Here is a 72089-nt window from a genome sequence, read left to right as displayed (position 1 = left end):
TCTCTACTCCCCACATTTCCTGTCTCACTTCATCTGTCCTGTCTAATAAAGCCAAAAAAAGAATCTTTAAACAAAACAAAAAGAAAAATTATTCGAGGAACGCTACACTACTCGCGCACCTGCGCTTGCGTTGTTTTCGGCTAAAGTAGTTTAACTCAGTTACATGCACCGTGTCAGCCGTGACCAGCCATGTCTGGAAGTACTTTGACGAATAAGACGACGATAATGTGCTGCGCAATATACAGTATGTGGTGTTAAACTTGTATATCATAGAAATGCTAGTTCGATGTTTAACCACACGCGCTTAAAGAACAAGGAGAAGCCAGCAGAGACGCACAACAGGCAGTCTCGCATCACATCATCTGCCAGCTCTGTTAGCACACGCCGTTGTGATGATACCAGAGCGGAGAAGATTAGCCTGCTAATAACGAACATGGTGGCTGGAGATATGCTCCCATTAAGCGCTGTGGAAGGAGAAGGCTCTCATGAGCCGTTTGTTGAGCCGGAGTTCAAGCCACCATCACGCCAGACAGCAGTTACGAGAGTGGAAAACATGTGAGTTACGTGTTAAGCAACACAGAACAGAAGTCCATACAGTTTGCTACCGCTGTATATAATGGAAAAAAAATTTGCAAGCACTCAATTACTCATTCATGAGGTAATTAGATTACTTGAATATTGATATTACTGGAAATGATCATCTCTATTCCGAACTTAACTGACATTTCTGCTGTGTTTATCTTACATAACCTTCTATGTTGCTTTGCTAGTACTGTTTGGAATTACGGTTCCTTTCCTTTTTTTTCTCCTTTTTTTCAGGGCCGGAGGTTACTAGGTTTATCTGCAAAATAATAACTAGGATACTGATAGCTCGAATCTGATCCAAATCTTACCCTAAGACATCCCACTTGTATGACTACAGAGATGTCAACAAAATACAACAAACTCGGCGGAGGGTTGTCATGTTGCTGGTGACGTGATTTCGCGGCACGTGACTGAGTACAGCGGAGTTGCAGCTGAAATAAGCTGCCTGTGGTAATTCGGCATAAAGGGGAGAGGATCTTTTGGGCAGACAGTGAAATTTAGCTCTCACCTACGACTCAGTTCCGGACGGTCGTAACAAAGAGCCGTTCAAAAGAATTGGTTCGTTCGCGTTTTCTAGCGTCTTTGGTAAACCCAATCTACCAAACAGCAACATCTCAGTGCCAGTCAGACTAACTCAAGCATTGCCAACATCTACTAAACTAGCTTACTGACCGGCTGTAATACTTGTATACCTCAGAAACATATGACAAAATGAAGGTGTCTTTCTTGAAACTCACGCTAACGATAATGTATGTAGCCTTAGCCTAGCCTTAGCCTTTTTTCAGACACTGAATCCACAAGGTGGAATCTGACAAACCTGAACCCCTCTCCAATCTTTATTGTTACCCCACAGCCCCCACGCAACAAGCAGTTTCTCTTTAACCCTTGCTCAGCGTCATTAAATGTAGTATGTGATGTGGGATTTGAAACCTTAAAGTTATATCTATAAGTGCATGCAGTGTGAGTGTGTGCCAATTGGCCTGAGGCTGCAGTGAAGCAGAACAATGTCCCTGTAAAGATTCTAGGAATATAAAATTAGCAATATAAAGATACAATAAGCAATAATACCTATGCATGCGTTGACTCATATTGCAGAGTTGAATGGGTTTCATCCTGAACACATTCCAGCTCTTCCTCTGCTGCTCCACTTTCCTGACGTGCGTAACCAGATCAAATCTGACCTTGTTGTACACGGGGAGGAAAGCCGTTGCAGGTAGATGCTGTTGATCCCCGTTGCAATCGTCGTGTTTGTTTTTATCAATATATTAGTGTCTGGGAATTATTATGGTAATGATTTTCCTGCAAAGACATGTCAGAACAGACCCAGAGAGAGCCGTGGTATACAGCTTTCATCGGACTGCTGTTTTCTCTCATGCATGAATGCCCGGGCGGCTTGTTCGATGCGAGAGTCGTGGTGGAGACAAGTCTATCGTCCTCCAGTCAGAGGGTGAACGCGTCCCCGGGACACAAGCAGAGCGGCCTCTTCCTCTTGCTCACCAGCAGCAGTGGCAGTGACGAGGACTTCATCCAGCGCAGAGCTTATGCTTTCTGACAAGTGTGTGATGGGGGAGTTATGAGGGCCAGAGGTCCATGGAGGCAGCTTTTATGAAAGGGAGACTCTGCATGAGTGTTTGAATGTGTTTTGTACGGATGGTCTGAGCTGAGAGAATCGGGGAATTGCAAACCAGTTTCTGTAGGTTTGTTTTATCCCAGAAGAGTAAAACTATAGCTGGGTGAGATTTTTATACCGCTTGAATCTGCAGCAACACCTTACATTGTAGAGGGGCCTGGGTGTGACAGGAGGGCGAGTGGATTGGGGGTGTTAATAAAAAAAAAATGACACCCCCCCATCCACTCATAGCTTTATTAATGAGAGCCCACTCAGTTTACCAAGATTACAACTGGCGTCATGAGTGATTACTGTCAGGATATCTTCACAGAGAGTAGCAAATCAAAAATGTAAGAGTGAAGAATGGCGCCGTCAGAAAGGAGCAGGTATCACCAATAACACAGCGTTTGTCACAGCATGACTTTCATCACATTTTTTAATACAGGATAAACTGAACAAAGAAGGAGACGAATAAAAAGGTTCTGGCAACAAAATTCTTCTGTTTTGGTCCAGTACAGTTTGAAATTGCCTCTTGTAGCTCTCATAATGAATTTCTTTTACCCCTGATTCATTTTTCATGATTTTAATCATTTCCGTGTATAATATCACTCAGCAACCATCAAATTACACAGACCATAAATACAGCTTTATCACACTTGCACAAAACCTTATCTCACGAAGACGCGGCTGCAGCTCAGTGGTAGAGTCCGCCGTCTTTCAATCAGACTTATTCATGTATCATTATTGGTTTAATTATTGACTTCAAAACTTGCAATATAATTCAAAATAGCAGCTGATGGGTGTACACTTGCACTATAACACATTTTCTTTTTTAGTCAAGCTTTTAATGAATTACAGCCGAATCACACAGTTTTCTTTTTGAGCTCGTCAAACTCAGACACAAAGAATAAATTGTTTGCACTTACCACTTTCCTTGTTGTGTTGAGATCCTGTTCGTGACGCCAATTTGTGATGGAATTCGTGTAGCTTGACAAACCAGAAACAGAAGACGACTCAGGAGACTCAGATGGCTTAAATTGCAGAGTTTATATAGCTTGGCCAAGGAGAAGTGACAGACACACTTCAATTCTGCCAGACCATGCCTCGTGCTCGGTATTTAACCCTTCGGATGACGTGGTGTCTATCTACTATCTACCTTACAAGGACCTCACTGGAGCCGATAGTCCTAATCTAAGAATTACATTGTAAGTAATCTTACTTATAGTTAAATAAGTCTCAAATGTGCAGAGAGATGGGAACAAGTGTTAAGAGAGGTAATCTGGGTATGGAGCCACTCTGTCCATAACAACAGATAACTTGAAGGCCAACTTGCGGATGGTGCATATCTTCATCAGCACACGGTAGGATCTACAGTGTTATAGGGTCACTCTGAACCTTGGGAATACTATCTCCCTACGCCTGACCTCTGAGTCCGTTTGGGCCTCTTTACTCTAAGACCTGAATAAGGAAAATTCTACCACAGAAAGGTTGGCGGTTCAATCCACCGCTTCTCTAGTCTACATGCTGAAATGTCCTCAGACGAGACACTGAACCCCAAATTGCTCCCGAAGGAATAGCCATCGGAACCCCACTCTAAGGCGGCCTTATGGGACTAACAACTAACCACAATTGACCCAAATATAACCATGTGAACACCTTACGACACACAAATACATGGGATTTATTAAATGACAATTAAACAACCAAATTATTAAAAGCAACTAGAACACAACAACGCAAAGTCCCAGTCTGAGAGGCAGAAACACCGCAGTCCCCACTCCAAAAGCCTCTCTATTCAGATGCCATGTCTGGGGTTTAAAGCACCCAAGACCAGGTGAACCTCATTCTGCAATCAGCAGGGAAGAGCTGGGAAGACACAGCTGGGAAGACACAACAGAAAGGCAAAGGGGACAAACAGAGCGGGGAACACATACAGCCGTGACAATTTCCAAATACATTTTTTATTAGGTTCAATTCAGTCTTGGAACCCAAATCGCCTGATGATGATCTCGCCACTGGGGTCGATGACCAATATTTCAGGGCCTTTGTGTGTCATCAACAGATAACAGGATTACTGATAGCACATTTCCAGGCCAACACTTCCTTGTCCATGCGCTGTACAATGCTTTGTTTCCAGTTACGCTGCAGGAGAGAGGCAAGAATGGGCACGGAGTTGAGCGAACACATCTGCAATCACATGCACATATCTGTTTATGGAGATTAATAAAAAGCCTTAACGTAGCCACACAAGATAGACGAAATAATTGGTTAAAAAAATGCATTCCAGTCGATGCACTGTGACCCTTTTGCTCAATCACACACATTTTATGTCCTGCATTTAACCAAAGCCTGCTGAAACATAATTACCAAATGGGAACCACCAAAAACCTTGCTCCTCGCCTACACGTACTTCATTCATATGCAGATATCTGTACATAGAATTTGGTTCATCTTAACAGCCTTGTGTTAATTGGCTTAGATTAGATTAGAATAGATTTATTTTGCTTTTGCACAAGAATAACTTCTAGACATGATTACGGCAAAAAATAAGACCCAGATAAGAAACAATAAATGGATATCAACTGTCAAAGTGTAAAAAAAAAGTGGTGATAAAAACATGGAGCTACACTGCTTAATAATTGAGTGAATGTGGATGTTGTGTGTGCATACATAACGACACACCGGGTGCAGCTATGCATGCAGGCATGTCATCGAAAGAAAGCGACTGTGTCACAAGGTTCAGGATTAAGCTTAGCTGGTGGCTCTTCTGTCTTCTGCACTGTTTGTTTATGAGTGTGTTTGTGATGTTCAGTGTGTATGCACAGCATGCATTAACAGTATGTGCATGCCTCATTATGTACACAGTGTGATTTAAGGCATTCTTTGTTTTATGTGTGTCGTGAAGCCTCTTGTCAACAGTGTTGTGACAAATTGCGGTACAAAAGAGATCAGCAGTCTTCATGTCAGCAAATCATGCTCCGACTTGCCCTTGCTTTCTGTTATCAGAGGTGTAGTGATATTCACGGGAGCTACAAATCAATAATGCAATTGCTTTTTTAACAAAACAAACACTGTGCAGTATCTCACAGTAACACAGAGTTGGCCGGAGTTTTAATGCCTCAGACGGCTAAAATAAGCTAAATGGTAAAAGTGCATACTTTTCTTTGCCTTTCCTTTAAAAGAAATATAAATGTTAAAGCTAAATAAGCACTACTTTATATAAGGGGTTGCATTGAAAACGAAAAGCAGTAAAAATGTTTTTTGGTTTGGAAATAAAGCAAGCAATCAGCTCAGTCAGGGACTTTAACGTCGAGAGGGTGACCATTCATAGCAGACAGCTAGAGTGTAAACCAATTTAATGGAATATGCATCGCTCTTTGAGGGTGTTCTCAAAGAATCCAACCACAAACAGACATTATATCTTCAATACCAAAGGCATAGTGTATAAGGAGGCGGTGTGGGCTGCAGCAGCAAACAGTGTTGGCATGAGTGTATTAGAGGAGGAACAAGTGAGAAAGCATCATCTCAAACGTCTTCGGGAGGAGGTCATGATGGATGACTGGGCACAACAAAAATTGCTGACTGGACCGTAAAGTTTGTATTCTGACTCCTTCTTACAGTAAACACTATCCTTTCTGAGAGAGTCGGACGTTTTGGTAAATATGTGTTCACTTTATTTCCACAAGTTAGCCTGAATGATTGACACCTCTTTCATATCTATACATTATATTTGTAGCTCTACCTAGCAAATAATTAGCTTTACCGACCAAAACGATGCCTTGTAACCATCATCAGTCAGATCCATATCAGACAATCATCCCTTAAATACAGCCATGTAGTCGTCTCTCCAAGCAGCTTATTATGACCGATATTTACATTTGTTGTTAAGCTAAACTCGAGTTGCTGTGCAAAGTATGCAAGAAGTAGTGCAAAGGGATTTTACCAAGGAGACTAGTGTTTGTGTCCCATGTGTAAACCAAAGTCATATGAGTAAGTTAAAGTGGTTTTCTCGAAGATCTCAGTTTGGTTCTCTTTGGCGACACCTATGGTGATAAATGGTTATTGCAGGAGCACACTTCCCAGATATCCAGACAGTGCTGCATGTGTGACGTCCACGGTTGGCTCCGGTTGTAACTCTTGATCTTCCTGGCTGACGGTCGCTTTCCTTTTTAGACTGTTTGCTTCATCTGAGCGTCGAGTTTGTTTCTTTTTCTTTGGATTTTCACTTATTTTTGAAGTTGTATCTGTAGTCATCCATCTTTTCTTTGTTTGTTCAGCCATAGTAGATTACTGTTTACTCGCAACACTTGCAGAGACCGGAAAAGCAGCCGCTTAGCTCCGCCTACCCTCTCTGGCAGACCAACCACTGCGGGGTGATGGAAAACACGTCACTAACTGGGCGCTGTCGCGCAAGTCCCACCAGACACCCAGTTTGTAATACTGCAAATGCAAAGGCAGACGTTATGCATGCAAGTTCACTTACATAACAAACTTAAATCACATAACCATCACACTTATTTTTACCTTAATCATGATCTTTTCCAGAAGATAACCAAATAGTTTTGTGTTTCAACATAATCAAGTAGTTTTGTGTCCAAATCTAACCAAACTGCATCAGTGTCACAACCTTTAACCTTGTGCTTCCATGTGTCAGTTTGGTACAACTGTCACTGCTGTTTTTGGACTCATTGAAAATCTACCTTTATTTTTACTTAGGTGTGAAGGACGTGTTGATCCATGTAGTCACAATGCTCAGATGAAATCTACTTCAACCTCTTGAGGCAGCCCTATGATGCTCTCTTTTTGCACCACTTCAAATCCCCAAAGCAATTCTTCCAAGTCCTCTTCAGGAGCTTTATGTCCGTTGCGATGGTCACGGTCTAAGGTGTTAATCAAGCGTTTGAAGTGTATACTTGAGTAAGGCTGTGAAGCATCAAAGGCCTGAAGAAGAAAAGTGAGCACAAATCAGTATGTTGTCTTGTTTATAGGACCTCTCAGCAGGTTTAATAGGATTTTCACAAATTAATGGTCTGATGTTTGTTTGATGTTGCCGCAAAAACTGTTGGTGGCAATTTCATGAAGCGTTCACAACCAGCAGCTATTAAGCACATCATTGCACTCTCTTCCTCCGTCCTGATCTCGCTTTTGTTCAGTTTGTCACGCGGTGGGTGGATAACTAAAAGACTTGAGTCTCTCCATCTTTTCCTCCCTCCATCTTAACTCCCACTCTCACCGGACTCTCCGGCTCTCCTCTTGTTAAGTCTGGATCATCAGTAGCTCAATTAACAAAGTTGATGTGAGTCCCTATGAAGGTGCCTTTCAGGAAAACGCTTCCTATGCGAGCCGCATGTGTAGAATTCCTTTTGATGTCCCTCGAATGAAAAGCCTTTTTGTTCGTAATTCTTAATTTTCTTAAATCATTTCTGCATACAGAGAAGGATCAATGTCACATCAGATTAAAGCAGAAGAATAAGAAAACTGCAGCAAATAAATCGGCTACATAGAAAGCAGCAGAGCGGCTGCAGTTTGCTTACAAGGTCCTCCAAATAAATGTAATTTGGTTTATCTTATTAAATGAAGCATGAAGGACTTTTCTCCCATTTTGCACAATTCTCTTTGGGGAGGTCCTTGAAATAACTTTGAGTCTACATCAAGCAACTGTTTTGCACAGCAGGTTATTTTGGTATCTGGGGTAACCCAGCTACTAAACACAACAATGTGTTCTTGCTCAGGCTCTTATGATGATATATAATTAATTATCTATCATAGTAGGGCAAATGTTTGGTAACCTTTTGATTTTTTTTTCTTCATTTTTTTATTCACCATATTTCTTGATTCCACTTGGAGAAATGAAAATATCAACAAATAAGAATTATATTTTACCATATGCAATTTTTTGCTTTATTCCTTTATGTTGTGATCAAATTTTGTTCCTCTAGAGAATGGATCACTTATGATTACATATATTTTTTTTGGTCTTTGTGGAAATATATTGTAAACAAGTCCTGTCATGGCCGGTTACAGATTTTCTAGGTCAATCTTTCCCCCAACAAATTACATCTGCACACGACTCATTTGCAACAGCAAATCAAATTTAACGGAAATGTCCTCCAGCTGGGATTTGGGTTTTCGTCAACATTATCTGGAACCTCGTTTATGGAATTATCTGCCCATTTACAAATTGCATGTACTGAAAAAAACAAATGAAAATCTGAACATTTTTCATTTGTCGTCAGTTTCTTGCAAAACATATGGACTGTCTGTCTTTTCACAGGCATGTTGTGGTACTTGGTTTAGGTCAGGGAAGAGGAGTCTAGAATATCCAGAGGTGTCTCTGCACTTTATTTTAGAGCTGTGCCAGGACTCATCCTAATGCTGCACTGAGGGAATTGTGTTGTTTGTATTTCTTTACACCAATCAGCGCCAAGCCGAGGATGCAGATATTCGGGCCTTTCGGGTCAGTGTCGGGAGTGAATTTGTTTTGGTTGAACACTTGCACACGGGGAGCTGAACCCTGGCATTATAATGGCTGAATCCTTGCAGATAATAAGCCACATGAAATATTAAAGAATGACATCTCATTTTCCAGCATGTCTCTGTGTTTGTACTTGCTAGTTCTAAGGCAGATGATTGGCCATGCATATTTCAGTCAATAAATTTTTATTCATATAGCGCCAAATCATAAGCAAAGTTATGTCAGGACACTTTACAAATAGAGCAAGTCTAGACTGCACTCTTTGTTGTATTATTTAGAGAGACCAGAGTATTGTGTTTACCATAACCAGTGGGCAATAATGCAAGAACATCCATGTTAGACAGCAGGTGTTAGAAGCATTTCCTTTTTATATCCGAAAAACCCAAAAGAACAAAGCAGGCCCGCTTTATTGCAGAATACAAATACTCGTCAAAACCTGCTATTTTCAGCGCGGTGGCTGCGAGCTCGGAGGTGGTTGTTGTTGTTTAACAGAGCGATGGGGCTTTTGAAAACAGTAAGATGCAGATAACACAAGAGGCAAAAACTAACAAAGAAAGTGCTATAATTCTCTACAAAGTTATTGCACTCCTGTTGCTGAAAACAACATTACCAGAGTTATCTAATCAGCAATAAGGATGGAAACTCAAGTGGCAAACATATTGATCAGTAGCTTATGAATCTCTGTGATATAATGAGCTGTTAGAGCACCCAATAAGAGAATTCTAATGTGCCATGAAAGACAAATGTTATTTACATAAAGGCTCAATGCTGCATGTAGTCAGAGGTGAAATGACACTTTTCCGTGAGTCAATCCATCAAATCAGCGAAGTCATTTAATTAACCTCCTACATCCAACCACTGTTCCGGTTCAAAATGTGCATTAATAATGGGACTGCGCTCCACAGTTATTTCAGTGCGTGAATATTGTGCAATAAATCACAGTTTGAAGGCAGAGTTTGGATATGTAAGAGCACTGATCTGGACCTAACTGCTGTAAAGTTATTACACAGTATCTGAGTAAAACAGGCAGGAAATGAGAGATGGGAGAAACTGTCTTAAGTGGCAATCAGCTCGCTGTTGGAAACTTTGTATAAATGCAAATATTCAGAACACCTGCAAAGAAAATCAAGGTGCTCTGACTTTCTCTTTTGTCCTACGTTTTAGATGTGACATTCAAACGGTCGTGCGATGAGTCGAAAGGAGAATGCATTATATCTCACCTCGCCAACATTAGCATGATTGAGAAGCCGTATTCATGCTAGACCAATTAACTTGCAGACAAAGAGTTATTTTAACCTGAAATTGTAAAATTCAGACCTCAGACAATAATATCAGAGGCGCAGTCAGTGTCATTATTCTGTGCTCTTCTTTTCATGTGACAAAGGTTTGGATAGTGCATCAGTTTAATGAGGACCTCACATGATGCCTGTGTCTTCTTTTGTACAGTTTATAAATGGTTCCTATTAGCCTTAGCAACACTGGGACCAAGCAGCTGAATTCATGCGTATCTCTTTTAATGGATGTCAAATAGATTGTGCAAAAGTATAACCTATTGAACATTTACCGAGTTTAAATGATCGCTGCGTGCTTTCCTTACCTTAAACAGAGATAAAGTAGTCCTCACACAGCCTGCAGGCTTTTTAGAGGGTCAGGATTTCACCCAACAGAAGGGCCATACTATACTATAACGACACTGCCTCTGTATTTTTCACAAAGAATAATGACATCGAGGCTAAACAATGGTGTGTGTGTGGGCTGTTGCCACTACATTCATGCATGTGATATAGCACGCAATCGATATAAAAGTTACAGGATAAAATATTAATAGAATTCTACTTCAGGCTTGAAAGTCATTAAAATGAGCACAGATGTAAACATACAATGTATACAGAAGTAGCATTTTGTTGTTTATTTTAACAAGCTGTTTGCTGCAATCTATTTTTACAACCAAGTGCCGTCTTCTGTTGTATGAAAGACCCTGTTTTGTGTGTAATTGAAGATATTTTTTATTTACTTACAATAACTTTAATGCAAACATGCCTCAGGAGAAAATTGTCACCTTTCCTGCTCAGTCACAAACTGTACCGAACGGACACAATCTGCATCGCTACGCTCCGTAGGCTTTTCCAACTGCATCAGCAGGTTGTTCGGTGGGTTGATTTCCTGATTTGTTATGTTGGGCATCGAGCGGTGCCCTCAGGCAGCCTGTACTCTGTGATGGATCTGAGACACCTGTGCTGTGATGGACAGGTAGCAGGGTTTGGCTGCTCTGATCGCACGGCCCTTTCAGCTCCTGCAGCTCACCTCCCGGTGCAGAGCGCTCCTGCTCGCTCAGAGGGAGGGCTGACAGGTAGATGTGCGGCGGGCCCCCTACTGCACGCAGCTCCAGGTGAAATAAAGCTGCCTCCTGTGTATGTGTGTGTCTGTGATAGGCTATTCCAGTCACTCAGCACGTCGCTGAGAACGGTTAAGGGTGAAATAAACCTGCAGTCTTCCATGAAAGGCAAGATCTTTTTGTGTGTGTATGTGCATGGCCTGCTAAAGGTGAGGCTGAGTTGAAGTCTTTGACAACAGTTCTGTGTAAGTGTGTGTGTGTGTGTGTGTGTGTGTGTGTGTGCTGTATTTTCCTAGCCTAGCTGTGGCACCATTCATAAATGTCCATCAGCGAGCAGCATAGCGAGACACAGTGTCGATCACAGCTAAAGCTCTCCCTCTTTCTCTCCGTGCGGCTCCTTTCTTCAGCCGGCCCCAGTAGACGCAGAGAAACACTAATGGCCGCTCGTTATAGAGAAACACTGACATGAAACAGGTCTTAATGAGCTGTTTTCTGTTTTGTATTTTTCTCTGGGGGTCATTGTTATTGGTCGGAAATTGATTGGCAGCAGGCCCCGCACCCTTGGGGGGGCCCTGCAATATTCTGGGCGATAGCAAAGTCGTTGCAGCAAGGGCAGCTTTGTTTAGATGTTTGCAGCTGCAGGGTGTGTGCACGCATGTGTGTGGAAGTGTCTTTGCATGAGGGAGCTGTTGTGTGTCTACAGGGTGCTGGGGGTTGTATGTTAGAGGGAAAAAGACACATTAGTGTCCCATTTTGCAAAGATTTTCCAAGAATTTCCATTTAACATCCTAGAAACCATTTTAGACATGCCGTGGTTGCCAGTAGTTGCCTGTGTTTTTTAAAGCTATCGTGCATTCTGAATGGATTGTGTCTGTGTGCCTGTCACTTGCATGGGAGGCTACTAGGGCTTGTAAATGAATCGAGTGATTACCATTTTCTTAAAAAATCTATTAAGACTTAATAAAGATAACTGAATCAGTTTCGGGAATGTCTGTTTTTGGCAATTCCAGTAAACTGGTTACCTGATAAATAAAGTTACTTCAATCTGCTGTTAAATTGTTTTGTTTTTAAGGGAAATTTACTTTATGCTTCTGTCTTGTTTTCCCGTCAATTCAGCTTCCAGCAGCATCGGGAAGCCGTTATCCGTAGACAAGCTAGAATTACCCACTTCCTTTCTGTCACTAAATGGATGGCAGACAAACTAAGCAGCTAGCTAAAAAGCCAAACTTCTTAAGAGACAGATATAATGCCCTCACAGTTGGTGGAGGTTCCGGTCCAATTCCGGATAAATTGATTTATAAGTATTGTTTGACATTATTCTAAGCACATTACCATTAAATAAGATTTAATGTTATTGCACTAGAGATTAGCGTTACGTTAGCCAAATATGCCAGAAGTGTGTGCCTGCTGGATTAGTTTTGGAGTTCATTTTAAGTCATAAGTGACTGAAAATGGATTCATCCTGTTTTGATATAGCTCCTTAGATAGCAATAAATATATAACAGTCATCAAATCTTAAGAATGATTGGCTACATTGACCAAATATTATATTTCAGTATTAGAGCGGAGACATAATTTTTGCTATCTTTTATGTCATTTTGTTTGTAAATGAGAGGACAGAGATCAACACACTCTGGTCAGCTGTTTCTCACCAGAAACATTGTCAAACCACAAATTCAGGATTAAAAACCTTGCAAACGTTGTCTGTAAAACTGACATGTAGACAACAAAAGATAGAGATTGGAGGGCCTGGTTGGTCATATGTTCCAGATTCTTCCAAACAAGATCATGAAAATGGTTGAGTGGTTGCAGAAATATCGCAGCATTAAATAGACTCTTTGTTCATTTTCTCTGAATAGCTGTAATCAAGTCAGAACTCAGTACGGCATTGTTTCTTCTCATCAGGGGGTCGTTTGTGTTATGAGATTGTCTGAGTCACGGCTGTTTATAGATTACATCCTCGTCGATCATTCTTTTCTGTTCTGATTAAGCATCTGAGTGATGAGTGAAAAATATACATAGTTTTTCATTTCAAAGTACAAAGACAAAAAAGGAAACTTTTTAGGTGTTTTTTGCTTTGGAGCTACAATTTCACAGTGACAAGGTGTGTAAATCTCACCGATTTCAGCTTTACAAAGTAAAAACACATTCAATCTCATATGCATGTAGGATATTATTTTGGGCCCTTTCCCCCAAAAGAAAATTCAACCACCCATCCAACAGGGACTGAAAGGTCTTCAATTTCTCCCCTGCTAGTTTTGGGTAGAACCGTGTTTATTACCAACTTTATTTGAATAGGACTAATCTATGCATCAAGCAGCAGCACTCAGTCTGCACTTGGAAGATAAAGGCAGCTGGCATGCTGCAAGGCCAGGCTGAATATCAAACGACTTTGGATGAGGACTGTTCCCTCCAAAAGAGGCCCTGAAAGCAGCAAGACTCCATCCATGATTACAGCCCATCCAAGCGCAGCGCCTCAAAAAAAAAAGACTGAAGATGAGAAAAGATTGCGCTATTATTTAAAATCGGTAGAGAAACACAATGTTTTTCACTATGGTGCAAAGCAATTCTCCGAGCCGGAGGTAGAAACAGCATGAGACCATTCATCTTTTAAAGAGTGGCACACAAGATTCAGTTAGAGGTCGTGCAGACATCATTTTTCGCATGGCAAGGAACAGATCTGAGTATGAGCCTCCTTGTGAGGGGCAAGCTGTGTCCTTTCCACTCTAAAATCACAACAATTGGCCCCATTCCTCTCTTTTGTGGAACATAAAACAACTGTTCAAACTGGCTTGATGGTTTTAGTTTTTGCATTGTGTCTCTAATGGAAACGTCTCAAAACAGCCCCCAGATCTCGTCACTTTTTGACAATGATGGAAAGGCTCTCCAAATAGGGACCTTATTGTGTGTCAGTTCAAACAACGTGAGGCTTCTGTTGGGCCTGTGTTTTATCTCAAATGTGCCTGCATGCAGCATTCGTGTGATGTGTGTCCTTTGCTTCCATTGCCAGGGAGTTTGGCCGTTGGAAGGTGAACAGCTTGGCCCTGGAGAGACAAGAGAACAATGGCTTTTCCTTGCCGCTGGACCCCGAGTTCCTCCAGACCATTAGGCAGCTGGGCAGGAGGCCCAGTCTTGGTGCAATCACTGACAACATTATCAGAAAATACGGCACCCACTTCCTGCTCTCCGCTACACTGGGAGGTAAGTGAAGCAGATGACCCAGGACGGACATTTGGCCCCTTTCCACATTAGGAAGTCTTTCAGGATCCTTTTGATGACCTTAGGAACTTAGCAGTGTTTCAACCTCAGGAACCAGGGCCTTATGTTAGTAATATATTACATACATTGCATTTAATAATCGCTTCAAACTCCACATAGATTTTGCTTTCTCAGATAAATTGAATCAGCCTATTATTTCTTCAAATGTGGTGGAAACCTTTTAAATAAGACTGTATTTCATGTTTAAAACAAAGTTCCTGCAGCTCCTGTTTCTGAAGCTATTCGGTTGTAAATGGCCAATGTACAACCACAATATCTTTGGTTGAAACCTTGTTGAGTACCTCTTCATATCTACTTTTCTGCTTTAGCAAAATAAGGATAAAAGAATAAAAGATCCAGCAGTTAAGCATATTTGAAGCTCTCAAACTTCTAGCTTCGTAGCTTCATTAAGTATTGTCTCAGCTGTGACTGTGGTGGTTTAAGCACTTCTTCTCTGACTCACAATGTAAAATCTGTGTTTACAGTTGCTTCAACAAAGAAATCAGAGGATTCTTAGGCTAACTTACATCCATTGTGATGGAAACACAGCACTGTAATGCGCAGTAAAGCTCCCACAGCTATCTGCTGCACAATCTCCTCCCAGCTCCTCCACGGGCTCTTTTCATCTTGTGTCTCTTGTGCATCAACTCCCAGAGCTCCAGCGAACCGTATTTAAAATAGATCTGACAGAGAATTCTGAAAAAAACGTTTTGCAAACAAAACATGAAAGAAGAACAACAGCAAAGGCAAGCTCTGATATAATCTACAGTGTTATTAATACTATTGTTTGAAATACTATTATTGTTTGTGTTAACAATATTATAAATACTCATCTTCTTCATCACCATCATCACTCATTATCATCACCATCACTTTAACCATCCCTATACAAATCATCAATACTACCACCATTACTATCAGAATTATCATCATCATCACCATCATCATTATATTCATTATAATCACAACTTCCATATTATCAGCACAATCACTATCACAAAAATCTTAATTATAGTAATCATTATGAGCATCATCATCCTTACCATCACTATCATCCTCATAATCACTATCACCATCTCTATCACATCACCATATCAACCATTATGATCATTATAACTATCATCACTTTATTCAATACCACCATAACTATCATCATCACTCTCACCATCATCAGGAAGCTCATCGTTACCATCCTCATAGTCATCATCATCATCATTATTATCACCATCACTATCATCGCTACCATTATTATCATCATCCTTACCATCACTATCATCTTCATAATCACTATCACCATCTCTAACATAACAACCATTATCATCTTCATCATCATCACGACCATCACCAGCCCTGTCACTATCACCACTGAAAATACACCATGATTATCACCACTGTCACAATCACAATCACTGACCATCACCGTTATGATCATTATAACTATCATCACATCATCATCACTATATTAAATACCACCATAACCATTATCAGTAAGATAATTGTCACCATCCTCATAGTCATTATCATCATTATTATCACCATCACTACCATTATTATCATCATCCTTACCATCTCTATCATCTTTATAATCACTATCACCATCTCTCTCACATCACCATAACAACCATTATGGTCATTATAACTATCATCACATCATCACAATATTCAATACCACCATAACCATCATCATCACTCTCACCATCATCAGTAAGATCATGGTTACCATCCTCATAGTCATGATCACATTAATATCACCATCACCTTTATCATCTACATTATCACCAGCGTCATTATCATAATTATGTTATAAATTAATTTCAAACCAAAGTGTTTCCATTTTTTCAGGAAAAAAAAGTGTCAGTACATTTAATAAGACAAAATAAAGAGGCATCATCACCGTCACCACCCTCATTCATTATCACTTTAAATATTACTATCATTATCAACATCATCAGTCACCAGCACCGCTATCATTAAAAAAGAAACAGTGTCAGTATCCTGACAGAAGACAAAATAAAGAAGCAACATCACCGTCCTCATAGTCTTATCCCTTTAAATATCACCATTAGTATCATTACCAATTTCATCATTGTCACCATCAGCGTCCAATAAGCGTTAGTATCTTGAAAGAAGACAAAAATAAAGAAGCACCTCCAAATTAAAACCATATCCCCCCTAAAACCTGATGCTGTTAGAAAGGATTTTTCCATCGATCTGTCACTCCGTCCACTGTAAGAGCTCTGGCTCTGTTTGTATTGAAAGGCCGCTAAAGCATCTCAATTTGTGCACGATACTGGAGCTTCACACTTGTCACTAAGTTTAACACATTATTGAGAGCAGTATTAAATTAGCAGAGGCAGCCAGCTCGTACGATGACCTCTGGTAGCTGCTAAAGGGTTAATATTTACCACTGCACCTCTTAGAACATAATGTGTGTGCATGTTCACAGGGGGATGAGTCATTAATGAAGTCTCTGTGCTTGTCCGCCTGTGTGCATCCATAGGGGAGGAGTCCTTAATGATCTTTGTGGACAAGCGGAAGCTGAGTCGGACCTCTGAAGTGGGTGAATCCAATGGCACAGCTGTGACTCTGGAAAATCTGCACCAGCTGGCTGCCTCCTACTTTATCGACAGGGAGAGCACCCTGCACAAGCTGCACCACATCCAGATCGCCTCCACTGCCATCAAGGTAAATGCTCCCTGCTCTCTTTCTTTGTCACACAACTTAATATCAATAAAACAATCCGAACCTTACTTCTCCCCAAAGCATTAGATTGCAGCGATTGTTACTTCATGAATGTATGATTGCCACCATTTCGAGAGTTCATTGCTCTAATTAGATTTTGTTTCAGTGGATAAACATAAAAATTGTATTTTTTAAGGTGGTTTTGATTAGCTTACTCACTATAAAATTAATGAAGTCATGGCCAGTTTGGAGCATATGAATGTAAACCCTATAATCAGCAGGTTTACCTCAATTCGGTGAGAAGAGCTGCTGTTGACGGCCAATCAGGTTCCAGTGTTTTGTCTGTCTCTGTGGATTTAGCCTCAAATTTTCTTGCAAACATAACAAGCATTGGATTATTGAGTTAGATCTACACTTTTGGAGTTTATATAAAAATATACAATGATAACAGGATGTTAAAAGGATCTTTATCATGATGTTATTGGTTGACTCTAACGAGCAGCTCTGTTAAACAGCATCTGCATACTTGGTTTGTTATTTGGAAGCTTTGCTAATTATTCTGAGAGGAGCTACTGAAGTGCCGAGGACAAAGATCCATCTTCTTTTCTTTTTTTAGTGCAGCACAGTAGGTGGCAGAAGCTTATGTTGCGTGCTTATGTTTGTGAGATAATAATGGTGCTTTAGCTCCCACTGGGCGTACGTATTGGAACACATCAAGACACTCCACAGTGGTCAGTTCTTGCCAAGTACCTTCCACTTACTACCAATTACTGAAGGCACTTTACGACCCATCAATAGGTCCTTGGTGGGCTGCTCTGGCCTGCTTTAAATGCAGAATATCATTAGGCTCTAGATTATTAAAGCATATTTTAAATGGCATGAAGTAACTTCAGACCTCGCTTGAACACATTAGATGCTCATTCACAGACTAGAATTTATATGGACTGATACACTTCAGTTACTTCTCATACCATTTTTAATTAATTAACCCTCCATTGTGTATGCGCCATTAAAGACTTTGCCTAATGTTCCCGATAAAAACGTAGCTGCAGCCAATTCAAAGCATACTTCAGAAGCAGAAGTGCTCTAAACATTTTTAGCAGAGTTATCCGAGAGGATGCTTTTAAAGACCAAACCTTTTTAAAACTTTTTGCATTTACTCACTGGGAAATAAATGTGTCCTAAAGCAGTGGTTTACAAACTTTTTATAAAACGAGGACCTTGTTTTTACTATTTCAGCTAAGCTAACTGGCTGCTGCTGGTAGCTGTAGGGTACAAACAAGATTGGAAACTTAAACACATCATATACTAATTCTGTTTCTTATTTATCAGTCTTAGTTGCTTGAAGCGTTTAATATCTTTGTTGGCTACAGATGGTTCCTTCTCAATATGTCTCTTGAGCTGACTGGGCACCATTGCCGTGTTGGACAGTTTTCCTGCTACCAAGTCCTCCAAATTTAACAACAAAATATGTTTGTCCATTTCCTCAAGCAAGACGCCTATAAGAAGTATCTGCCCACTATTAACACGATTGTCTTAGTTGTCTGTGCCATCCAAAACTCTTAAAAATATCTGCGATCCAAGCACTTCATTATCTAATGCTATGATGAGGGTTTTTAAGGAACTTTATATTCCTTTGCTAATGTGAGGGGACCATCATGTTACACACCAGGCTTAGGAATGACAGCCATTAGGGTTAGAAGAAACCAGCGTGAACTGGTATAAACGGGAAACGAACAGTCATCTCAAGTGTCAAAGTCCAATGCATTGATGACCCATTCATCCAGCCCCACCTCCTCCCTCCACAGACTACTTCCTCCTTTGTTCTCAACAGACAACGGCCATTATTCACATGGCCTCCCTTGAACATAAACATATTATTTTGGGGCACCTCTACCCTGCTTATAGGACATTCTGGTTAGCCGTCTCTATCTAAGAAAACTGATAAGGGAGCTTCCATTGCACAGTTAATATGTTTTGGGTCAGCTCAGGTGTGTTTGTCTTAAATAATATTATTTCTCTGGTTCTATTCGCATTGACACGTCTTACTTTTGCTTGCTCGGTGACCTTCAGCAGTCCTAGCTGCAGCATAATCGCTGTGTATTTATGAGCAGTTTTGGGGGTATTGATGTATATTTACAAACCATAAAAAAACGCAATCTAAAGAAATCTAGCAGTATCGTGGGCCTATCCCTTATCCTCATGCAGTTTGTAACCTACAGCAGCATCCCATGCAATAATATGGAATTAAAACCATTTATCTGATACCACTCACTGAGTGAAAACGCATGGGGGTGTTTGAGGGTGATAAATGTATCTTTTAAGACTTGCTGAAACTGAAATTTGAGTGATACCTCTGAGTAGAGAAAACAGACTGATCGACATGACACTCTTTACTTTGCTGTCTTTATTAAAAGTATACATTTTCCCTGCTAAGCTGGCATTGTGTGCACTTCATAGTGCTTTGATGTAAATTTACATTGAACATGCACACATGCACGCTCAATAAGCAAATAGGAGTTCGACCAAGAGAATATATGAAGCGAGCAGTATTGTTTACTTCCCTCTTCGATCTTTCATGTGTGTATTCAGAAGTCTGTTACACGGAACAGCATGCAATGCATATCAAGATATGCTTATGATGTAAACATCACCTCGCATCTTTCACTGCTTAATACCTCCGGGGTGTGTTCATTCATCACTCTGTCAGTTCTTATCAAGAAGAAGGAATTGAATCGGCTGAGTTTGCCCTTCGCGCCGCACGCTGAATCCTGTATGCGCTCTGAAGAATGTGCTCCCTCACGTGGCTTTAATGTGTTTACCGTCCCTTGTGGTAAACAACAGATTAACGTCAGGCAGTGTAGGCAAGATCAGTACCTGCAAAAAAAACAATAAGAAATCTGAGAAACTGTCAGCTTCTTCAGTCTGTTTGTCATGTGCCGTGTGCCGTGATGACACCACCGCCTGCCTCTGAAGCGATAGTTTACAGACTGGATGCACCGCACACAAACACATCTGACCTTACTTACCGATCCATATTTATTGCTTTAATATGTACTGTGTTTACACCTGTGGTGGGATGCCTGCTGTGAAATTATGCCTATATCTCTAAGTATTTATATGCAGTATTTATTCACTACATTCACAATATGTAGAGATGACATGGAATCTGACAGAAGGAGGCCATAGGGACAATAATGTATACTTTAAGTTCTTAGATTTTAACTGCATGTGCATCAGCTTTTTGACCATGCATTTTTCAAATAGTCAAATTGTGTTTTAAAATTCTTTACACAGTATATTCTAAGGTGGGACAGTAAACTGTAGGAGCTGACTGTTTCAAAGAGCCCAGTGTGATGTGTTCATATTGCTCGTCTGTTAACAGAATGCATAATTGGACAAATGTTTTTTTTATGGACTTATTTTGTTAGCACCAGTATTATTCTGTTATTTCCAGCATAATGAAGGTCTAATACAACAAACATCTTGTTAAGCTGAGTATAGGTGTTGGACAGTGTGCTGCTTCTTACAAACCGTAGGTCCAACACATGCTGCTAAGCCTCTGTGGTTTGCTTAACAATTATTCTCTTAGAGTCTAAGGGCGCATTCACACCTAAGGTCCATTAGTTTGATCCGTTCCAATGTTGCATTCTGCCTCGAGTTTGGTTTGTGTTCACACAACAGCTTTTAGCAGCGGACCAAAAGTGTTGATGAGCGAGGAAACTGCTCTCTGATTGGTCGGAATTTCCATGTGGTAAAACTCCCTGAAGTAAACAAAGCAAGAGAGCACGCTGATCAATCACACTCAACATGATCACGGACTTTAATGTTTTCATGTTGAGTTTTTTACTTTTAACTTTTGTCAGCACCCGTAAAAATACAACACACAGTTTTATGGTTTGTTTCCTGTATTCGGTCCTACTTTAAGTCCGTTAACGTTCTCACCAGAACCAGAAACGGACAGGACCGTCTTTTCTAGCGGACCATGGTATAGATAATGGATGGATGATGTCAGGTCCTTGACTCTTGGTTTTACACAGGACTCAAACGCCCTGTGTTCGTTTGACTGATCCATTTCCCATGACGGCCGATTTAAACAGCCTTTATTGGATTTTATACCAAGCCACCTGACTTACCTTTTCTCCTTTGATTGACCATAATGGCTGCTCACGGTCGCCGCCTAACTATGAACATAACTATTGCTTTGAGGACCCATATTTTTCCTGATGTTTGTGCTGGCATTCTCATTTGGTAGACCTGTTTTGAGATATATTTTTGGCTGCTCATATTTAAAACCCAACTCTAGTCTCAGATTTTCAGTTTCTTTTTCAAGTTGCATTTGCAGTGTGAGTAGCACAGGACAGGTCTCCCATTAGTACATGCAGTATAGTATTCTGTCATGCTCCGCAAAGGTATAACAATTTTAGATTGATGTACCTGCCTGCTGTGTACATAGTCATTGGTGGAGTGGTTTCAGGATTCAACATTAGTCGCTCTCTTAGACAGAGCACCACCGGAGAAGCCGAAACATCAAGGTCTATTTCGCTCATTGTGACTGTGGAGCTATGGCGAAAAAACTAAATTGCTTGCCTTTTTCTGAGCTTCAGCCCATTTTTCAATGACTTGTCCTTAGCGATGCCCCACTATACAGTCCATCAGAGATAAAACTACATTCTCTAAAGTGAGTTGGCAAGAGGACGTTGAGCTGATTTGGCAGCCGCCGCCGAACCAAAGTGCTGCTAAAAACCCCTCTGATTTAGATGAATAGAGAAAGAGTCCTCTAGGGTGCGTTTGTTTGTGAGGCATTTTCAGGTGACTGATGTAAAATATTCACAGCGTCAGCAGGCTTTAATTTCGAACATGGGTTTTTTTTTTTCACCTCACCCCAATGAAGACGGATGCCAAAACAAAGCTGCCTTCAAGAAGAGCACTAGTCCCCTGGTTTTAGGAGATAACAATTTCTAAATGGTAGAAATGCCTGGCCTGGAGGAATGAAGGACTGAGCGCAGCAGCACTGGAAAATAATCAAAGACGGGCAAAATGAGATAGGAGTGTGGAAAAAATGGCTTCTGTTACATAGTGTGATGAATCAGCCCCTTCCATTTCTGTAATTTCCTTTGAGAGCGCCCTGTCATTTGTCTAACATTTTGTGGTGTGAGTTAAGGTGTCATGTGCGTCTGAACGGAAAAAGATGAGACGAGGACAGACGGGCCTTATTTAACAGGCTCTTTTAGCTTTGGATCAAGGTGTGGCAGGTAGACAGGAAGTGCCGCATCAATCAATGCACTTACCTTTGATTTGCAGCCCAGGCTCCTCCGCATCGAAGAATCATTAAGCCAAAGTTGGGAGGAGAATATCATTGACGAGTAGGAGAAGCGATAAGGAATGTTTGACCCAATTTGCAGCGGCGAGCCTTGAGTGTGCAGTCAGTCATGCGGCTTTACGCTTCATTTGTCGGACTAGACAAGTAAGACCGGAGCTTCAGAAATCAGATAATGGCTGCTGAGGAACGGTCGCAGAGAGAACACAGCGACCTGAGTTTGGGGCCGTTTGATGGCAGGATAAACAAAACAAAACTTAATACAAAAAAAGCCCAACAACAAAGCACTCTGTCCTCCGTTATCACAACCACAGATGAATAATTCATGACCTGCAGATTGTTTTAGCATCCTCATTATGCAGAGAAGAACAAAATATGTTCACCTTTTTTCCCCCATTTCTTCAGCTTCCTTAACCTTTGACAAGATCTATAGGTTTCCTTCCTGGATATGCTGCAGATAAAGACGCCTGATATTTGGTAGAAATGTATAGAGACTAGCTACTGGCTTTAGTTTCTCATGTGACTTCCACTGAGAAGAATTTTTAAGAATTTCACTTCTCCCAGCTATTTCATTTTAATCTGCCGCTGCTTAAAGAAGTAAAGCCTGGAGAGGAAAAGTACACGGTATCAAATTTGCTCTCTTGGCCCCTTTTCAAGTGACTGGTACTTCCTCTAAAAGAGCAAAAGCATGGCTTCACTTCCCTTAAAGAGACTCAGTGAACATAACACCACATACAGTATTATATTCTGCTTTATTCCTCCGACGGCTCCCCTCTGCACCCCCGTGGCTTCCAGCGTCTTTTTTTTTTTTCCTGTTGGAGTGCGCACAATAATCTCATTCTGATGCTATTTTCTTCCTCTCCCCCTTCTTCTTGCTTATAGTTTATAAGCTTATCCCTCGCTGGTTGACATTAGAGAGTAAGCCAGTGCCACAAAGTGGTCTTGAAACATGCATCAGAATCCTCAAAGACTGAATAAACAGGCGTAAACGTATCCCACATGCAAATGTGGATTTTCACATTTACTATGCCGCCATGATTAAGGCGAAATACAATTCTTGAAGGTGCGGCGAATGAGGCAATTTTGAAATGAGCGATGATTTTCATGAAACATTAATGCTATCTTGTACTTTTTTCCCCCCATCAAGCACAAAGTGCAGCCATTTACAGTCCATTGTTGCTCATTCTGAGAAAACAAGCCCACTAAGTGACATTTTATGCTGTTTTCATGGAATTATTTATGTGAGGGATTTGCAGCTGCGATGAATCTTCATCAGTAAGATGCTCTTTCCTAACTGCTCTTATAACAATATTAAAGCCTTACATTTTTTAAATAATGGATGTGCCTCAGGGCCGTCTGTATCAGTGGACCATGATAACAGGGTAAGTGCTGCGTTGCCCTGCAGAGGCCCCACACCAATAACAGAGAGGCTATCATCCATCCATGTACCATGCAAGAGGAGGCGTAATCAGATTGAGATAATACAGGTATTCTAATGGCCACTTGTGCATCATTTCCTTTTATCATCCTCATTCGATTCAATTTATTATCTGTGAATATTCAGTTTCAGCTTTCTACATTAGACAGTGGTGACTCTCTGCTTAATCAGGTCTGAGAGAGAAAAGGATTATCCATTTTATTTGATCATATTTTACATTTCAACCTTTTAACTCTGATAAGGAAATGAGTCTGCCAGTGCACACACTGGTATTTTGGCTTAATGTTAGGTCATTTCTTGGAGTCTATCCAAATGCTTCATATCCTTAGAATCTGTACAACCAAAGCTAAAAGGTTACGTAAGAAGACAAAACACGATCATTAAAGGGAATGAACTTGTGTCATAAATAAAAAGTTGTTATGTTCCCCGAAGGTGGTTAGGGGTTGAGGGGAACAACAACAATACATTTGTTACAGGGAAGAAAAAGTGAATCCGAGACTTTTAATATTAATCAAAAAGGCAAAATACATGGAACAACTCAAAACAAGCTTCTGTCAGGAAAAAACTGAAGAAAAATAGAAGCTGATCTCACTTTAACTACGTGAATAGCAACAGTGGAATGACTCAAACAATTAGCAGAAAAAAAGGCGCCCAGAAGACGCACTGCAGTCTGACCACCAGCACACGCACGACCGAAAGATCCATACAGCTCTCCACGCTGTCTTCTCTCCCCCTGCCCTTATACCCCGAATCAGGATTGTTTACCTGTAACAGGTGAGCTTACCCACACGCCAGCAGGGAGAGAGAGACGCAGAAACACATACGGCTCCACAGCACGTAACAAAAGGACAACATTTTCATTCAGTCTTTCTTTATAAGCACACAAAGCATGTTCATCCAAAACAAGTCTGAATGTAGACACATCAACAAAACATTTCTTATCATTTATTTAGTTACTTTCATTTTATGCCAAGGCATTTTGAACGTTTCTTCTGTAACAGTGAAGAACATGTGCAGTGTTGCTTATTGCTTCATATCTCTAAAGTCTGAACAATCTAAAGGTTATGTAAGTGTTGTGAGTTGTGCTTTAGTTGAAGTTTTTTTTTCATTTGAGAAACATGAAATGCAAATAATGATCTGCAGGTGCCAGATCACATCCCACACCTGCACATTTTCATGTGTAACACTGCATATAACTCAACATATCAGCATCATCAAGGAACGCCCCGATGACAGGAAGTCAAAGCTCTTCAAACGAATGAAGCCTGTAGCTATTACAGTTCTTATTTTACACTGCCAGTTCAAGGCGGGATTATTACGCCCCATTTGTCTTCTATGTAAAACGCACGGAGGCGGAATGGTGGGGCGAAGTCGTTTTCGCCTCTGAGCCGGCATCGGAGGTAGTAACGGGCGAAACGGCGTCAGTGTAAATGGTGGAGCTGGCAAGGCATAACAGCCCTATGTGAGGCTTGCGCTGTTTGTTGAAACCTCGCCCCTGTTGTGGAACGCAACGACATCAGCAAAGGTAAACAGGAAAGATGGAAGGTTTAAATGTCAGCTGCAAACAGACGTTTCTACCTATTATAGTTTTTAATCTAGATTGAATTAAACCCAATCATGTACTCCCACTAACCCAGGGTGAGTTTTCAAAGAGTTCATCTTCTCATAATTCAAATTTCTCATTGATTTATGAACATGTGTTTTATGTATGCGCCTGTTTTTCATTAATATGCTTCCTTTATTTGCTATTTTATTCATGATTCTGCCACATGGCATGTATCTGCAAGTCTTGCATTAAATCAAGCACATTTGTCCTTGAGAGAAATTGAGAGGTGTGTGTTTCTGCGTGTGTTTGCATAACCTCACTTGTGGGAACACTGGGCCCAGACAATATCTCCTCCTCCGCTGTAAAAGCTGAGTAAAACTAGCAGCTGTGCAGTGTTAAATCCAGCTATGCTGCCAAGTACTGGCTCTGGCTCTCACCTGCTCCAGAAGGTTCAAACGACACATCCTGAACCGACGCACTTGTGCGCTGGGCCGCTGTGAGTGGAGCTATGTCAGCTTTCCAAGCAGCAGTGTTTCCCTTAACAATGTCTCTGGCAGCAGGCAGAGCTACATTTCCACTGACAGAGTGTAATATGAGGCTAAAAAGGATGCCTTCAGGGCTCACTTGGGAATGTTTGCTTGCTGCTTGAATATACAGACTCGTGACAAAGGAAGGGGCTGGATAAATGAACGGAGAAACAGAAGAAGTGCAGATGCTGCCATACAGGGAGTGGTTTGATGAGAATGATGTGAATCATATTTGCTGTGGCATTTGCAGTAAACATCTCAACTCAGGTGAGCACCCATGGGAGACTTTAGATGCATGTATGGCCCTATCTGCCAAGATCATCAAAAGACTAAATAAGAGGATATCTTTGGGAAGAATCACATCCTCATCATCCCTTTAATAGGAATAGATTGGTTTAGATTCCCCAAGTCTGCACTGAGGTTGTTATAAAATTTCATGGTGATTTAACGTGTTAGAAAAGTAGTTGCTTCCTAAAAAGTGCAGCTGAATCAGGTGCTTCTCTGCTTGAGGACAGCACGCTAGAGAACCAAAGGGGACTGGCACACACTGGTTGATTTGCAGTTAAACATACTAATGTTTTAAGTGTGCTGTGTCTCTATCAGAGTACAAGTAAACAAAGACATGAGGAAAAGATCATAAAGGATGTGTCAATACTTGTATGCTAGAAAACATAAGGTCCAATACATGGATGTCACATGCAGTACGCCAACAATACCAGCGTGTCCCACAACCAGTCACATTTTGAAGAACGCAAGCCAGCAGACAGAACAGTTTGTATACAGATTAAAGACCAGCTCCAGTTTAAGATTCTGTTTGAAATAATGAATTGTCTGATATGTTTTTTTCTGCAAAATGTGTTTAATTACCTTGTAAAATCCTCCCAAAGCATCTCCTCCTTCTCCCTCATTAAAAATTCCTGAATCTGCATAGGCCCCGCCCACTATGCAAATGTCCAACCGCTCCCTCTGTCGTGAAAACAAAACACGTCTCTGCCATCGTTTAGTGGCAACTTGTTGAGACTTACCTAGCTTGAAATGTAGTAATTAGTAGTCGTAACGTTAACGTTAGCAGTCAGTAGTGAGTTTGCAAAAATGATGATGATGGTTACAGCTGGCTTGCGCATCGCTGAAGTGGTTGCATATGCATAGAGGCACCCCGTCCATTAACGGGATTGGCTCCTTAGGTTTGTGACGTCTCAAACCTGCCAATCTGAAAAGGTGTTGTTCAGCCTGTCCTTGGTACACTGCAGTTTAAAAGCAGACAGGCCCAGCCATGGAGATGACTGCTCATGTTGTCCCTGATATGTCTTGTAGCACATGAAGAACACCACATGGAGATGTTTACAAGGTTGAAAATTGGACTTACACATCTGTATGAGTGCGGCCCAGTATGCAGAGTTCATTGTACAGGCATCTGCAGTACGTACTATAGTTACAAGAAAAAGGTTGCAATTTGCAATGCAGGGACAATCAATTTAATTCAGTCGCACAACTGTCATTGGATAATTGGTTGAAGAGGATCTCACATCTGTTTTAAAATGATCAGAGGGTTAACATAGTGTATATAACATACACTGCAGACACACACATCTGGTCTAGGTTGACTTTATGTTGTCTGCCTCATTTCTTTGTTCACTTTGACACAATGGTTTTTTCAAACATTAGACTATTTGCTTCAAATCGATCAGTGTGTCACTCGTGTTCCCTTTGTGTGGATGTTCTAGGACTTTATCCATAAGCTGTACTTGACTTGATCATCGCTGTGTGTCCTTTCTCCTTGCTGCTGCACTATAATATCTTTGTCCTATATGCAGATTCATGCTTGTGAAGTTTGGCACTTATCTGATGGCAACTTTCCCTTGCCAGTTAAAAAGCTTGCCGGTTCAAGGATTCCTGATTGATGGAAGAGAGTGAGGTGACTTGCAGTAAAATCACAGCTGAACGGAGGACTGAAACAGGCTTAAGAGATCTTTTACACATTAGAAACACATTAGAAAGAAGTTAAACAAGGAAGACTTTCAGAATTAATACATGCTAGAGGAGTTATTAGTCAAGTGAGAAGACATCAAAAGGCCCTCCTGGAGGGCAAAGTGGAATTCATTGTGATAGATAAACAAGTCACGTCCTCAGCATGTGTAATTGTCACAAACTGCTTATTCTGAGAAAGCCTTTAAGTGCAATTAAATGTTCCATTAAATGCAGCTGTTGGTTATTTCAACACAGTCAGCGCGATTATCTTGTACTCAATTATGGCACATTAATAATTCCCCCACCAACCGATCCACGTCATTTACATATCACAGTCTTGGAATCGCTTGTTTTCTCGCTTTTAGCAGACCCGCAAGGTCTTGATAGTCGTGAAATATACAAAAGGGATTTTTCTTATTTGGGGTCGATTGCTAATGGAGAAGGCTGACTGTGCACACATGCTCTGCTCCACTGCGTTCTTTTTTTTGCAGATGGTCTCATTGCTATGCATAGAAAAGCCATCCTTAGATTTGCATTTGGTCAATTCTCCCACTTTAAGTTGGACATCTGTCTGTGTTAGAAATTAATCTGCGGATCCCTACGGAGGCTGCTCGGATTTTAATTAATTGTGTTAACGCGTCAATAATAAAAAGAAGAATGGAAGTGGGTTACTCTCCCTCTCTCGCGCTCTCACCAGCTCCGTCTGCGTGTCCTGTCTAAAGTGATGATGTCTTTGTTTTCATTAGACTGTATTTAAGTAATTGAAAAAGCAATAGCTGACCTAAGTATTTTTGAGTAGGCGACTGAAAGAGAATGTATCTTGTACATATGGAGCTTCCAGCTGGTCTTCTTCTTGGTGTCTGTCTGTGTTTAGTTTCCTCATTGACCTTGTAGCTGTCAGAAGTAGACGTCAGAAGAGAGACAACTTTTCTGCCTACAGCGGCAAAAGTCTTCCTCCTCCTCCTCCTCCTGGCTGGATATCAGGGATGCTGTCATTAATCTAGCAAGGATACGTTGTTATTTTCATTGAACCTTTGGGAAAATATTAAAAGAAGACACCGTCATGGAGCTTGGCAATAATTTGCAAGTGACAGCGAAGGAGATAGATTTCCCTTCAGGTTGGCAGTTTATCTTTGGCGCCCATGGAGCCGGGATATACGCGTGCTCTAAATCAGGCTTTTGTCAAGGATGATTGAGCCGAGATTGTGAACAATCTAACCATGAGCTCAAAGGAGAGGAGAGAGTCTACAGGGTGGTTTTGTGAGTATGCGTGAGAGAGAGAGAGAGTCTGTGTTTTGTCAGCACAAATCTGGTGTAACGTCTTTGAACCTTGGATATAGTTGCATCTTTCAAGACTTGCAGCAGAAGTTCTTTTTATGCCTGTCTCTGAAGGTTTTCTGTTTTGACTTAACTTTTGCTTCTCGCTTCCAAGTTTGTACTCAACTTCCAGAGTTTCACTCGACAAAATTAATTTGGAATGTCTTTTTATTTTCTTCGTGCAGCCAGGTCTCATCTCTTTGTGGTTTGTAAAAAACGAGCGTCTCTTTAAACTTTATCTTAAGACAGTCTATCTTGCGCTTAATGTATGCAACTTTTTATACTCGGGGTTACGTATCTGACTGTTTTGCAGACTTAATAAGTTTGTGTTGCTTGTGTGCATGTTGGCTTCTGTCATCTGTGTTACCTTTTTACTCTTTTGTCGTGGATGTTAGCGGATATTTGCAGCTCTTAATTCTGTACCTTCTGAGCTCATGTTTTTATTTCACTGTTCATATGCTATATAATGCACAATACTTCCTACTTGACTCATGGTATTGTTCCTACCTGAGGTGAAGGAAGGTGACGTAGCAGACAGGGTTGCCAGATTGGGCTGTGGGAAATAGTGTTGGGCTGGTAGAAACATTTTGGGCTGCTTCTGTCAACATTTGGAGGGCTTTGGAACGCCAAACAAGCTGTCATTTTGTAGCAGATTTCGTTGTTTCCACTCACTATTTGTTTACCCATGTCATTGACATGAGTTGTATTCAATTGTATGAATAAGGGAGGACCTATTTACTTTGACGTCATTATCATGGCGTATTCATTTATATCAGGGCTGTCAATCTATTAAAAAAATTAACGAATTAATTGCACTATTTTCTGTGATTAATCGCGAATAATAAGAAAACCCCGGTCTATAAGTACCAGTTGAATTTCGGTGAGCGAGCTGCCCGATTGGCCGCTGTCCTCTTCCTGCCTGTGTCCCCAGGCCGGCCCCACCCGCCCCTGACAGCCTGCGCAGTGTTGCGCAAGGGGCAAGAGGAGAGCGGAGAGAGCATAGATATGTGGGAGAGAGAGCAACTCGGAGCTGTTGGCCGAGGAGCCGTGAACTGCGATGACTCTGAGCAGCAAACATGGGAATTAATTACAATATGATACATTTCACTGGTCTGAAAACGACGCTAAATTAGTCGTGAGCCACTTTTTAGAAAAAAGTTGCCAAGAGGGAGAGAGAGAAAGTCGCTAAACACTCACAGGAATTGCCACAGGAAGTAAACACAGCGTTAATTGCGTTATTTTTTGTTTCCGCGTTAAATATTTAAAATTAATGGCAAAAATCAAGGCGTTAATTATGACAATTATGACAGTTTCAATTCTCTATAATACTGTAGTTTTTGAATAAGTTGGATTTTTATTTAGTTTTTTGTTGCTCGCATTTCACAGCAGTATTTGATCACTTTAACACCAGGCCTGCAATTTCCAATTAGTGTTTTTGGTTGTCTAACTGCACTCTTTTTGGGTTATAGCATATTTATCTTACATTTTATCTTTGGTTATTTGATGCAGATATGAAGCCTTGCATGCTTATGATCTATTTTCTATTGTGTATGTAGTGGCTTTACGGTTCTAAACAGGTTTCTGGCAAGGTTAGAATTTGGGCTGGAAAGTGTCAGTCTGACCTGGCAACACCGCCAGATGGTCCGATATATATCCTTCTAGGAGGATGGGATCATCCTTTGTGACAGAATAAGGTCAATGTTAACTCACACTATGTTATGTAAAATCAACCATGTAGTTTTTGTGCCTTAAACAAATCAAACAGACATTTCAATTTAAGCATGTGTGAGAGAGGGGAAAAAACAGCAGCTAAAGAGCACCTGAGAACAGCTGTTGAAGCGTACCGCGAACCAGATACTAGACAGATGATATCTTATGCATCTGTATGAGATGCACAAGGTTGGTAGTGATAAAACGTTGGTATTTAATGACCTGGGGATCAGATAGGGTTGGACTTTCATCGGATTCTTTTCGTAAGATATCATATCAAGTGTTTGGGGATGATACGTTGCTTGATAACAGACTTTTGTGTAATAGAAGAGTTGCAGTTTCAAAAAGCTATTTTTAAAGAAAAAGACTCTCCTCCGAATGTTTCATGTGCTTATATAAAGGCAGATGATATCAGGTAGACTAATTCTTTCTAGTGAGTTGGCTCGCCGAAATGAAAAGTGCCACACACAGAGACACGGATACAGTAAGAAATACGCTGCTGAAATGTTTTACTCTCCTACAGCGGAGAGAATTTGTTCAGGGAGAGCCATCGCCTGAAACTGCAGGACGTGGAGCCCAGACACAGAGGTTACAGCCCATCCCAAACCACTGCATGCACAGCAATGTTGTGAAAGCACTTTGTCATTTCAACGCACTTCAAATGAACCTTCAAAAATTACTAATAGTGACAACGTTTTAAAAGACAGCTCAGACAGATTTTGGCTGAATGGTCCCCTAATTTAATTTTGAAGAGGAATTCCTTCAGTATTATCCGTCTCAACACCTGCTTTCACAGTGACTGTGTCAAAACCTCTTTGTATTCAGCGTACCCTAATGCATCAGTCTCTGATTAATTATGACAGCAGACTGTGGCCTAATGGCTGCGGCAAATTAGAGCAGTCTGCACAAATAGTTGGCGCTCCATCCGGTTTCACTTGTGTTATTGTATTCACTCAACCCACATATTGAATCACAAGTTTTTAATTTAAAATAAATGTAAATATAGAAAAAGGTCTGGAGTTAAGCCAGCAGGAGAATGTGTAAAAGCTGTGAGTTTTTATAGATCACCCAACTGGTAATAAAAACATAAACACATTCAGCTCGAGTGGAGCTTGGATCGGTTATCTGCCTGAACAGCTTCAAAAGCTTCATTTGTCCCAGACGATCATTTCCTGCTGGTGCACAGGAGGCGCTTTTATTAAAAACACAGAGACGACAGGTTCATCCGACTTGTTTGTAAGTAAATACGAGCGAGCAACAGATGCTTTACAAGACACATTATACACTCTTCTACACTCTGTTAGGTTTGCTGTCATTTACTTTCTGTTTACCAGAATGTTGCATTAGCATTGGAACCTCAATCCAACACAAAGCTTTACTAGTGAGTTTTCTTTCAACGTTTTCTTTCAACGTGGCTGTTACGGTGATTCGAGCTTCTGTCAAAGAGCAGATCAGGTCTAACCCTCGGCTTATAATGCTGCAACAGTGGGTCATATGTAGCACGGCTCCTGAGCAGTTTATATTTGAGATTACAGCACAGCCTACTGACCAATCAATTCTCTTGATCCAAGAGCTTGTTGTGCGCACCCTGAGAGAGGAGGGCATATGTGTTCGGAGACTGGCACATGCTTTTGGCTTTCCTTAAGCCGGGGTTATGAGGTAACATTCTTATCTCCTATTCGTTCATATTACGTATACTGGTTCTCTTAAAAGCCTGCAGAGCACTTTGGTCAACCGTGGTTGCTTTAAATGTGCGATATAAATAGACTTTGACTTTAGTATTGTTATTTTGGTCGCTGGTTTAGCTCAGCGGTTAAATCTGCGACCATGTACAGAGGCCACAGTCCTCGATGCGACAGCCCTGGGTTCAACTCCCGCCCTCGGCTCTTTGCCGCGTGTCATCCCCGCTCTCTCTTCTCCCATCCTCCGCCACTATCCACTGTCCTCTCTCTTAAAAATATATATATAATGTTATTTTGCTTTTGCTAAAATCAGACGCTCTGCTGCCAGTAGACATGTCCATATTTGAGATTGAACATATGGCACCAACATATGTAAATGCGCCCATGGCAAGATCACGCAACCGTGGATTGACCTCCACAGTCGGTAACCGCGCCCTGTAACTTGAACGCAGTTGTTATGGCTTACTTTGTCAGCCCACTGCATGCAAACTGACTGTAGAGAAAATGTGTTGTGTATGGACGCCATCTGATTCACTGCACAAAGCATGTTGGGATATCTGGCGAGCGAACCAAGATGGCAGCGCATAAAAGGGTTGTGAAAAATTAAGACCGATTAAGACGCAGTACTGGCAACTTTCTGAACAGCTGTCTGAGCAACCAGGATTTACCACTGCCAGACTGATGATTTGAGTTGTACCAAAGTCCATAATCTAACTATATTAAACATATTATTTTAGCATTGGCCTTAGTTACAATAATAACGTTCATGTCACTTACTGGAGAGCAGGAATAACAACTTTTCATCCGGTTCATCAGCTTTTCCACTCATCCATTTATATCATAATCATCTGTCGGACATAAAACTGTTTTGCACTGTTGATTATGGTAAACAAAACACCCCAGTTTATTACCACTTGGTTGTGTTCAGTTGGCCTGCACCACTAGTTAAATCAGAGAACAAATTGATAGCCTGGATATGTTGAACTCGGTTCGTACAGCAGGCCTCTGTTGAAATGAGTAAAAACCACAGGTGCTGTTTTCATGAATTTACCAAGCAAACTGCTAAATGATTCCACACAGCTCTCCAGTCCGGACACAAGGACACCGTGATGTTTACTGCTACTGTCTGTTTGTTCAGGCAAACAGCAGCTTTTTGACAATCTGGTCAATCCCTGCATACACCAGCGACTCACTGCGTGACTGTCCGCAGGCCGCTGCATGTACACAAACAGCCACTTCCAAAACACCAGCCGGGAGAAGGCCTGACAAGAGGTGCCTGTATGTGCGTCTTCTGCGTCTCCTCCTACATAGTTGAACCTGTTCTGAGTTAATTAACCTGACTCACATTCTGTGTGTAAAACCAAGTGCCCTCTCTGCCTCCAGCTGGTGCTTCCAACACGCCCACAGAGGCAGAATACTCATCTTATTTTGCAGAGCTTTTGTGGATTGAGGCCGTCTTATGTGACTTGGATACAAACCTCAAACTCGGAAAAGTTTCATGAATATGTTCAAATAGCTGGTGTGTGATAGATTGCCAAATATACAAAACTGACGCATGAACTGTGTATAAATAAGATGGTCGTGTCTTCTATAGATTGGCTGGCTGGTAAATGACCCTCTCTCAGCGCCAAAACAACAACTTCTGCCAACGCGTTTGGCGCCCCGCTTCATGTCACTGAACCGCTTCCTCGATTTGTACAAGAGCTCTCCGGGGACAAGGGAAGCTCATGCTAACTCAATGTGTTTTCACCACTCAAGCAGCAGTAATTTAATATCCTTCACCCTCAGTAGCTTACTTGGGGTGTCATATATTCTCTCGGAGAGAATTTACACCTCCCAAGCAGCCACATGAGTTTCCTCGGGGGAAAGTGTCTGTGTTGAGACCTGCTCGACATCGTCCTCTTTGTCACCAATTTCTCAGACCGCCATCGGGCAAACTGCTGTCCTATATAAACAGGAAGGAAAGAGATTACGTAATTGGTCTTCATTAAAGCAATCACAGCTACTGAAGATAATAATCCTGTTGTAGTTTTGTTTTCAGTTTCATCACAGGAGCACCAACATTACCTGAAATGAGTTTTTGCGCCATGTCAGCTAATGTCATAAACTCTCTGACAGAGCTTTGTGTTGTGTAACACTGATTAAAAAGAGGCTCCATAATCCTGCGCTGACAGGCTTTAAGCCACCGCTGACACTTTTTAAACATCATTATTTAGTCAAATGCAAAGTGAGGAAGTTAATCAAGCTCATATATAAAAAAGATGACATTAAGGGAGGTTTGGCGTGAAAGGACACTCTAGTGTAACACAATGGAAACAACATTGATTAATCAGCTTTGGACAATAACCGTCAATATAAGACAAGCAAAATTTCTCAATTGATTTAGATTTTTTTTATTTCATTGCTTTGTCTTTGTGGACAGATATAATATAATGGCTCCAGAATGAGCAACATAAACTCTGGTACATTGCCTTAAAGTTCGAAGATCTCAGTAGCGTTCTCTTTGGCGGCACCTATGGTGACTGTTTGCCTTCATCTGGGCGTCGAATTTGCTTCTTTTTCTTTGGATTTTCACTTCTTTTTGAAGTTGTATCTGTAGTCATCCATCTTTTCTTTGTTTGTTCAGCCATAGTAGATTACTGTTTACTCGCAACACTTGCAGAGACCGGAAAAGCAGCGGCTTAGCTCCGCCTACCCTCTCTGGCAGACCAACCACTGCTGGCTGATGGAAAACGCGTCACTAACTGGGCGCCACTTGTGATTTTTTTCTGGGAAAGTCACCACAGAAATACTGCAAATGCAAAGGCTTTCATCAGTGGGCCATTCCTCATTCGGCGATAGAGACTTTTAGACATTTATTTACATGAAAATGTTCAAGATTTTTACTTTTAGTGACATCACTTGAGCCGGCATCACTTGAGTCAGTTAACACTGGTTAACAACTAGACTGGAGATGTCAGAGCAATAGATATTTAAGGTAAAAACTTTTTACAAAGATTTACAAAGTGACATCACTTGAGGCTGCATCAGTGGACTGAGATGAGCTTACCAGACCTCAGCAGTAAGCTCATCATTACTGCATGAAGCTAGCTGCTGAAATCTACTTTAGCCGCTACCAGCAAAAAACCTGAATCTGTAACTGAACTCTCGGCAGTTTGAGTTGCATTGTGGGTAATGTAGGCACCAGGTTTTTGATTTTGACACTGTTCATTGTGCAAAGCTAGATCAGTGGAGATGTCCTGAGGGCCACATTTAAGTTCCACAATTGACAGCAGTTATTTTGTTGTGCGTTCTCTCATTAGATTTCAGCTTATGCAGTCCTGTAACAATGTTGCATACCTCATGTAAAAAAAAAATCACAAAGCAATAACATGAGCCCTCAGGTGTGTATATAATTGAATAGGACATGCTTACACTATCATCACGATGGATCTTAGCATGTTATGGGCGTCAGTGGGCATCGTAATGGGTAAACACAATGTTGAGATGAATATGATAGATGACACCGCAACTTACTCATTAGGCTTTTTCTCCAGGGATGCTTATCACGGCTCCATTTGCAACCTAGTAGCTCACAAAGTCATTCTCCTAAATATGATTTGCATAATGGAGAAGTCTAAATTGTGCCTGATATATTTTGTGTTTCTCAAAAGAGGAGATAGATGGTGATGGCGTTGTTAATCTTATTTGGCATGTCATTTAGTCATGTGCGCTCTCTTTTCATTTTTCTTTCTCTCTCTCTCTCTCTCTTTGTATATTTAATTAGAGTGTTTCTTCCTCAGTATGGATTATTGTTATGTGCCTCTGTTTTCCTCCCTTTAGGTGACCGAAACAAGGACGGGCCCTCTCGGATGCAGTAACTATGACAACCTCGATTCTGTCAGCTCCGTTTTGGTTCAGAGCCCTGAAAACAAGATTCATTTGCAAGGTTGGCCATCCATAATTGAACTCCCCCAATTTCTGATGGAATTGTCACAGTGTCTGTTCTCTGGCAAGCTTATAACTGCAGCATGAGAATGTCGGAACGAATTTAGCTTCAATCACTCTTTCACTTTTTTTTTTTTTCTTTTTTACCAACGCATGCTTGCAGAGTTCTGAAGTGAATCCCAGACAGTAATGATTCAGAAGCAAAGTAGCAGAAGTGTGCGGTAAAAATAAAACTTTGAGTGAATCTCAGCATACGGCATGTGACGCCAAGCATATGTCAGGCGTGGCAAAAAAACAGAGAAAATGAGTTCCGGCCTCTGGTGATTTACAGATCCAGCGTACAACAGCCATAAACACATTTTCTGCAGTAACTAAAGCACTTACAGCTTCCTCTTCATTCATCCATGTGACATTTCTGTGTGTTTGTCCTGGTTTTGTCCTTGCCTCAGGCCTGCAGGCCATACTGCCAGAGTACTTGAGAGCCAGGTTTGTGCAGGCAGCTCTCAGCTACATTGGCTGTAACGAGGAGGGCCAGTTCGTGTGCCGAGACAATGACTGCTGGTGCCAGTGCAACGTGGACTACCCACAGTGTAATTGCCCCGAGGTGGATCTAAAGGCTATGGAAGCAAGTTTGCTGAAAATCCGAGATTCCTGGAACATGGCCAACCAAGACTTTGAGGAGTCAGGTCAGTTGTTTTTCCTTTTTTTTGCACTCCTTCAATCGCTGTGACCCTCCTGCTGACAGCAAATTAGACCCTGTTGTTAGACGAGCGGATGGGGAGAGAAAACAGAGACAGAAAGGCCATGAAAACAAGGGACGATTGCATCCAATCCGTGTAATGGGAATTCATCAGTACACAGAGGAGCGATGTTTTTAAAGCAGCATCTTGCAAAATTGCACACAAAAAAAAAACAGACAAGAGCATCTCATGCCTATTAAATGAAATGGCTCAGATTTGATGGATTTTCCCAGCGTTAGGTGTGGCCACAGCCTGCAAATTCTTACATGCACAACAAAATGTGAGCACCTCGTAAATGTAAAGCACGTTTACATATTTTTATTTAGCATTTTACAATATTATATTATGTTAAAATAAAAATCCTGCTGAATCCGTTGAGAAAGTTTTCATGGCCGAAATGTTTGTTGGACATGCTGCCAAATTAAATGTTTGACAAATTAAGGTAGTTCATCACAGTGATGAAAAAATCCTGTAAAGCCAATACGGCCATAAAGCAGGCCTGCTTATTGATTTGCAACGTGTCCCTCAGTGGCCTCATACAGAGCGAGATATTAAAGGCAGAGCTGACTCGGTGGAAACAGCAGAGAAATCTCTTACAGTTGACAAATCTGTCGCCTCACATTGTGCGTTGTCAAAACACCTTCCACCCGTCCTCTGCATTCAAACGACTGCCTCTATCTGATGCCATTTGAGCCTGGCTGCATAGAGAAATTGCACGGTGCACATATCAACATCCAGGAAATGAAAGGGCAGCATGTACAGTGATGTGACTAGGTCAACAGTGATTCAGTCAAATGAAGGTTTTCCAGCACCGTACGTGGAGCTGCAACACCCCAAAGACAGACTACAGTTGCTGTGATGTAACTATGATGTAACCTGTGATGTAATGCTTTGCTCAGCTGTGGCCTTTTATTAGTTAACCTTGTTTAATGTCAGCTGGGTAATATGGCAAAAAAGGAACCACGGCACAATGTCAGCTTTCAAAAGCAGGGAAATGGGAAAATATTTCCTGACATTAGCAAAACTATCTTTGAGCAGAACAGGAAAATGTGACTTGTCAAGATTTTTTAACCACTAAAAATATCTATTGTCAAAGATTCCTCAGATTTCTTAAAAGTAGTGCATCACACAAAGACAGCTACGTTTCAAAAACAAGCATAAATCTAGAGACACAACAAAAGATGCCATTGTTGTCTTAAAATAAAGTTATACAGTTAAAAAAAAGTTAATACATTTGCCAAACTTCTGTTCAAGTCAAACATCATCTTGAGGATGTAACAGAATTGTACGACAGTTAATGACTCGTGATGTGTTGAAATAAATCAGTGAAATCCACTCCTTATTCTGCCATCAATATGTGAGGATGTGAAAAGAATAACATGGTCGAAATAAAAGTTCTAGCTTTGACAAAGCAGTCACGCACCTGTCAGTGTTGATCAAATAGTTATTTAAGTAGTAATACCTAAAGGAGTAAATGAGTCAGAACCAGAAGAAGTTATATATACTGCACAGCTGTGGACAAACAAGAAGAACAAGCTTACAGAGTTTACAAGTAGCTTGTAATGATGATTCTCTTTAAGTGACCAAGATGATGCAGTTGAAGTTAAATTTATTTATTTAATGTTTATTTGTATAGGGACAAGTATGAAGGAAGAAAACCAATGCCACACACTACAGCATTCATAGCCTTGGCTAATTTGCAATGCCCGTCCCTAGATGGGCCTTTAAAATACATAAAATCAGCGACAAATGCACACGAGACATAAAACAGATATAACAATACAGGATACAAGATGTCCTACAATAAAACTTAATGTAAAACAGGAAGCACATATCAAACATGATTACGAGACCGAGCCCTCTTCACAAACAGTTTCAGATTAAGTTTAAAATGCTCCCAGGCAGGGTCCAGTTTGAACTCTGCAGGTCTGGCGTTCCACATTTTGATCCCCTGATCAGAAAAAGCGCTTCGTCCAAGTGATAACTTACGAAAGGGCACCTTACAATCTCCATTAGATGCTCCAGGTGTTACAGAGCCTGATCGTCTCAGTGACACCAGGAGGTCACTGAGCACCTGAGGAGCCTGATGATGTAAGCAGTTATGGACGACTTTTAGATTAGATTTAATGAAATGATCAAAACTTAACATAGTTAATAATTTTAGAACATCACAGTGATGTGATCTTATCGGCTTCCCGTCTAAAATCTTCATGGCTTTATTATAAATCATCATCAGAGGTTTGATTGCTGAAGATGCTGAAATGTTTGACTGCTCGAGTCGATACTTTTCAAGCTGTTTTAAGAAATCTTATGTATACATTTATTTGCCAGCTTGATGCCTCAGGGAACGTTATCATCTTGGTATTAGTATTAGTATTAGGTATTAGTAGCTCTGGAGACACTTGTGCAGTTGCCTCCTTATAAGTCGTCGATTTTTTAAATATATATTTCACATTTTAAACCATGAATTGTTTTTGTGCTTTAGTATAACTTATTTTTGTGTATTGTCTTGTCCTCAAATATGTAATAAGGTAATACAGTTAACAGAAAATCTGCATGGATTTCCCTAACAGTGTTCCCGTGGTGTGACTGTGAGAAAGGCATCCGTATTCATACGAGCTATTAGCAAGAGAATTAATTATAAATACATGGACACACTGTATGGTGCAGTCTTAAATTACCTCCACAGTGTATCACATATTTCACCGAATATTTCCATCATGGCTCTGTTTCTTTGCTCCTGTCATTATTGAACTTTGTGCTGCTTCCACCGGCTCAGAGGGCGTCTAGCTGTTTCAATCATTCCCACCCTGCTGCCCTGAGCGTGTTATTACTGGCTGCATGCTTCTGTACTAAGGGCAGCTTGATTACCCCGCAGCCGGTAATAACCTAAGCAGCAAGGTGCCCTGAGATCTCTAGTTGCGGTGTTGTGTAAAATAAAGCAAAAAGTTCCCTTGAAACCTCCACTTGAATATTTGATGTAATACCGAACAACTAACATCGGTAGCAGAGCAGAGACATTAATAATCATTACTGATTGTTAAATCCACAGTCAGCTAATGGCTGGTGTGATTTGCTCGACCTTCCACTGAGCATGATTCGCTTTAATTAGAAAAAATTATAGTATTGTGCTGCTGGATCAGTTTGTTAAGCTTGTTATACCAACAAGGATTCATTATTAAAGCCAATAAAATCATGGCTAAACTTTGAAATCATATTAAACCATCTTTGAAACCAACTTGAAATTGAGAAAAAATACAATTAAAACTCTTTAAATCTCTATTTATTGTCATTTCTTTTGTTAACTATAACTAGATTAAAAACGTTATACTCACACATGAGGATGTTTACCTTTTAGAAGTGCTGGGTTTTTTTAAAAGTAAAATGCTAAATATTCAAGTTCCCAGAAAAGAGATTGGGGACAAATAACTTCTTCTGTCAACACACCGGTTCAACAAGGAAACTGTTTCGGGTCTGAACAGGAAGATCAGACCAGCTGTCAAACATGGCAGTGAGAGGACTGCAGCTGTACCACCAGCGCTCCAGCTCCGGGTGGCCCTGAGATGTTGTGCCACTGGATGTTTAATTAACTCACATGAATCCGGCCAGCAAGTTTATGTCAACAGAGAAATTGGAGCTATTGTGCTGAGCTGCTTTGTTAAGGCACTCGATGCGGAGTCAGTAAGCGTCTTCATATTAATAAAACTCTATTAAATTTCAGCTTACATCAATAAACCTTGATTTACTCAACAAAGATTCGATTTTTATGGTGCAACAAAGCTCTGCTAATTTCAAATCTGAACGTTTTTTTAACCTAATTTTGTTCAACTCTTATAAAATCTTATATTGGATTAAATTATCTTTGTTGGTGCAACCAAGCCTATTAAAAGGTCTTGTAAAGCTTCTGCACTGCTCTATACAGATGCCTGATTTTCTGTTTTCAGAGTCATATTAACGAAATTATCAGGGGGGGAATTTTCATTTATTTTTCTAATTTTTCTTTCAATTAATTTAATTCTAGCATTATTTAAAATACGATTATTCATGTCATTATGTCTCCTCGTAGTCTCGGAGTAGTTGACAGATGAGGACAGAATGATGTCTCTGCTTCGTCTGCACTCGTCCTGCTTTTCAAGGAATTATGAGTTCACAAACAAATTATTGTTGTTTCTTCATTGCTTGAGACTGAAAAGAAGCCCTCCAATCTCTGAGTCTTTATCTCCACCTCGGTAACTTGTATTTGTAGCTGTAAATAGGTTTTATCCTTTATTCTATCTATTAATTACAATGGATAAACTTTTGGTACCGCAGGCTTTATCGATGAGGTGTTTTAATTTCAAATGTCCCACTGTAACCAAAGACATTGGGGCAGCAATATTGATTAATGTCAGTATGTATAATATTGGTAGAGGTAGAGAGAGCGCGCAAATGCATATGGACAGCATGAGACACGTTGTTCCGCTGTATACATTTCCGTTTAGTGAAGAGTATGAACTGAACTGTAGACTGGAGACCTTGTTTACAGTGGGTCTCATATGCACGACTCCTCCGCAGGTGCAACCATTATGCTTATCATGTATTAATTGTTGGACAAAATTATTGGTAGGGACAATTCAGTAATTCCTGTATATTCCATCTCTACTAAATTTGACGCCCTTGGACTGTATAAATCGACAGTGGATTGAGATCCACTGACAAGAGGGTACAAAAGGTACCAGGTCAGGGGGGTACAATTGTTGGAGAGGTCTCAGTCACATTATATATTTCAATATTATGCCTTTTGTTGTAAAAACGTATTTGAATATTTCCTTAAAATTAACCCAGCTGCTCATCCACATAATTATATAATTATAACCTCATAATTTAGTCATTTAAGCATACTAATCATACCCTCAGCCTCCACCCCTTAATGTTATACTCAGTAATACACAAACAGAACTGTACGTGTGCTCCTCCACATCTGACAGTGTCTTCTATTTTTAAATGGATCCAGAAGGGAAGCGGCGTTGCCTTCCCGGTTTCAGCAGCTGACAGGATAATAACGGAGGGTAGAGACAGTGTTTCCAGGGATGAGCGGTTGTTGTCTTGGTGATAAAATAATGGTGGAGTTCAGCAGCAACTAGCAGTTTTCACCTCCCCAGGATGCTCGACACTATGACCGGGTTCAGTTGTTTTATGGTGTACTGTGTTAAAATCATTAATATCTTCTCCTGTGCGTGGAAATACACGCTGTCAATTCACACAACCACATATCACACTTTCTAAAACAACTTCAGAACGCAGAGGAACCATATTCCTTTTCTTTTCAATATCTTTAGCGGGCCTGACTGTGGCACGTTTTGTGAAAGCTTTAAGGTGATTTTTACACACCACATCTTCCGAACCCGTTGAAGTGTTTTGCTTGCAATTTTCCTTTGTTTCTTTGCAGCTCGTGTTACTTTTGTTTGCTTTGTCTCGTAGGATTTTTATGATTGAACATTTTTGAACAGGGGGATGATGTTTCAGTTGTGCAATCAAATGAGAGAAAAAAATGATAGATTTGTGGGTGTAGCGGTTAATCTCCAAGGTTGTATTAGGTACGCTCATTGATTTTTGCATCGATGCAAAGTTACCGCAGGTGACATAGAACGGCAGAGAGTGTAGGCTTAGAGAAAATAAAGAAACATCAATATGCTTAAACTTTCCTCAGCTAGCATAGAATTTTTGCAACTAATAGTGGATGCAGTGTTTGTGTTAAAATGAATTTTGGGAGGTTGAAGGGTGCATAATAAAGGAGTAGGCAATGCGCCATGGTGGGGCTTTACATCGGCCAACCCTTTGTGACAGGCTTGTTTCCGAGCCTGTCAGCAAGGGTTACAATTAGAAGTTAAATTAAAAGTTAAAGTTTATTAAAATGTATGACATAATTTTGGAGCATATTTACATCGTCAGCAGGGGGGGAACGGGCTTGGAGCTGAGTGACAAAGACAGGCCGCGGGAAAGATTTAAGAGAAGGATTAAAGCAGTTTTGGTTTGGGTCTTTCGAGTGATTTGTCGGCAAAAAAAGAACATGAAATATCTAAGATTTATCCTTTAAACTCCTTATACGATATCATACTACTGTATATGTTGAATGGCAGCATCTTTACTCAACATGTATAATTGAATGAACAAACAAGCTACACCGAGTTGAGTCGTCTCCTCTGGAGATCGTGCCTCTCATTTAAAAAGTAGGGCATGGAAAGCGCCCCTGAATAACCTTTTAATATATTTTATTACAAGCTGTTTAATCAACTTATTAATTTCACAGGAACATGGAATACACCTTGCATAATCACCAGGGAGGCCATTGACACTTAATTGGTTTTCTAATCAGATGCTGTATTATCAAGATAACGCTAACTAATTACAAATAGAGCAGCCGTTTTCTCATCAGTGCTGCGCTTGCATCGATTTTCCATGCAACCAATCATGATTACAATGATGATGATATTGTTATTGAATGTCTCGAAAATTTAATATGCGTTCTGTGCATTGTGTGTGCGGCACACAGCTGCTCTAAAGGGCCGACAGATATTATCCTCTGTGCTCCTTGTCCTTATTATTTTCCAAAGACAGAGCCGCAGTTTAAGCCCTGCAAAAAGCTGTCGGCTGTTCATTAATAGAAGAAAAAGAAATATTACCCCGAGTATTTAGCTCTGCCTTTTTTCATTAGCATATGCGTCAAACAATATCACTTCCAGTTCGCCCTGCGGCTTTTGAGCCCATGTGGCCTCTGCAAAGTGACTCTCTCGTTTGCGCCGAGTAAATTAGCCAAATATAGTTGGGAGGCAGTGACAGAGTGAGTTTTGGGCATGTTGGAGAAGGGGAAAAAAAGTCTTCAACTCTAATTTTGCATCTCTCCTTGCTTTCCCAGAAGAGTTTCAGAACTTCGTCCGAAGGCTTCCCACTTTCTACGCCCTCAACATGTCGGCCATTCAGTACTTCTGGAAGATGGAGCCGAGCGTTCACCAGCGCTACAAACAGCTGGAGCTCAGCAGCCAGCAGCTCCTGAGCAAAGCACGGCGCATCGTCAACAAGCTCTTCACACTCAGCAAGAGGTGCCGAAGTCAGCCAAAAATCATTATGCTGAGAGAGAGGTGAGAAGCTGCTGACCTCTCTGTGATGATGTGGAAGTGTGTGTGTGGTTGTGCATGTGTGAAAATAAGCAAAAATTCCAGAGCCTGCAGCTACATCACAAGTCCTTTCAAGCAAGCTGTGAACGGCAGTGCTCATTTATTCTCTTCAGCCGGCTCTGTGCACAGCGCTTTGTTATCCCTCCAACTAGGCATTATGCTAATAATCCACACAATGTATTAGCCCTTTGATATTCACAAGAGGTCCTACTGAAGTGAGCTATAGTGTCGCACCTGATGACTTGGCTGCACTCCCAGCCCAGGTCCTTTTTGCATCCAGGAAATCAAAGCTATCCTCCTGTGAAATTAAACTTTGCAGTGTTTCAAAGGAAAATGCAAAGTTTGGGAGATTTTCCTGTTGGCTAACTAGCCTGAGATGAAATCATAGACAAAAAGTTTCCCATGTATCCTCACTACTTCATCATCATCATCATCATCATCATCATCATCATCATCGTCGTCTATTTTTGTGTGTTCTCAAAAAAAGACTTCACAATCCGAGTTTATGAAAAAGGAATGTGATTAAGTCAGTGCGGGTTTTATTTTAGGAGCTAATTCAGGTGAGAAACCAAATATCCATCCTCTGCAATGTGATTTTAGCTGCAGCTACAGCCTCCATTCGCCCACTATATTCACTTCCTGTTACAAGTGAATTTAATCCCTGTTCATCCAAACAGTACATTATTCCTCATCGCAGCATTTTACCAAACACCTACATACACATGATGCACTGTTAACCCCAAAGCTGCTATAGACTCTAATTTTCTGCTTGTTTAAAATAGCATATGTTTCCACATATAGCCAGCAGTTGGTGTATACTTGTATGGGATATTTAAATAAACATTTACAGCCTTTTTTAGATGCTAAATTGTATTTCTTCTAATGTACCAATGGATTGCACTGAGATTTCATCATGGACTGTATAAAAGAGCCAGACTTAGCCACTGTGACATCAACCAAGGCGGTGTCCACTAACATTTTTGGAGCATAAAGTTTTGGATTTTGGCAGTCGCTATCTTTTTTTTTGGAGCCAGAAGTGACCATATTTGGATAAAAGGGGTGGAGCTTAAGGGGAGTGCGGGGTCAACAAATGACTCTTATAAATAAAGCTGCCTTGTCTTGCCTGGCCTATCCTCTGAAGGTAGTGCTAACTTGATTATCAAAGTGCACCGCTTATTCATATTAAATGTCAAATTAATTGGGATAAACAAAAATAAACAGCCGACTCCTTACAGCGTCTCATAGTGCAACAACGTGCTGAAGAAAGCATTTTTCAGGTGGCCTTGGTAGTCACCTGTCAATCACAAGGTAGCAACGCCCTTAAGCTACCTTGCTTTATCATCTGTTGTACTATTTACAAAGTGAACATCGTGCTGTATTGATTTTTGACTTGAAACTTGTGATTAAACTCATAAACCTATTTGGAAAATGCACAATTGAGTGATAAATCAAGTGAGAAGTAGGGTCATTTTCTCATAGAATTGTATAGAAATTAGTCATATTATTACTAACAGTGGCCCCCTGCTGGCCATTAGGAAAACTGCAGGTTTAAGGCACTTCTGCATCAGCCTCACTTCTTCGACCTGGAGGCTATGTCTACCTCTTATATACAATCTATGGATTTTACCCGCCAGTAAGAAGGCGTCAGTGCTCACAATTGCGAGTTTGGTCTCATGCAAGATATATAGATGGAGCCACAGGGTGGAGGGAAGGTAATAAAAATAGCCTGTGCACCTTTGATCACTGTAGACTGACCACTGCTACTGCAAACTGAACTTTAACTGGTGGAAGCAGCTGGACTATCCGCTGCGTTTTATCGAACACACACACTGTGTAAGTCTGAGTCCAGGCACTGTGAGAGGCTGAGAGAAAAGAGAAACACAAATTAAAAGATGCTTTACAAAGTTTCTTTAGCGGAGCTCCCCTCTGAGCACCACACACAAGACAAAGAAGCAAAGCGGCACCCTGATATCTTTCACAACTTTACCTTCCTGTTTCTTTCACGTTCCTCCTGCCCAATTGTTCAGACTTTGAACGGCTCACGGCAGCTCCAGTCCTGCACAATATGATGAGTTCTGTAGTTAGATACTATCCCAGCCTACTTACTTAGTTTTACCAATTTACCACATTGACCATCCACAACCCAACTCAATCACCTATCGCTCTGTTGGGCTGACATCAGTTTGTTAAACTAAAATGTCCTCATATATTGTACATAGACTTTAATAGTTATACTTAAATCATCTGTTGTTGATGTGTATTCACTGAAGTAGTCTAGTACAGTGGTTCTCAAAGTGCGGTCTGCGAAATAATTATAATACATTTATAATAAATTATATAATTGTGCTGTATCATTATAAACTGCATGTCTACAGATGAGGACCATTTGCCCCAATGAAACAAACACATTGTGTCCATTACTCCCACGTTAGCTTTGGACCAATAGAATCCGATATGATTGTGACACATCCTGAATCACTCTCACTCAGGTCGTAGAGAACCGTTCCTGCAGCTGTCTTGCTGCTGTTAACTTTCTGAAAGCTTTTAACATCAATTACTTAAAAAGTATAACTGCTGTCAAGCTGAGTTCACGAGCCATTTCAATAAAATGACCCTCTGTTTTAAAGTGGTATTAACATGATTCAAATTGAAATGTTTTTTTCTGTTTATCACTATGAAACAGGTCGGAAGTATTGATAAGTTTTACAATACAAAGAGTTCCAATTGCATCTAAGAGTGCAAATGGTAGTAAGCATATTCTTTATCGGTGTTACGATTATGAGGGAGTCATTGGAAAATGTTCTCCCCTGTAAAAAGTTTGAGAAAAGTTTGGCCTTGTAGATTTAACGCAGTGTTAATATTTATCCCAAGTTCTATAATAAAGACTGGTGCTTTTATTTTGAAGGAGTCATGCAGTTTGGCTTTTGTATTTGAGTCTTACATTTTTTCCAAGATTAACTGACATTATCACGCCTTCTTAAAGTTTTCAGTGTTAAAAAGTGAGTGTGAGTTCGTAAGCTAGCATAAATGCTATATTAGCTCAATGCACTGCAATTCTTATGATATATTTATGTTAATGAAACTTGACAGTCTGGAGAAATGCAATGTAATTGTAGTGTGATTTGCAAAATAACTGTAGTGTGTGAGATGCTTGACTAATTTATTATTTACTCACTATTTATATGTATTTATTAATTACTCATTTTAATGTTGTTGTTTTTTAGTTGCTCTATTTTCCAATGTTAACTGTAGCTATAAGGTGGATAATGTTAATGGAAAACTAATAGAGTGCTACAGGTAAACATAATTAACTTGAAATTAAATACTAGGTTCATTTAAAAGGTGCTATGATTGTGTCTACATAATTTATTCAATCTAAGGTTCATAATACAAGGTCTTAGTTGTGGATAATATTAGGAACATTATAAGGCTGTAGTGAAATATTCCAACAGGATGTTAATGGATGCTTATACCAGGTTTATCTTGTAATGTTGTGTTCACTGTGAGTTCACAGTTTATGTAGCCATAGTAGCAGCAGTTTACCAGTTAAACATAAGTAAATTGTATGTGAACCATCAGCTGGAGAGCTCCACCTTCATTGAAGCAAGTGTGCTGCACATACAGACTCCCTCTTGCAGAATGAAAACATGCTCACAGCTCAGAAAGTGTCTTCTCCTCAACCAAGTTCAGCAGCAGCTCTCCAGACATTCACTTCAAAAGAGTCCGACATCAGATCCTACTTAGCGGCTCATTATGCAATCAGATGAACTGCGGCTAACCTCATTTACATCCGTGGATTTTGTAAAAAACCCGGCTAAACAACAGGCTTAGTAACAACAGGCTTTGTGTCTACGAGCTTGCAGAGAGACACAGCATACAGACGAGAGAATAATATCAGATGAAGAAAAACTTAATGGTTAGTGCATAAACATGGCACATATACAAGTGCAGCGCCATGTGACTAAATGTTATATTAAATATTTGGCTGGGCAGTATCTGGGGCAAGTATACCGAGAGTAGTAAATGCAGTAATGACGAGAGTGGGAGTGATAAAAGCAAACGCTTAAACTGGATATTTTGGCTCCTGCTGTGATGTAACCTGATGCTCTTAGAACATCTAAGGAAGAAGTCTGTCACTCCATTTCACAGAGGTGACAGCCGAGCAGTTAGAATAAAAGTTGCAGTCCTTCTTTCACTGGAAGTATTGCATTTCTTCTCTATATCAAACTCTGGGTTTGTGATATCATTTCTACATTTTGTGTCGGCCCAAACACTAACAAAAAATGCACAATTTTTGTGTACTTCACAAAAAAATACAATGATTTGCTCTATTCTGTTGCATCTTCCCATATTGCCGTGTGTGTAATGACCTAGTTTATAGAGGATTTGTTTTTTCCTTTGTATAAAAGAAATGTGCATGCATCTCTGCAGCCATTATTCATGTACTGGAGCATCACGGTCTTTGTCAGATAAAGAAAAAGCAAACAGAGAAATATATGCTTTGCGACTTCACACTGCAAACCCATTTTGGAGTTTCCATTGTAACTTTTTAGCAAACTCTGTGAAGAGGTGTGTTTTTCCTCAGTTTTCAGCTGCACTATGCGAGTGTCAGAATAACAGGAATGGAGCCGCTGATGTGTTTTTTTGTGGCTCACAAAGTAAATATACATTGCTTTTAATGGAAAAGATGTAGTGCATCTTGTTTGGGGGAAAAAGTTTTGCTCACTAGTGAAATGGAATCTGTGGCAGAAGAAGAAAGTTTGCGTGTGGCATTGATCTGTGTGAAATGAGCTGACAGCCAGTGAACAGATTGCAGAGTGAACACCCAGCTTCTCTTTGGCCCGCGCTGCATACTGCGCCTCTGTGACAGTTTACATGTCCTGCTGACAGAATGCGCATTATGATGGCGGGACAGCTTCCTCTCCCTCGCTGTGCACAGCCTCCGACTCTGGAGGTGAGATATGCACAACTGACTCTCACTGATGAGTTTCAGAGGAGCTGTGCGACTGTTGAGACTGTTAACACATTATACTGACTTTGTTTTGACAAAATGTCACCAGATTTAAATTCTTTTTCTCTCTTCATCACACACCGCTACACACACTGATGCGGGATAATGTGTGCTTGCTTGTTCAAAGTGCTCGTGTTAAAATCGGATTTGAAAATGTCAGACACCACACTTCAAATTATCTCTTGACTTTGGCTCCACAAGAAAACTGTTTTTTTCTTTTATGTTTAAGAGATATTGCTGATCACTAAATAACTAAATAAAAGCACAATCTGTCAGAGTTTAGTCTGGCTCTATTTGATTCTTCACATCTTGATTGTGTGTTTAGTCTGGTACATTTTAAACAACTCTTCCAACCAGTACAATCGCATAGGTCTGTGTTTTTACTCGATTAGCACCCCACCCCTGGCCTGCACCATATTAAAATAAATGCACAAGTTATCTTAGTTGAAATATATTCATGGGTTTTGTAATACTCATGACCTACATGAAGTTAATATGTACTTTTGGTTTCACACAGGCCTTGAACGCCTGGGTAAAAGTTATTCTAATGTGTTACTGAATCACATTGTCCATGTTCGTTTCGTTTTACAAATTGTATACATATTTTAATTTAATTATGTTTTGGGGCCTCTCCTTCCTCCTGAAACGAACGAGCCTATTTGCTATTCAAAGGTTAGACCTTAGCCACGATTGGCTGACAGTATTTGGAGTGACTCCGTAGCCCCTCCCCCAGTGTGTGATCCCACTTTGGGGAGCGGACGCACGGCACTGTCACTCCAACGTTGTAGAAAACATGGCTGCTCTAGGGTCGGTTATTCAGCCTTAAATGTACAAGCCAGAATCACGAGGAGGTATCGGAATGGTGGATGAAATCTTGATGACTTGACTACAAGCAAGTGCAAGAAGGCAGCCTGAGGTGAATGACAGTGAATGACGATTGGTTGATTTCAGCGACAGCAAGGTTCTACGTAGAAACCTGCAGCTGTTTCAGAGGCGACCTGTTTAAAAATGTAATTCTGGAAAAACACAGAATTATGCAGTTTTCACTTTTTCACTGTGAACAATAAACACCCAAAAATTATTTAAATATCAACATGAATACAAATATAAATGTGGCCAGAAAAGTATTAATGCACATAGTGAACATAATATAACCAAAGAGTTACCTGTATGTAAGTCTACGATCACTTTGCATAATGTTATATTATAATCGTGATTTAAAGGAGCGCCAATACGAGTCTAAAAATGTCTCTTTAGAATGTTGAATATAAACAGTAAAACGTACAGAATTCAAGTACATGACCCCATTAAAAATACTGTATCTTTGCTACTCTTAATGTTGCGGTTTTCAAAGCAAGGGCTTCATATCCAGGTATCAAAGTCTTCGGTTTTGTTAGAGGAAAAGACTTTTGTTTGAAAATTACTTTAATCTGGTCTCCTTCAGCAACAGTGCTGTGTAAATACACATGCACTCTACATTCCTCATCAAATGTTTAGTGAGGGAAAGTCGGCAACAAACACCTCCACAGTGTTTGTTCCTGCCTGTGGAGACATGGGCTCTCCAGAAAGGTAGACATGTATTTTGAAACAGAAATATGCGTCTTTTATTTGCTCTGAACCTGCTTTGTGAAGTTGTAGAAAGAACCTCGGCTAACTTTGATCTTATATTCATAATAATAGTTAAATCCCCGGTGCCGCACACACACTGCGCAGCCTACTTATTATTTAGTCAAACAACTGTTTGGACAAATGTTATTTTTTCCTTCAGAAATATGCCTTTGAATATAAATTACTTATACGTGCAGTGTTGATCCATATAAATTAATTTAGCAGATGCACACGGCCACGAAAACAAAGCTGCTAACTCTGCGACAGAACTAAAGTGGATTCAGAAATGTGACAGATGTGGAACAAAGCAAATGATTTACGACATTATATTCTTGCCATGCAGTCCATCTGCTGCTTTTTTTCACAAACAAGCTCAGGAATTTTGATTTAGCATTACAGACTGTGCCTTAGAAGAAAAGAAACATTGTGCAAACAACTATTTCCTACCTATACAGTCCCCGACTCGACAGCATAATGCTGGACTGAATCCTGTATCAGATATCATGTGTGATTAATATTTATTAAGTTTAACAGGGTTATTTAAGGTCAGAAGAAATATGTGTCTTTTTCAGGAGTGTCAAAATAGTAATTGTACATTAGAAATTTGGGTTTTTCCACCGTGTATGGAAAAACTCTCTGTGTTCCTCGTGTGTATAATATCTCACTAATTATTTATGGAGTCAGATGACCTGATCCCGGCTAAGTTCCTGCTCAAACCCAGTTGAACAGACCCCTCCTCTTGTGGTGGGGACCGCTAGGAAAGAGGGTCTGACCTGCAACAGGCTGGCCACCTCCTATGGGTTTCTCATCTACCTACAGTAGAGAGCAAGAGCAAAGAAAGGGGGGGAGAATAAAACGATCGAAAAGAATTAAGAATAAAAAAGGGCTTTAAAAAAGACGTACAAAGGCGTATAAATAAAATTGTCCTGAGCTAACCTGCCCCAGATCCACCACGGCAGCTCTTTGTCCTTTGAGCCCAACCAGAGATTATTTTTCCTTTTGTCACTCATTTTGCTTTTTCCCCTCGATGTCTTCAACATAGGAAACGTCTTACCCACACAAACACATACACACACACACATGCAAACTACAATGCAATAATCTAAACCTAACATTATGCCCCCATTTTTTTCTTCATTCTTGTTGTTGTTGGGTCTACTGGGGGTTTTTGTTTGTTTGTTTCCATCTTCCCCCTCTCGACTTGTTCCGTGTTATGTGTCCTCAAAAAGACAGAACAAAGGATTTATTTCCCTCTCTCTCTTAGATCTTCTGGGGCGAGTAAATGCTCCTTTAGTTCTGTTATTTCTGTGATTACGTGTGTCCTTCAGTTCTGCAACACCATATGGTACAAGTGTTGGTCCACAACTTTAAAACATTTCAGCTACAGATTATCTTACCTACTCTTGTGTTTTCGTTACAGGCACTTCAGCTACTGGCTGCACTACATCCTCTCCATCATGTACTGCAGTGAGAACAACCACATCGGTTCCTACCTGGAGGAGACAAGGAGCTGCTCCTGCCCCTACGAGCACCCTCCCTGCCAGGGTGTGATCCCCTGCACAGTGGGCGAGGGCACCTCCTGTGCCTCCTGCTCCTATGAGAACCGCTCCCGCTGCGCCACCTGCAACCAGGGCTACATGCTGAGTCAGGGCGTGTGCCGCAACGAGGTGCCTGACTCCACAGACCACTACATCGGCTTTGAGACGGACCTGCAGGACCTGGAGCTGCGCTACCTCCTGCAGAAACGGGACAACCGCATCAGCATCCACGGGATCTTTGTCAGCAACGATGTCAGGCTGAATAACTGGTTCGACCCGTCTTGGAGGAAGAGGATGCTGCTGACGCTGAAGAGTAATAAATACAAGTCAAACCATGTGCACATGCTCCTGGGGATGTCTCTACAGATCTGCCTTACCAAGAACAGCACTCTGGACCCCATGCTGTCTGTTTATATCAATCCGTTTGGGGGAAGCCACTCAGAGAGCTGGATCATGCCCATCGACCAGAATAACTACCCTGACTGGGAGAGGACTAAATTAGACCTTCCCTATGACTGCTATAACTGGACTTTGACTTTGGGCAACAAGTGGAAAACTTTTTTTGAGACAGTCCACTTTTACCTGCGGAGCCGGATCAGAGGGCCTGCAAGTAACGGGAATGGAACTGTATATTATGAACCTTTGGAGTACCTGGAACCGGGGCAGAATATGGGCTACATGAAGATCAACAGCATCCAGGTGTATGGCTACAGTATGCACTTTGACCCGGAGGCGATCCAGGATTTGATTTTACAGCTAGACTACCCATATACTCAGGGATCGCAGGACTCTGCCCTGCTGCAGCTGCTGGAGATCCGGGATCGGGTCAACAGACTGTCCCCGCCCGGAGCTCAGCCTCTGGACCTGTTCTCCTGTCTGCTGCGGCACCGGCTCAAACTGTCCACCACAGACGTTGCCAGGATCCAGGCAGCGCTGCAGACTTTCAGTGCCAAGCAGCCCAACTCGATGGAATACGAAACAACCAAATTATGTAGCTAATAAGTGGGCAGGCGGCCAGGCGCACAGATGGCAGAGCAGTTATCACACAGGCCTGATGATGGTTAAGAGCAATTCTGGAGCCGTGCAGGGGACATTTGGGGGACATTTTCATTGTCGTCATGGCTCTCCAGAGTGCATTTGAGATCCTCATGTCAGCTTTTCGTATAAATTTGTACAACATTGTAGAATTATGGAGGATTTTGCCAAACTTGCCTCATAGCTTCTTTTTTTTCTCTCCTGGTGAAATAATAACTCTGACAGTTATGATGATATAAATTTAAACCACCACTGATATGTTGCCAGTGTGCTGACGTTCGTAGGTTGCACAAAATTGAGTCACTCACATACGTAAATAAGAGCTTTTTTCTGATGAAGTATTACCCGAGCAATGTAACCATGTCACAAATATAAACATTTCAACACCAGCATGTTTTTTTGTTTGTACTTTCCTCATCGCATTTATTTTCTCCGTGCAGAAATAATCTTTTGTTCCTCTTTTACTCTCCATGCCCTCCCATCTAACCGGGGACGGGCACCTCATTGTTTCTAGCTTCCCATCCAACAGTAATCTCACTCCTGTTTTTAGACTCTACTACACATTTTTGTAAGAAAAGACTAGTAAGAAATAACCTTAAAAAAAACAGACGCTGTAATACTCCAGATTTGCCGAAAAAATGACACCACAATCACAATCTATGTTACATGTGCTTTTATTTTTATAATGCTGTTGTTTGTGAAACAAAAAGGTACAAAAATAAAATGTATAATACAATTTGTTAATACACTAAATAAATACATTTTTATGTGTGGTCTATAGATGGTGTACTTTTCCTGCATGTCATTCTGCATCTTTATTAAGGTTATTAATAACACCTCTGTCACATGCCAAGCGTCTGCTAATGTCTCTTTGTTCAGGGATAAGTGAGTTAGCCTGACGCAAGGCCAAACGTACAGGATTATGCAGCTGCATCATAACAGAGATATTTAAGGTAAATCCCATTAAGTAATTTTCAGATTAAAATTAATGTTTGTCATAGAGGTATGATGATTCATGTTAATATGATTTTAAATGACAACATGCTACATAGGCTATTGAGAAATCATCATTATAAGTTGGTGTCATTATCACAATTAATCCTGATTAAGAATTTAATACCAACATGTGTTAGAAATATTCAACAAAGGAAATAGGTACCAATCCATAATGAGACTGGGACACGACATAATAATGGAAACAGGTGTAAAAAGTGTAAAAACTAAAGCTACTGACGGCTGAATGCCATTCGGTTTCTTCTCTTTGTTGGTCCTGGAATTGTGCGTACAAGCTCTCTAGCTTTTATTGCATGTGCACTTTATAATGCAAATTTAAATTCCTCAAGGACTCTAAGCACTCTTTGCACCAAACCATTAAGCAAGCAGCTCCCTGAATATGGTTATGTATTATCTGCTCAACAAATGAAGCAACATACGTCCCCATGCATGTACATCCATGCAGAGGACATTGACAGAAATCAGGAAGTAATCACGTTAAAGTTGTAATCTCGAAGCTCTCAGTTTCGTTCGCTTTGGCGGAACCTATGGCGGTAATTGCAGGAGCACACTTCCCAGATATCCAGACAGTGTCGCATGTGTGACGTACACGGTTGGCTCCGGTTGTAACTCTTGATTTTCCTCGCTGACGGTCGCTTTCCTTTTTAGACTGTTTGCTTCATCTGAGCGTTGAATTTGTTTCTTTTTCTTTGGATTTTCACTTATTTTTGAAGTTGTATCTGTAGTCATCCATCTTTTCTTTGTTTGTTCAGCCATAGTAGATTACTGTTTACTCGCAACACTTGCAGAGAGCGGAAAGGCAGCCGCTTTGCTCCGCCTACCCTCTCTGGCAGACCAACCACTGCTGGCTGATGGAAAACGCGTCACTAACTGGGCGCCGCTTGGGATTTTTTTCTGTGAAAGACGCCACAGACACCCAGTCTGTAATACTGCAAATGTAAAGGCTTTCATTAGTGGGCCATAGGCTCAATCACCATTGTATTACCTCATTCAGCGATAGAAAGTGACTTAACAGACATTTATTTACATGAAAATCTTTGAGATTAATACTTTAACTCATTTCCATGATACAAATTTTCTTTCGATGGTTTTATGAAAAGGTGTAAATCACCCCTCTGCAGCAGATTTGAATTTCAATAGTTTCAGGCCGTTTGACTCTGAATGAGGAGTTCATGTGGAGCATTTTTGTCCTTTTTGGGATTTTAAACTAATTACAACCACAGTATTAGGCTCCATGTGAATACAGCTACACTGGCACAGCTTTACAGGACACTTGAATGGATGTACAGTTTTTTTACAAGTGACACTTTTTCTACTCTTACAGCTCATGATGTCTGCTGTGACAATGGCCTATTTGTTTGAAAAAGCCTGCATATTTAATGTGATGGAAATTAAAGTTTTACTGGTATAATGCATCTCCTTAAACTGGCATGAGGAGATCAGCTAGAGAGGAGGCGTTTCACTCTGTTGGTGTAACTACAGAAATCCACTTAGGGTTAGAACAGTGGTGGTAAAGGTTTAAGGTTCTTCCCTCCAGAACAAACAAAGCTGTAAACGGTTAATTTTGGCTAATTATCAAGTCACTCACAGAATTATCATTAAGAAGCAAACAGTTTATGTGACCTGCCGTCAGTGGAGTGAGTCATTTTTACGGGCTGCTCCCTCAATGTTTTGTACACTGCTCTGTGCTCTTGCTAATTAGCATTGGCAAATCCTGCATTTTAAAAACATCAGTGTCAGAATTCGGTGCACCCAAATACTTTTTCACATTCCGACAGTCTCATTTTTATTCAGATATGCAGTGAAAAGCTCCCACAAGAGAGGCCAGCTGTTGTGAAGGAGAGCAGCTCGGCAGCACTAACAGACTGAGGTTGACTAAACAACATAAAGGATCGCTTTTTGATCTGCTTTATTTGAACCATCATCGCCTCCATTAAAACATGTCCAGGCTTTCTGAAGGTTTCACACATCAGATGGCTCTTTCATTAATCGAGCCGATGAGTTGTGCATGTTAATAAGACCTGTTGTTGATGCAGTTTTCATATTGAATACAAATTTAGAATTCAAATACATTAAGAAGCCATCTATCATTCATTCTTTTAATATTCATGTATTGAATTTTCCTTATTCGTTTATTAATCTGATACCAGAAGACAAATGATGTTTTGTTTTATGTATTTTCTATTTTATTCTCAGATCAAAAACAGGCCTGGGGCCAAGTTTAGTTTTCATATTTTATTTGTCCTATTTGTGTGACCTGGAAGTTCGCTTTCTTTGTGCTTTGTCTTGCTTTGTCGTAATGCAGCAGCGCCGAGATCGAAAAGTGGCTGATGGTATGCCACGGCATGTGCCGGTAGTTCAGGGGCATGTGCCGTGAGCTGATGGTATGCCGCTAGGGAGCCAGCGGCTTGTGCCGATTGCGAGACTGGTGTGCCGATCCCCTCAGTGGTATGCCACTCGTCTCCCAACAGTATAAACCGTTTCCTAACAGGATGTGCTGCTTGAAGGTGGAAGGCCACGATCAGACTGTCTCACCAGCACCGCCCATGTTCCAACCCTCATGACGCATATGAAAATGAATACAGTGGTCTTCCAATACGACATTTAATGCCGTAAATGTATCGATTTTTTTGACTTTATTGACAACGCAAGTGCAAAATAGTGATGCATATTAAAATAATGAATGATACACGGATTAGTGAGTCATAGGTCATTAAAAATGATTCTAAGACAAGAAAACCAAATGCTACATTCAAACCCATTTAGGAAAAATGTACACCAGTTTGTTAGAAATAGCATAGGTGCAGATCCATCCATCCTTTATCTATACCACTTATCCTATTCAGGGTCATGAGGGGGCTGGAGCCTATCCCAGCTGTCATTATGCAAGAGGCGGGGTTACACCCTGGACTGATTGCTAGTCAATTACAGGGCTGAAACATAAGCTGTGTTTGAAATGCCATACTATACTAGCAGTACGTACTGATTTGGCCAAAATGTAGTATGCACTATGCAAACAAAAGCAAAATTTGCAGTATGCCAAAAATACCCGGATGTCGTAGTAAATGTCCGAAAAAATCTCCAGTATGCATCAGACCAGTCTGCCTCGCCAACTGTATCCCACAATGCGAAGCGCTGGAACGTCACAGTGGCAGTTGAACTGACGGACCGCAGCAGCATTCCACAAAAGGGGGCGCTATAGCTAAAGAAGCGGCAATTATTGTTTACTTCCACCTGGCGTAGCATACTGCAAATGAATTTGAAAGCTTCTCCATACTATATACTTCCGCCGAACGCAGTATGCAGTATGTAGTATGCAGTATGTAGTATATAGTACGGCATTTCGAACACAGCCATCGAGACAGACAACCTTTCAGGCACACACTCACACCTCAGGCAATTTAGAGTCACCAATAAACCTAACCAGCATGTCTTTGCACTGTGAGAGGAAGCCGGAGTACCCGGAGGGAACCCCGCATGCACAGGGAGAACATGCAAACTCCACACAGAAAGGCAGAACTGGGGGTTCAAACTAGGCACCTTCTGTGAGGCAACAGCGCTAACCACGGCACCTCCGTGCAGCCCGGTGCTACTTAACTGATTTGTAAAACCAAATGTTTGAAAAACACTTTTTAAACAAATTTTCTGGCAGCTAATTCTGCAGTAAAAACAGATTAATTCAGTGAAATTTAGCAGGATATTCCTTCCAAGGTTGTTAAAAAGAAAGGTACCTGAGGTTCATGTGACTCATTCACAGAAAAAAAAGAACTGGTAGCTGTTTTTTTTGTTTTTTTTAACATATAATAATAAAATACAGCCTTATCTGGATTATTCTTATATTTCGCTTCGGATGATCCAAGATACGACACCTATAAGTAACAAAAAGTATTCTCTCTTGTGATGTGATGCCAGACATTTGACATATAGCTGGCATTTTTGAGTTTTTGTGTATGATTCAATCTCCGATCACACCCGGCTGATGTTTAAGATATGCAGCAGTCGATACAATGCTCTGCAGTAACAGGAAGAGAATTTCTGGGCTTTGGATCTCCTTTGGAATTGTGCTGATGGATGGCTGCTGGAGGCAGTGGGGAAGACACAGCATCAAAGGCCGTTATCTCAGGTGGTTCTCCCAGTGGTTTGTAGTCGGTTGTAATTTGCGGGGCTTTATGTCTTACTCCAAGCAGTGAAATAAAAGCATCTCACTCCGTTTCCCCCAAGTGCTTTGTGCCATACACGTATAGTAAGCAGCCCCCCACTGTTCGCCATGCATTCTCTCACTCCTCTCTGATGTTTAACCATTTCACATGATGAAAGGCCTCAATGTGGAAATGCAGGTTCAGACTCAATTGGCCCACAGTCCTACCCTTCACACATTAAGACAGCGATGATGCTTTCTGCCAGAGATGTCAGGAAAATGCAAATCGCGCCTTTCTGCTAGAAATGTGCAAAGAAGGGAGAGATCAAGTGGAAAGTGCAAGAAGAATTTGAAAGGTTTCTTCACCACAGGTTTTCCAGGATCGTGTTCATTCACTCAAAGCAGCATAAAAAAAAGACAAATACAAAACAAAAACTCAGAACACACAGAATTACATGAACATGTTTACCATCAAACACATGGACTTTAATCTTAGGTACTTCATGTAAAATAAAAGCCTTGGTGTAAATTACTGAATATAAATGTAAATTTGCACTGCTTATTATGGTAACCTAGTGTGCCGTGACCTCCGGAGTTGATCGCGCCCATTCAAGGCAATGCTCGTGATTCCACAGCACGCACCATCGGTCCGTGTCCGGCGCGCCCCAGAAGCGTCTCTCTACTCTACTCCACCAAAGATACGTGCCGAGTCTATTATGGATGGAGGCACGCGTCAAACTGAACTGACAGATCGTTCCAAACAGGAAGTCAGTCACGAATACAGCATACAGCATCCGGTCATTTCAAAATAAAACACCATGTACAGACAGGTACAGACAATCTTGAATAAAGAACACTTTTAATTAAGTAGTGTACTCAGCCATGGTAGAAGCGCCATTGTTCATAAACGAGTGAGAGTGAGGAAGGAGTGCATGAGTTGTTTCTTTGTCGTTAAGGGTGAACCGGAAACAACTCCGTGAACGAGTCTCATGAACTGATCTTGCAGCTGAACGAGATTTGAAGATCCAAATATCTGCAAAGACCCATAACTGCCACCTCTGGAATATTCACGTTCTCACTCTGAACCCTTTTAAAACAACAGCTTGGTCAGGGGCCATGAACTTCAAAGTATGACGATGTACATACCTCTTCAGTTTCATTTAAGCATGTCCAGGGCTCCGTGGTCAGGTTAGCTATAATAAATGTCCAACATCCAAATAGATGTTCAAAATAAAGCAGGCAAGTTGGTGATAATGAATGAGCAACATGAGGTCACATTTTCAAAAGAACGCTTGCTGAGAAAGGTTTCAGACTTTTGGTTTTAATAAGTACAAATGCATGCTAGTTACATAACCAAGGAATCGTATACGATGTAACTAACGTACATGCGTTACGTAACCTTCACACACTTCTTAAAAGGAAGAAAGACTTTACTATGAGATTTACACAGATAGAACCCTGGTCTCCAGACACAGAAAACGGATTGATTAATGGCTCATTGCAAGTTTTGGAAGACGCTGCACTTTAAGCTAGCACAAACATACTGTGAAATTAGGGCTTGTGCGGGCAACGTTCAAGCTGGCTAAATGAAATCTTCTGAGCCTCAATGTTTCGTGCCTTTTCTTTCCTCGTATCAGAGCTGGGCTGTTCTAGCATACAAACACTGTGATTTCAACCTACCAGCAGGGAATTCCCCTGTCCAACACTTAATGGAACAGAGCGTTCGCCCTGTCATGCACCAGTGTGTCTGGTGTTTTGCGTTTGTCATTATTTTCCTGCACAGTCATTTGGTTTGAAATTATCTGCGCATTACAACAATCAAAAGTAACATCTGTGTGGAATGCTTCTGCTCCGTGACTCCGTGTAACTCCAGGATTTCCTCCAAAACTGTGATATTTTCATTAAACCGCAGGTCCAAGTGGGAACAGAGAGGTGGGCTTCAATTGAGTTTGTTCATGCTCAGGCGGGCGTCGTAATCCATCCATCAAAACAGAGAAATATAGAAGTCAAAGTGCAAGACCAGTGTGGACAACAGATTAAAAAACAGGACACATTCTGTAGGCATCTCCGTCTGTTTTATTGGTATTAGACTCCAGAAATAAATTCCCATTAGAGTTTCTGCAGAGTAATTTATTATGTTTCGAGCCACAAAGACTTTACGAAGATAAGGTTGTCTTTGACTTTTTGCTGCTTTGCTGATAAGGACTATCTCTGACCTCTCTGACTGATCATCACTGATCACAGCTCTGTGATGATTGGAACATGACTGCATGATGTGCTGATTCTGTCTGCACTGAGGGGAGTCAGATCTTGGCCTCGAGTTAAAAAGGGATATCGGGACCATTTATCTGTAAGCCAATACACACTCGTCCCTTTTAGTCATTTCATTCAAAGCAAATGCTGATGAAAGACGCTTTAATATGCTAATAGATTTTAATTAATTGACCATTCGAGTTAAATTACCCAGGGAGCGTGGTTCAAAGCGCTTTATTTACGTATTTGTAATGTATGTTTTAATTAAATATACTGCAACAGTTTTAACAACTACATAGTACAACTTATACATTTAAAAAAAGTGAGTAAAAAATGATGCACTTGCATTTATAACAGAAGTGTTAAGCTAATCCCAGGATCACATCAAAGGCACATGCAGCATTTTCCCGAGTTGCAGCTCCACTTCAGGCCGTGAAGCAATTAAATCCAACGTCCCACTACAGATCAACTGTGAGAGGCCTAACAGCTGTGGTGGCATTTCATAAGAAAAGTTTCAGTGTTTTAGGCAGCAGTTAAATCATGCATGAACTTCAAAGTTTTGGTGTTTTCACGATGTGTCAGTTTCACTCAACTCAGTACCTTCCAGAAATATAAAAGGGGAAAATAAATGGCGCTCATGTTATGTAAAAGTTCCCTGCACAGTTTCTGACCTCTTGTAGTTGTGCAGATTCTTCTCTCTATACGTGGGTTCCTATTTTGTTTTTCTCGTCCATGTGCATGTGGATGCACATGTAGTCTGGTGACATGTTCCGCCTTCCCGCTAATGTGATTTCACACTATTCCACTGTTGTACAGGTGGCTGAAATGTGCCAAGAAATGTAGCAATGCTCCAGCAATGACAGGACAGAAGAGGACAGCGAGGCAGAATCCTAACACTGCTTTGTGTTATAAGGAAGGAAGAGTGTTTGTTACAGCTCGGGTACACATTAAGTGTAAACGCAACTTTTGCTTGTTTACTGGAAACCTCCACTGGGCACCTTTAAAAGACAATAACTGATTTACAGACACTTGGGTTCAGATACAAAACAACAGAGGCATCCATTTGGATTGTTTCCTGCCACATCGTACATTTCAGATAAATATTTGCTGTTGTTTTTGGTCTCCATTATGTTTTCATGCCAGCTCTGTCTGTCTGCTGTTGACAATGTTTTTTTTAACACTTACTTACTCTTACTTTTTTTCAATCCAAACAGCTGCAACCCCATAGTGTGATAAAATTTAACCATCTAATTCCGGCTTTAAAGTAATAATCTCATCGATTTTCACTTTCACTTAACGTCTGTTAAGTCACTATCTATCTCTGAATGAGGTAACACAATGGTGACTGAGCCTATGGCCCACTGGCCTTTGCATTTGCAGTATTACAGACTGGGTGTCTGTGGCGACTTTCGCGGAAAAAATCACAAGCAGCGCCCAGTTAGTGACGCGTTTTCCATCAGCCAGCAGTGGTTGGTCTGCCAGAGAGGGTAGAAGGAGCTACGCGGCTGCTTTTCCGGTCTCTGCAAGTGTTGCGAGTAAACAGTAATCTACTATGGCTGAACAAACAAAGAAAAGATGGATGACTACGGATACAACTTTGTATCCCCATAGGTGCCGCCAAAGAGAACGAAACAGATCTTCGAGACTTCGAGAAATACAAAACCAATAATATCATTCAAAACAAGTAAAGCAGGACAATACAAAGTGATTGCCCTTCCAAATATAACCAATTTAACTGTTCATTTGTTACATTGTTTCATCAAACAACTATTTCTAACAACATATCTATCCTCTATTTTTCATATCTGAAGACCCATCCCACAGCTGTTGGGCCAAACTGCGACTGAACATTCATTTTCACACCTAAATGTAACAGCTTGCACAGTACAGGACATTTGATATCACACCAATGTGACACACAAACCTCAGCACATACAGAAACTGATGCAAGTAACACTGTGAAAACAGTGAGACTAAAAGTTAAAAGCTGCAAATGAAACAACAGATTTAAATCCAACGTGTGAGATCGAAATTTTGAACGCTTATTTGTCGTTGGCATCAACAATTTAGAGAAACTAACCCTTTTATTGTTGTAAGAATGTATTTTTTATTGCTACTTTGTCGTGTAAGATATTAATATCCACATCTTATTGTAATTCAAACAATTGGCCATATTTTTTTTGCGGATGGGTTTACAGCCCTCAAGGAGCTGCATTTTGCTCCTCAAGAGACAGATGTTCTCTTTTGTTGAGAGTCAAAATATTTCCGCAATCAGCATGTGCTGCCTTGCTTTTATTGTTCAGCATTGTGTTGTTTCTCCTCATCTCAGTCCTCGCTGCAGTTCCCCACAGAGCAATGTGCACAGCTCTTTGAAAATGTACTTCATAGTTCACCACACAAGCTGCAATCAGACACAATTCCCAAAGTGACCCGGAGAGTCGCAGCCCTTTCTCCCGCAGAAAGAAAACACTCATGCAAACTCATAATGCCTTAATAGTGCCACTAAAACATAATGTTAGAAGATGAAAGTGAAAGAGTGCCGTCTGCACAGACTGTGGTGGGTGAAGGTGACAATATTATCATCATCTCAATGCCAATTCCTTAGAGAAAACACTCCCTCAGAAACTTTAAGTAGGTGGTGAGACATGGTGTCCTCGCCTGGCAGAGGCTGCCTCGACTTCCAGAAGAACTCAAACGGAAAGGCGAGAGAGTCATTCACTTCATATCACAATAAACGACTGAAACCTAAAGGAGTTTTGAAGGTTATTGACATTCCTGTGGCCTACCTGCAGTGTACTTGAGCTGAATATTTTGAGAACAAATGTTTAGGGGTATAAGTTATTTTTATGCATATTACGCTGCCTTGCCAGAGGGGGTAAGTGAATCTAATTTAGCGGCAATAAAACTAAATTAATGGACTACAAGCATCGGAGCACATAAAGAACTAATTCCATCTGAAAGTAACATTAACACAGAGAATATGTAATTGCGAAAGGGGTCCATAAAAATAGTGATTTGGTCGGCCAAATGCAAATGTGTCCCTCAATCAACTCTGCCAAGTGCTGCTCAGGCGTGACATGCAATCTGGATCTGAGGCCAGCTTTTTCCCTAAATCATCACATTTCACGAGAGGCCTGAAGTGAATCAAATATTTGTGATAATGGAGTAGAAAGATTTGATTTGCTCGATCTAACTGTGGAATTTGGAAATGGGTCTGAGAACTATCTACTGCAGACTCCCCTGTAGTTACAGCTCCGCTGCGCTTATCCTGTAGGATTACTTTAAAGCTGGACTGAGGAGGGTGAAACCACAGAGAGGTGTCCTTTAACTCTCAGCCTCTCTAACTCTAAGCCTCTTTCTACTCATAGTTTTGTTTTTTTAGCCACACTTAAAACGAGGTTGCAAACAAATGTATATAAACCCCCTTAACTTGATCATCATATAACAGCTGACAGACAGAGTTAACAACTAGCTCATAAAGAAAGTCATGTTGCTTCTAAAGAGCCAGATAGATTACTCGCCCACTGCCCATTTCGTCACCCCACGTTGCCAGGTGTGAAACTAATTGGTGTACAGGACTTGTTGCTCAAAGCACACGTCTTGCACTCGAGTGGGTTCAGTGTCCTCAACCTGGCAACCTGCGTGAGCGAATGTGGGTGGTGTAAGCGAGTGAGAGAGACAGAAAGTGAGTGTGTCCGCATGAGTTACGAGAGTGAACGAGGATCGGAGCGGATCAGCGGAGAGTGTTATCGGTAACTTAAAATAACAGAACTGTAAAGTAAGGCTGCGTGTGTAATAAAGCCACTCACTCCTCAAGACTACGCCTACCGTATTTCGCTTCCTGCTCGCTGCTGTGTGTGTAAAGTGACGGGAGTTAGCCCCGAAGCTAGCGGCAGCTTCGGCCCTGGGGCAGACCGATAAGTCTCCCCTGTGCTTTCCGAAAGGCTAACATTCGGTCCACAAATTTGAACTGCAGTACCCTTTGTAGACGCTAGCTGTCAATGTTACATATTGGTCCTTTAAAACAGAGTTAAAATTGGACTAAAATGTATGACCTGGCTAGAAACATTATGGCTTTCAGCTCACAGTTTTGGTTCACTCTCAGCTTACAGTCATTAGCAACAACTCTGATCATGCTAGTAGCACCTTGCGGGCAGCTTAATATTTCCCTCAGAAGTTGGTGGAGACCAAAACAGAACTAAAATAGGTTTGTTAATATTGTGTGAAGACTTAAATTTGCCTGGCAGATACAAACAAAACTCCAAATGAAAGCTAACATTGCTCTATGTTAGTTTTCCTGTGTGTGAAGGGAGGTGTTTGCTCGCCTGTTAGCTGTAGAAACTGCGTGAGCTGACGCATGAATTGCTCAGCTCCTTGTGACCAAAGTGGCCAAAATAAATACAGGAAATCAGGCGGATTTAAAAAGAGTGCACTAAACTGTGAAAAATATACATCCCCAACGTTTTTATCATGTGCCACAATATCAGCAGCAAGGTGTGGATGCTTGTAAGCTTTATCGTAGGTGTGAACTGTGCAGGCTGAAACCAGATGGCAAAAATGTTTTCCTTATTCCCAAGTGATGATATGTAAGTGTTTGTAATTATTTCTGTCTTTTTTTCAGCTCCTTATGCATTGCCTGTGAGCCAGGTGTGGGTGAAAGTGTCATACTCCACGGATCCACTCTCGCCATCACACCCACTTTTAAGCAATCAAATCAAATCTCTGAACAATTTGATGAAGTCCCACCTGAAATTATATTCACATTTCTGTCTCTGAAATTTGTTTTATTGGGCAAAGTAAGAAATAAACTGCCGCCTCACTGCAAATACTTTAGTGCATACTGTGACTGAAAAACGATGCAAAGCCTTCTGTTATTTCAGCTGCTTTGGATTAAAGGAAGCTGATAACACACTCCTCTACAGTAACGTGCATCAAACTTTTAAAAAAATGTTTAGAACCTGTGATGTGAAAAGAGAGCTATTTCTGCTCAGGGCTTTCAAAGCTCTGTCAGTGGCAGCAGGATGCACCACGCGGTCCTTACAGTTTTTATTAGGACTCAAAGCCCTCTTCTCTGATCCTTTCATTCGGCACAGAACAGGAAAAGGAAATGAAAAGGCTTAAAAGAAAAACTACAGCAAGAAAAAATGCTAACCTCATTTCTTTGGAAAATAATACACGTGTCCCTTTTTGTTCCTGCTCTCTTATCCAGCACTCTTTGAACATCACAGCTTGCCCTCTTGCCCAACCTACTTATGCATGCCAGCAAAAAAAGTATATTGTGTCCATTTCTATTCCAATTGCTTATGATAGCAGGAGCGCCGTGGTTTCCTCTGGGGCCGAGAAATGCTCATTTGAAAAATCGCCCAGACGTGCATGGAGGTTGCCAACCTCAATTTTTGATGCAGTAGCTCATTTTGTGTGTCTTCCTCAGGAGTCACAGCCCAGCCCCAGCGGAGGCCCGGACACGCTAGCCAGCCAATTATCAGGGCCTTTTCCTGCACCTGCCCACTGCCGCCCTGTGTGTGTGTCTGCAGCTCCACTCAGGCCAGGGAGCAATCAAAGCTGATGCCCCTCTACAGCTCAACTCTGAGAGGCTAACGGAGCCGTGGTGTCGTTTAATGAGAAAAGTTCAAGTGTTTTAGGCTTTTGGGTGAAAGCATGCATCGCGTTCTGAGGTCTCGGTCTTCAGAGCATGTCGCTTTTTATCAAATCACTAGATTTAGAGCACTGACTGCAACTTTTTAAAATAGCTAAAACAAAATAAGTAAAATCCAAACCCTGTCTTGAAAGGGAAGCTTCAAAGATGAAAAGAAGAATCAGCTAAATGCAACATTCTTTTGGTGAAAAGTTCCAGTGAATTTGAAAAACTTTTTGCATGTCTGGAGTGTTTAAATTTTCATGTCAGCTGGCTCAGTTTGTGCAGAAAAGACTCGCTTGCTAAAGTAAAAAGCAAGATATTAGGGGTGCTGGTTCAGCTCAGTTGGTAGAGCAGGCACCCCACAGCCCTCGAGGCACTGATCGCAGGTCTGCAGATCATTTGGTGCATGGCTTCCCCCCGCCCGACATTTCCTGTCTCTCTTCAGCTGTAATATAAATAAAAGCAAAAACCAAAACAATTATCTGAAAAAACCAAACAAGAAATTACAAATTCAGCCAGAATCTTTCTAAATGTTTCATTTGAAATAGCAACAGCCCACTTAACACAGAGATGACAGAGACTAAAGCAGCAATCTGAAAGATGTTTTGTTCTCTTTTGAAGTAAATCTGGGGAGGCGCAATTATTGACTCTGTCTTCATCTTTGAATGTTTTTTCTCCTCCTGTTTTCCTTTTCTTTGGATTTGCACTTGTTTTTTTCAATGTCATCATCCACAGATATTTTCTTGGTTCAGCCAGAATATCCGCTTTCTCGTAACACAGTAGAGACAGGAGTAAACAGTACATCGCTCCTGCCGTCTCTCTCTGTGGGGACCAACCACACTTGTGATTATTTTAGGGAATGTCAACCTGACATCCAGTTTTTAATACCTACAATAATAAGAATACAAAGTGATGATGAGCTCTCCTCACTGGGCCATCAGATCAATCACTGTTAACTCATTGAAAAAAAGAAAAGCAACTTACCAGGCATAAGTTTTTATTTAAATCTTTGATATTATAATTTTATTTCGATCTCAGTTTCAATCTCTCTTTGGCGGCACCTATGGCGATAAATGTTAATTGCGGGAGCACACTTCCCAGATATCCAGACAGTGCTGCATGTGTGACGTCCACGGTCGGCTCCGGTTGTAACTCTTGATTTTCCTGGCTGACGGTCGCTTTCCTTTTTAGACTGTTTGCTTCATCTGAGCGTAGAGTTTGTTTCTTTTTCTTTGGATTTTCACTTATTGTTGAAGTTGTATCTGTAGTCATCCATCTTTTCTTTGTTTGTTCAGCCATAGTAGATTACTGTTTACTCGCAACACTTGCAGGGAGCAAATAAGCAGCCACTTAGCTCCGCCTACCCTCTCTGGCAGACCAACCACTGTTGGCTGATGGAAAACGCGTCACTAACTGGGCGCTGCTTGTGATTTTTTCCGCGAAAGACACCACAGACAGCCAGCCTGTAATACTGTAAATACAAAGGCTTTCATCAGTGGGCCGTAGGCTCAATCACCATTGTGTTAGCTCATTCGGCGATAGATAGAGACTTAACAAACATTTATTTACATAAAAAATCTTCGAGATTATCACTTTAATAAAAAATCAGTACAATTTGAAATGAATAAAATTATTATATAATGATGATAAAATAATTCAGCTTTGCTGACAAAGACCACTTGTCCTCCATTTTGGCTGCTGGAGGTTGATGTCGTCTTAAGGGCCTTCTCTCCGGCAGACTCTGGAAAAAATGTCACATCACATCCGAGTAACGTGATAAGAAGACGTGAGTGTGTGCACACAAAGTCTGTTTGGCTTTCTGTTCAGTCTGACTGATTGTGAATGACAGGGACTACTTATGCAGACCATTTTTATATCCAATCTCGACTCCAATCAGTTTATCTCCCAGCCGCTCCTCACGCTGACAACTTGTTCCTCTTATCTCCTCGACACTCAATCTCCCGTGTCTCATGTGGCTGGAGCAAAAAAAAAGACTAATTTACATCCAGGACAGCACTCATCAGTTAGCCTGTTTTGATCACCGTGCTGGATTGTTGTGATTTGAAGAAGAAATGCATCCATGAACGTGGCTTCCAGTAAAAGCACAACGTAATGCGAAGAGAGATTTTTTGGCTGGAAGGAATTTCAGACTTGATAATGTGTCAGCTGAAGCCTTTATTTGTTGCCCTTACCCTGCGTGAGTGTGTTTATATGAGCAGAGTGCACTTGTGTGATTTTACCTGGACCACTGAGCAGCTTTCTGGACAGCCACAGTGCCTCTGCTCTCTCGCTCTCCAAAATCGCTCCATCCGTCCAACAGATGCCTCGTAATGCAATTGCAAGTCAGGCAGCATCCGCCAAATCACTCACTCCATTAGCTGCAGTCAGACTGAAAACAAACAGGCAAGATTTTGAATGTTATCACCAAAAATACAAGCATTAAGTCAGAATACATTACAGAGATGGAGAAGGAAGTAAAGAGGAAGCAGAGAGCAGGAAATAAGTAAGGGGGAGTTGGAAGTGGATGTTCCTTCTGCTGTTTTTATTGTTCTGGTTTGTGCAGATAAATAAAGAAATGAAATCCAGGATACAGAAGAATTGTTGGCCCAGATTGACACAAAGATTCATCCACCAAAGTTGAAAATATTTAAATTCAAGCAAAAATAATTGATGAATCTTGAATCTTGGCATAAAGTAAAAGAAAAGACGAAGGAACTCGCAGACATTCAGCATTTCTGTTGTTTACTAGCTTAAAGCTAACGTCTGTACATTCGGTTTGGGTTGAATTAAAATAATAAGCAGAAAAATAGCTCTGCCTTCTGTCTGAACACATCTTGAGACTTGGTTTATAACTCATGTGCATACAACTTTTATTATGGTTCTTTTGCTTTTTCATTTAAATATCTGATCAGTGTTAAAGTGGAAAAAATGGCTGACAATTTTAAAAACTCAATTTATCCAGGAGGCAAAAAAAAAAAAAGTAATAACCTGCTGTGTTCTCTGGCAGTTTTTCTATTCATTTAAAACTTTAAAGTAAAAAAGGAGGCCTATAGCTCAGCCAGAAGGAACCTCGCTGTATTGATGTTTGGGAAACTTTAATTCATATACAGTTCTGCTTGGTCAGACCAAAGTCCTCTAAAAGGTGACATCGTCTGTTTTGAATTTGCTGCAAAAGGCAGACTTGTTATAAATCTCTGAGTCAGAGATAGATGCAGGTCATTTAGCCTCCATATTTATCAAAACATGAGCAGCATGAAGTATTGTCCTGACAGTGACGAAGTGTAATGAGCTGCAATATATTGTGATGCCCTGAAATGGAAAACAATATTCAGTCAATACCTGCACAGTAATGCTTTGGCAGGGTTTCATATTGATGTATTCTCGTCTGTTGATGGATGGATTTGTAATGAGAATCTGTCTGTGCGGCAGATGACACTTAGAAGTTGTGAAATAATTATTCATGATGTAAAGTTGTTAAATGGCTTCACGTAGACTTGTTGTTGAACCGTCTGGCTGTTGAATGGGTGCAGTCCTCATCCATGAAGCAGATATTTATTATGAGTAACATTAAGAAAAAAGTATAATTGCAGATTAAGTATTAATGTCTTCAGTGTTCTTACCGCTTACATAAATGGATCTGCTTGTGTCGATGCAAACAGTATATGAGTGAAAACATACGCCGTGTCTCTTATAATGTAAATCTTTATGAATTATCTTGACAGCCACGGGATCATCCGACTAAAGGCATGTCATTCTCAGGACAAGTACAAGACTGACGGGAACTGTCTGAGGGTTTAACTCTAGATGAAAATATATCACGCGCACACACACGGTAAGCCTGAGGCCCAATATTGCACTTCAGGCAAAAAACTATTTTGGCCTTAACTCCAAAAAATATAAACTAATTTTTGAAGACACAATTTCACACAAATCCCTTATATGATAAAATGAGGAAGTGGTTACATTTGTCAGCCAACAGGTCAAAGGTCAACTTCGCTGTGACATCATATTCACCTAGAAAAACACTATTCCGGCCTGGGAATTTAATTTTTTTTGCCGTCCAAGATAACAAATCCATGTGCAAACGACAAGTGGAAATTCCATCCATCCATTATCTTATCCTGTTCAGGGTCACGGGGGGGCTGGAGTCTAACCCAGCTGTCATTAAGCAAGAGGCGGGGTTACACCTGGACTGATCGCCAGTCAATCACAGGGCTTATTAGAGTCAAAAATGAACCTAACAAGCATGTCTTTGGACTGTGGGAGGAAGCCGGTGTACCTGGAGAGAACCCACGCATGCACGGGGAGAACATGCAAACTCCACACAGAAAGGCCCACAATGTCCGAACAGGGGTTCAAACTAGGAGCTTTCTACCTGTGAGGCAACAGTGCAAACCACTGCACCACCATGCAGCCCGACAAGTGGACAATCCCTTTTAAAACCAAACCTTTTTATAAATTTTGTACTTCTTTATTCTGTTTGCATTTGGAGGGAATGGCCTCAGCGAGTACAAACTGGTGGTGATATTTAGTCTTCACTGGACTCTTACTTATTTCTAAGTCTTATTTTTCTTCTTTCCCTATGAGTCATAATTCATTTGAAGTTTTTTTATAATTAATCTTAACTTACAGGAAAAGTTTTTACCGCAATATTATCAAATAAATTCAATATGACGAGTGAGGTTAGTACATTTGCTTCCAGCTGTAAATAGCAGCAGCAGACTAAATGTTCTCAGCTACCTCCCTCCAATAAAAAGCCCTGCATGGAAACTCTGGAGCGTCCGCCGCTGAATGTCATGAACACTCATTACAAACACTTGCTCTGTGTGAAAGCTAAAGCTCTTTCTTATACATGTTGTTTGACTGCACATGAGTTGTATATTATTTTTCTGGCACGAGAAGGGGAGGCTGTCACCGTCTCCAAACAATATGAATGCAAGCTGTTTGTCATCGGAGCCCGGGCCATTTCTCAGGGGGATTTTCCCATTTATGACAGGAGTATCCTCTCTCTCTCTCTCTCTCTCCCTCTCTCTCCTGCTCTCTCTGTTTCTTTAATATATGTCCTGACTTGCGGGCACTTCCTCATTATTCCTATCTTGATATCTGCCACTGTTAATGAGTGGAGGGACTCGAGTTGCAGAGTTTGAGCATTTGGATTAATGTGTGCGCTGCAGCAGGGAAGTTTGGGAATAGTGCGCGCTCTCTCGGTTCATTACTGTGGATATATGACATTTTAAGGCTGTGAGACGCCGGGCTAATGATGCTCTCCGGTAAACACTGGAGACTGCCAGCCACTGCACCTGAGAATGTTCCTCTAATAGCAGGGATGTCAGTATGGTGACAGGTCCACCTCCTCTGCACCCACTGTACTGCTGCATTTTTTATTATGCCTTGTACAGCAAGTCTTCCCAGACTGTTAATTGATAATGGACACGTTTTTAGAGTGCACAAGTTGGCACATTAACAGGAACACCTGTGCATCATAAAAACATTGCGAGCTTTAATGTTGAGGAGGATGTCAAAACGGGGTAAAATCTGCACCTTTTTTTTCTAGGAATAGTTGTTTCATTCATTTTACATC

The 72089-nt window shown here is 40.9% G+C and overlaps 1 protein-coding gene across 1 annotated transcript; it reads left to right on the top strand.

The window, feature by feature from the left end:
• Window positions 1–14135: 14135 nt before the first annotated feature.
• LOC138607090 (BMP/retinoic acid-inducible neural-specific protein 3-like) lies at window positions 14136–54238 on the top strand. The gene is made up of 6 exons (XM_069679641.1): window positions 14136–14205; window positions 16763–16947; window positions 36275–36380; window positions 36829–37065; window positions 44015–44237; window positions 52313–54238. Exons 2-6 carry the CDS (start codon window positions 16777–16779, stop codon window positions 53427–53429), a joined length of 1854 nt encoding a protein of 617 aa, XP_069535742.1. The 5' UTR covers window positions 14136–14205; window positions 16763–16776; the 3' UTR covers window positions 53430–54238.
• The last annotated feature ends 17851 nt before the right edge of the window (window positions 54239–72089 follow it).

This window comes from Semicossyphus pulcher, unplaced genomic scaffold, assembly GCF_022749685.1.
Source record: "Semicossyphus pulcher isolate SPU_LCO1_2020_fin unplaced genomic scaffold, fSemPul1.0.p SCAF_4, whole genome shotgun sequence".
NCBI lineage: Eukaryota > Metazoa > Chordata > Actinopteri > Labriformes > Labridae > Semicossyphus > Semicossyphus pulcher.
The sequence above is the reverse complement of the archived record's forward strand: the minus strand, read 5'-3'. Positions and strand labels throughout refer to the sequence as shown.

Excerpts from the sequence above, each read along its gene's own strand:
- LOC138607090 (XM_069679641.1), top strand. The coding sequence starts at position 16,777 with ATGATCTTTGTGGACAAGCGGAAGCTGAGTCGGACCTCTGAAGTGGGT. Across the intron at positions 16,948-36,274 it reads TCGCCTCCACTGCCATCAAG|GTGACCGAAACAAGGACGGG; the intron begins GTAAATGCTCCC and ends TCCTCCCTTTAG. Across the intron at positions 37,066-44,014 it reads CCAAGACTTTGAGGAGTCAG|AAGAGTTTCAGAACTTCGTC; the intron begins GTCAGTTGTTTT and ends TTGCTTTCCCAG.